Here is a 55,648-nt window from a genome sequence, read left to right as displayed (position 1 = left end):
CATGATTTCAAGACTGCAAAATGCATCATGCCCTTATGGCGGCGCCTTGCTGAAACAGCCTCAGCCTGCCAGATGCCATCCCCACCTGTAGGGCGCAGTGTCCCGCGGGTGGGGGGGGGGGGGGGGAGTTGCGGTTCAGTGCTTGCTACTGGTGAATAGATTCCGTGCGCATGTGCACAGAATGTATTCAGTGAGGGGGGGGGGGGTTGCAGAGAGTTGCGGTTCAGTGCTCGCCACTGGTGAATAGATTCCGTGCCCTGCATTTTATGCATATTTCATAATTACTACTTAAGGAATCCAACAGCCTTTTGTAATTATAATCGATGAGAATAAAATGTCTTCATTTTTCTTTTTTCAAGATAATTTGCACTGGCACTGTTCAGCAGGAGTATATAGTTAATATGCTCCCTATTTCAAGTGCCTGCTCAATTAGGGCCACACTGAGTGCAGTAAATCATTTACCTACCTATTGTGCCATTACACACAGTTGGGACATTTCAACCCCATGAATATAAAAATTGAACTTGAAATAATTCAGCTAACTTACTGGCATATGGAGCCCCTAAAGGAACTGTGACTAGAACCCGTTAGGACGGACACAGCATGTGAAGGACAGTCAGTCATGTGACATTGACTTGTACAACTAAAGTGGACTAAAACCATACTTCTCCTGTTTTAGCATATTCTATTAGGTGAATAATAAAGTGACCTGGCTTTGCCTGCTTTGTGAAAAAGGGTAATAAGCAAGGTTTCTTCTTCAGGGTCTATAGGCTCCTTGTGGTGAATATGGAATCCGGGCACCACACAGTTAAAAGTTTTCAGCTCCCAGGATGCACCGGTCCACTCTCCCTATACCCCGAGCCAGAGGCACCTCAGTTTTGTTGGTGCCCGACCGGAGTTGGGCACCATTATGCGGGGGCTAAGAAGCCCTAAAGCTTTTTATTTTATGATTTTCTTTATTTTAACTTTTATATGCTTCGAGTGCGCAGCAGCAGTCTTGTCCATAGGACGTCTGCGCTGCCGCTCCGTCACCCCCTCCGGACCGTGACACCAGTTCAGACTGGGGATCTCGGCGGGCATCCCGGGGTCCCTGCTAGCCGGCCCCGTGGAAGGACCCAGACTGCAGCAGGATGACAAGGGTGATGGTTGGGTAGGACTGCACTCTGCTGTGGGCAGATGTGATATGTTAGTTGGCTGAAAGGTGTGCTATATGAGTGAGTGGGATGCTGCACTTCCTGATCGCAGGCGTACCGGGTCCTGCGTAAAATTGGATAGAGAAGGTGCGCTCGCCCTGTGGGTGCAATGATGATGGGGGAGTGTTGGACTGTGTATGTGGTTGCTAGTGTGTGTGGTGTGAATGAGTGGGGAGGGGTGGACCAATGGAATGACAGAGGCGGACACAAGGTTGGAGTAAATGGTTTTATTGGAGTAGTCACAGTGCTTCTCCTATATAGTCCCGAGCAACAAGGTGGGTGTGGTGGTGGGGGAGAGAGACGGGAGGTGGGTCGACCCTTTCAGGGGACTCCTTTCTGTGCGGTTCAATAGACCGGCACGTTACCTCTTCTGGACACTATGGTCGACAGTCTTGGGAGTCTCGGTGGGTGAGGGGGGGAGAGCGAGGGGTATGGTGTGGTGGGTGGGTATAGTACACCTGGCGGTGTCCCGCGTATGAATGAAGAGTCTTATACCTACCGGTAGGTAAGGCCTTGAGGTTGGTAGGCCATAGGGGTGTTGCTGCAGTTCCTTGTTGACTGACTGAAGCTGCTGCAGTGGTAAAGATGAGTAGCTGTTGTTCAACAGGATCTTCTATTTTGCAGCGGTCAGCGACCGGGTGGTGGTTGTGAATGCAGCAGTGGGGCTGAGTTGCTTGTGGGAGCTGCCACTGGTACTGGGTCACTGGGGTGGGTCCCCCTGTGAGAGGCGGGGGTGCGGTGTGGGTCACCCTTCTGGCAGGTAGATGGGACTGCCCGGGACGGGCTTGTTGTGTGACGATCTGTGGTCTGTATGGTTAGGGTGGAGGCGCTGCAAATGGGACGACTGAGGCCAACCGGAGGTCCACGTGGGGATGAGGAGCTTCGGTGCAAGTAGGCCGTGGGTCTGGAATGTGGGCGTATGGGGGTCTCCAATGCGTTTCGGCAGGGGTTCTGCCTTCAAGGAGGTAAGGAGAATGGTGTTGCAGGTATGGGGTTTAAATCCTGTGCCTGGTGGTGGTCATGTGATGTGGGTGGCCAGGGAGGTGGGGGGTGGGTTTGTGTGGGGATATGTTGCTGAACTCGCTGTGTGGTGAGGCATGGGGCTGCCTCTGGTGATGTGTGCTGCGGATCTGTTGATAGGCTGTGACGTGGGAGGGGCCGTGTTTACACAGCTGTCTGATTGCTGTAATTAGGGGCCATTGTTACACAGATGTCTGTGATTACTGTAATTAGGTCTGTGTTGGAGGGCCGAGGCCGCGTGTGCGACACGTCTGTCAAGTGGTGCGGGCGGCTGGGGCATAGTCAGGGTGATGTGGGTGTGTGTTTGGGGATCTGGTGAGAGAGGCTGCAGGGGGCGTGGAGAGCGGGTGACGTGGAGGCTCCTGTTTGGTTGTGGGTTTATGACCACCGTGATGTACATGCGTTCTGTGTAGAATGTCACATGGTGCGATCGGTCGCTGTGGAGCCAGGCTGAGTGGGTGTGAGCTGTGGGGTGGATCTGATTGGGTAGCGGAGGTGGGGAGTGTGATGCGATGGCTCCTGTAGGTGAGGGTGGTGGTTGTCATGGCAACCGTGCGGGCATGCTGTGTAACGCTGGCCGGGGTGCTTAAAGGACAGGGGTGTGTGTGTGGTGACTCGCGGTACAGTGTGTGGGCGTGGGGGGGGGAGAGGTAATGTGAACATACAGTAATGTGTATATTTGAGGAGTTGGGGTGAAGTGGGTGTAGTGGTGAGTAGTTCTGACGTAATAAGTCCGTGGAAATGGTTGGGGTATGGGGCGATGGATACGTGGTGTGTTGTTTTGGGGTATGTCGATGTGTGGTGGGGCCGCATGTTGTGTGTCCCTCATTCTCAATGACAAAGGGGGGGGGGGGGGGTTATTGTGGTGTGGGCTTCTGGGCTGTTGGCTGGTTTGACGTAGAAGGACCATTAAGTGATATTAATATACAAGCGGGCTGGATGTGTGTGGGGGGGGGCTAATATGTGGATGGGGTTGTGGGGGGGTTCCTAGGGGGAGGCGGTCTGTAACGGGACCTAGGTAGGCTGGGAGGATGAGGTGTAGGTTGCAGAGGATGGGACTAGTACATAGGCTGTACACGGGATTGTGGTTTGGATGTGGGGGGTGTTAAGTACGGTGGGGTGGGGGTACTGGTGTGGGTTTGGTGTTTAGGCAGGGTGTGTGCCGTGGTGGGGTCCTGGTATGCAATGGTGGGGGGGGTTGTGGGGGGTGGGCAGCCTAAGTAGTGGGTTGGTGCTCCTGTTTGTGTGGTGGGGTGAGTACTGTGTGTGCCTCATGAGCACGGATGTGGGGTTGACAAGGGTGCAGGTTAAGGCGGCGACCCATGCATCAGTAGTCATACCTCCGGTCTCGGGACAGACCTGAGGTGCCGAGTGTGGACGCAGGCTCCAGCCACCACGATCCACTAGACCACCAGGGTACACATGGTGCGGAAACAAGCATGCCGGTGGGTAAATAATCAGCATGTGGAGGTCAGCTTCCTAATTAAAGTGGCCCGTCAGCTCAGAGCACCATTCCACTGAGGTCTCTCTTCCCTGAGCTGCTCTCCTCCTCCGACCAACGCCCCCTCCGGTCTCCTGTGGCTAATTCGTCTAAGGCACAGCCACAGCTCTCAGGGGTATGCAGGGTCCGGTCCCCCTACTTACCTCTCCCTGGAGTTAGCGTATATAACGCTATAACCTACCAGACACTGAGTCTGTGTAGTTGATAGTAGTGCCAGTTTGCTTTTGTTATTTCTGCATTATATGTGACATGCTAGCGCTGCCTGTCTATTTTCTACTCTACTGTCAGCATATATCTTTCCCTTTTTTTCTGACTTTACCCTAACATACAGGTGTATTCAGGGGTTTTCCTGTACCTCACATACATAAAACTTAAGTATTTTGTGAGGTTTGTCACATACAGTTGGTCGTTGCACTATGCCATATTTGGGCTGCGTGCTTCTACAGCTTACCCAAACCTAAGACAGAACCAGTATATTGCATCCCTACTAGTATCCCACATACACAGTGGTTGCATTATAGCCAGTGTCATATTGTGTGCCATATTACTCTGCAGCTACTGTATGTCTAGCAAAGGCAAGAGTAACAAATAGGCATCTGCACCTATACTGCTATCATGCAGATTATGTGCTGCAGGCTTAAGTGAAGAGGTTTTGATACAAGATGGGCCAGGCCCATCAGACAACCCAGCGCCTGTACAGAGCCCCCCTGGGCTTTATGTTCTCAGGTTCTGGCCACTTGCGGACTGCCTGGCGGTTCTGGCTGTCATTCCTCCAATGGGGTTATCACAGCAGGCCATAATTCCCCCTTTGGGGTTGCCACAACAGGCTCAGGCGATACAGGTACCTCCTGTGCCCCCACCATGGGTAGATGTACGCTCTCTCTGTGCAGAGTCTAATTGCTAGTTCTAATGCCTTTCAAACCATGTTGCAAGGTGAGCAGCCCTTACCCAATAAGCCCTCTAAGCGTACTGTTATCGTCAGTCCACGCAACTCTCAGATTCTGAAAATCATCTGAGGAGGCAGTAGTTGCTGATTTCTCTAACCCTGACTCCCCTCTGGAGGAGGTTGGCTGTGTCAAATATTAATATTCCTGCCTTGGTACGAGCTGTCAGATCCATCTTATTAATAGAAAATTATGAGCCAGCCCCTAAAGCCAAGCACCCTCTGTTTAAACGATAAAGTGGCTTCAGCAGAATTCCCTCTTATCGCATCATCTAGCTGAACACATGGCTGCAGCCCGGCAATCGCCTGGTAAGAGGTTTCAACCACAAGGACGTCTGACCTCATGTTACACTCTTCCTGTGGCTCATTGTGCAAAATGGGAAACACCCCCCTGCGGTGGATTCACTTGTTACGCATTTATTTAAAAAGCGATACGTTGCCTATTCCTACAGTTACTTCCTTGAAGGATCCTACGGATAGGAAAGTAGAAACTTGCCTGAAATCGATGTACTCTCTCTTAGGTGCTGTTGCCCATCCAGCCATGGCTATTGCATGGGTGGCTAATGCTATAGGGAGCTGGGCTGACGCACTTGAAGACTCTTCCCTCAGATGCTTCTAGGGATCAGATGTTTTTTGTTGCTCACATTCGAGATGCAGCTTCCTATATTGGAGAAGCGACATTCAATGCCAGTCTCCTAACCACCAGAGGCTCGGCCGCCGCTGTGTCTGCCCGCTGTACCCTGTGGCTACACTCATGGAAGGCTGATGTGGATTCCATGAAAGGCCTATAAGGGTTACCCTACAATGGGGAGATCTTGTTGGGCACAGACCTTGACAAGATTGGTACTACTTCTACTAGGCCTCGGAAAGCCTAAAGGTCAGTCTTTTCCTAGGCAGTCGGCTTCCACTAGAGCAGCGAAACCCACGAGTGCGCAGATGCAAGCAGACCTGGTACACCAGACGCCCTGCTTCAAAACCCGAGTATAAACCCTCAGCCGGACAGGACAGGCCTCCCTCTGGGATCCCTGAGTGGGAGGCCGACTTCTTCCGTTCGCCCCGTGCTGTTGTCGAGAAGTGGTCTCAAACATGTATGCCCTCTCATTTCTTAGACTGCCTCCCCACCAGTTTTTCTACACAGGCCCTCATTCAGACCCGAACAAGGCGTTACAAATCCAGAAAGCCACACAGTCCTTTCTGCAAGCAGGGCTAATTGTGCCAGTCCCACTATCTCAGTGAGGGACTGGTTATTATTCTACTCTTTCTGGTTCAGAAGCCGAATGGGTCAAATCGGCCTATCCTCAACCTCAGATCCTTGAACAAATTCCTAAGGTTGCCAAGGTTCAGGGTGGTAACCCTACGCTCCATCATCCTAGCGATGGAGCCTGGGGACTTTATGGTATCTCTTGGATCTTTAGGACGTGTACCTATAGGTACCTATACCGCCTTCACATTGGCGATTATCTCCAGTTTGCTATACTATGGCAACACTTCCAATTTCAGGCTCTGCCCTTTGGACTATCCACAGCTCCACGGGTGTTTAACACATTATGGCTATCAGGTCGGTCCACCCGCGTGGTCAGGGTGTCCGACTGTTACCATACCTGGACGACCTCCTGCTCCTAGCAGGATCCCCAGAAGTGCTTCACCGCCGTCTGCAGTTAACCATTAACCATCTTTGCTTGTGCAGGAAAGCAATCAACTGGAAAAAGTCCTCCCTGAATCCCTCACAGAGAATGATTCATCTGGGAGTCCAGCTGGATTCTCAGGATCAGAGAATCTTTCTGACATCAGACAAGATCTCCACAATTCAACTATGAGTGCACAGATGTCTCCACAGTCGCCGAGTGTCAATCCACTCAGCAATGTAGGTTCTGGGATTCATGGTGTCTGCCTTCGACATGGTGGAATATGCTCAGTTCGGGTTATCACCATCGGCTCAAAGCTCAGATGACGGTGCTCTCTCCAGAGGTGCGTCTGTTTCTATCTTGGTGGCTATAGACCTCTCATCTAACCAAGGGTCGCCCCTTTTGGATCACGAAATGGGTAATCCTAACGGATGCCAGTCTCCTGGGCTGGGGCGCTTTGAGCGGTCCGCACTCCTTTCAGGACCGTTGGACATCGGTTGAATCAACCCTGCCAATCAACATATTGGAACTTCGAGCTGTCTACATGGCCTTCAACTTGGCCAGCACAAACTCCACGGAAATCAGTCCGACAATGCCACTAAAGTGGCTTACATTAACCATCAAGGAGGCACTAAGTCGGGCAGCAATGACAGAAGTGTCACGCATTCTGACAAGGGCTCACCTCCCGGCAGTGACTGATCCATACCCCCCCCCCCCCGTATACAAAGCCCTGATTCCCAATAGCCCCGTCCACATATTTACAGAGACAGAGGCCACTGGCGCGGCTGCCTGTCATCAACTGAGTGCAGGCACGGAGGTTGCTGCACGCAGCACAGCACCAGTGACTCTGGCAGATGCAGAGTATGTCACCTGCACGTTGCGCTGGTGCTGGGTCACCTCCATCTTTCTCCCTCTCTCACCCACTCGCGGCTTACTAGCCGGGCCCTATTTGTGCACTGTCTGGAGGCTTCTCTACGTCATGTGATGCCATGCCATGTGACATCACATAGGTACCGTTAGCCACGGACCGCCGTGACAATTACAGTAAGCCGGCTATGCTGGGATCTGCTCCGCGTGAAGTCAGTCCAGTGATGTGCAGTGTCCTACTGGTTACTGCTGTTGCAGATGATCGTTGGGGGATGGGATGTCCTCAGTGTCCATCTGCGAGTGCCACGTTTGTGTTTGTTCCAGGATATTTTACTACACTGTGTGTATATGTGTGTGTGTGTATGTATGTGTATATATGTATATGGGCGTATCTTCCTATTGGCCAGGATGGCCCTCGCCGGGGGCACCATTGCTGCCCGCTCCAGTGTTTCCTCACTCTGATCACATGAGTGAGGCATGAAATATGCTAGGTAAAAGGTTTCAGGTACCAAAACGTTTTAAGTTCCGTTTACCCTCTCCCCGCCACTGATTGCATTAAATGGGAAGTTCCCCCAGCAGTGGATTCTCATATAACTCGTCTGGTCAAGAATACTACCATACATACTGCAACCTCCTTGAGGGAAACTACAGGTAGATGCTTGTCATAAATCTATATACTCTCTCTTACAGGAGCTATTACTCGTCCTGCTAGGGCTACGGCCTGGGTGGCAAAAGCCATTGAGAGTTGGACAGAGACCCTGGAAGAGACATTTCCCTCTGATGCTTCGAGGGAGCAGCTGTCCTACATATCTCACATTAGAGATGCAGCCTCCTACTTAGGTGAAGCAGCTATGGATACGACTCTTCTAGCCTCCAGGACATCTACCTCTTCGGTAGTGGCCCGCCGTATTGTTTGGCTTCATTCTTGGAAAGCCGATTCGGATTCTAATGGTGTGTACACACGGTACGACTTTTATGAGCGATTTGAACGATATCGTTCATATCGTTCACTTTTTTGTAGTCACCAACCTGACAACGACCAACGATGCGCGTTCCCGCATGAACAATAACGATATCTATGGTCTTTCATGCATGCAGGCCAACTTGGATGATTTTGTAAAGATTTGCCTGTAAAAAGATAGCTTCACTGAAATACCTATCATAGATATCTATCAGTGTGTACAACCAAAATTGTTTGACCTGCACTACAGAAAGTTGTATGGAATCTATCACCGCTATCTATGGTTGTTCAAGTTGTTCCGTGTGTATGCAGCATAAGAAGGCTCTGGAATCTCTGCCTTATTCTGGAGATATCATGTTTGGCTCGGAATTAGATAAAATTGTGACTACCTTGGCAGCTTCCAGTACTGCATTCCTGCCCTCTGCATATAAGACTCGGACATCATCCTTTCGACCTCGGGAAAACCAAAGGTCAGTCAATTTCAAGGCAACAGGCATAAACTAAAGCCTCCAAGCCTAGGACTAAACAGACCTGGGCTACTATATGTCCCCCTCCAAATCTGAGGACAAGCCTACAGCCTAAGGGGCGAGCTTCCTCTTGGGGACTCCCAGGGTGGGAGGCAGACTTCTTCAATTCGCCCAGTTGTGGCATCAAACCACGTCAGATGCCTGGGTAAGAGAATTGGTCTCCCACGGATACGCCCTCTCATTCCTGAAGTGACCCCCCCCAAGCAGTTCTTTTGCTTCGGACCCAACCAAGGCCCTGCTGCTCCAAAAAGCCATTCAGTCCTTACTGAATTCAGGAGTAATAATTAGGGTCCCCTCCTCACAACGAGGCAAGGACTATTCTACCCTTTTCCTCATTCAGAAGCCCAATGGGTCTCATCGGCCTATCCTCAAACTCAAATCTCTGAACAAATTTATCAGGGTGCCCAGGTTTCGTATGGAAACCTTCTGCGCTATTATCCTAGCTATGGAGCCTGGGGATTTTATGGTGTCTCTGGACATCCAAGACACTTGCCAACATGTATCTATAGCGCCCGCTAATCAACAATATCTCCGGTTTGCCATACTACAGCAACATTACCAATTTCGACATTGCCCGTACATGCAGGTCAACCTGACAATCTCGTCAGGTTCAGCATGTGCGGGGATGAGGGATGTGCCGGGACTGAACGAGTGAACGTTCAGTCTAGGCACATCACTAGCTATACAAACAACAGCACGATTGCAATGTCGCAATCGTGCTTTCGTTTGTATATCGCTAAGTGGATACCCCCCATAAGGGAAAGGAAAAGCACATGAGGGAAGAGGGTCCTACTCTTGAGTTTACAATCTAAAGGGGAGGGGTAGACAGTAAGGAAGGAACAGTGAGTTAGGTTGACAGCTGCATGGCTTTGATGAAGAAGTGAGTTTTGAAAGCCCTATTGAAGGTTAGTGGAGAGCCTGATAAGTAGAGAATTCCAGAGGTAGGGAGCTGCACACGCAATTTGTGGAGGTTGGGAGTTAGTGCAGGGGTGTAACTAGACCTAGGGGGACCCCATAGCAATCTTTTCATGGGCCCCCTGCCGCCACCCGCCCTCCCCCATCTGAAACTTACCTCTCTTCCATGGTTATCTTCCTTCAGCATGTGCTGCTCAGGGCAGGCACATCTCTCCTGGTCAGATCCGACTGCTGCTGGGAGGAGGCGTGGCTGTGCTCACCCTACTGGGACATCCCCGGTTCACAGCCCTGCCTCCTCCCAGTATCAGAAAGGAAGGATGGAGGTGACCGGGAGGGCAAATGTTCCTGCACTGAGGAGGACGCGGGCTGGCCTGGCAGCATAGGGGGAGGGCCGGGCCGCATAGCAGCCGCACACCCTGCACCGACTATAGTTACACCAGTAAGCAGTGGTGTAACTAGGGCAGGGTGAGCGGGGCACGTGCCAAGGAGTGTGACGCCAAGGAGTTTACTTGCCGATGCAGCCGCTAGCTTTTCAGGACATGCTGCTGAGAAGGAACACTTCCGAGGTAACTGTGCCCAGCATCCGCCTACCCCTGGTGTCCGCGCAGTAAGGCATCTAGCGTTGGTGGACTCCCTGTGCAATCCAGAAACGCTGGCTAGCCATCTTCATCACCGTAACTGGTAAAAGCCTTCTGGAACCCCATGCAGGGTAAACCGGTTACTCTGCATGCTGTTTGTGTCATCACCTGCGGCTCCTCCTCACCCTGGCGGTAGGACTTTTTATCTTACTCCGTGGATATATGTTGGAAATGTACTGCTTCACTGCTGTAATTTTCTCTTAGTGTCTCCACTGGACAATATGACTGGGAAACCAGTCTATTAGCCGCACACTAATGTGTTTTATATTTTCTCCTACCTTTTTCAATGTTGCATTATCTCCTGTATATTTCATTTTATTCCTTCCTGTTAGATCACACGAGTCATTTCATGTGATTATATGTTATTGAGTATCTCTGTTGCTGCACTCATTCTGCAGCATTACAGATAGGCATCTCCTATTTTTGCATTTTTTATCTGTTTCTACTTATAAAGTTGCTATCTATGTGACCGTCCAATCACACTTGTGATTTATATGCATCCACTTTCCCGATGTTGTGTAATCACGTGACAGTATAGATAAGCATTTTATTGTCATTCCAATTTTCTTATATCATTATCATTCTCATTGTTTTAGATCTACTTGTGAACACTGGGCCTGATTCAGACTCGGTCGTAAGCGCTGAGTGCTCGCAACCGGGTCGATGTTTGCCCACTGGCTCCGTCATGCACATGCGTGAAACCCGGCTAGCAACGGGTGCTCCGTCGCTCTGGGTCTTGCACCAAAGGGGGCGAGCTGTCGATGGTGATTGACAGCTCGCCCCGTTTGGTAGGCGGGCAGGGGGGGGTGGCTGGCCAAACGGAGGTGTTCCCGAAGGAACGCCTGCCGTTTGTGGGCGGCCCCGCTGATATCACCAGAGCCAGAAGCTCTCTGGGGCTTGCGGCCACGAGACCCTACCACAAGGGTCTCGTCGCAAGCCCGATGGTCGCTATGGTCTTGACCATCGTGACCATCAACCTGGCCGCTCGCAATAGCTGTGGGTGGTCACCCACAGCTATGCGAGCGGCCAGGAGGCCGAACTAAAAAAAAAATGCCCTGATCCAGAGCAAGCGCTCGTTCAGAGCGTCCGGCTCTGAATCAGGCCCACTGTGTATTAAACTGTATTTTTTTATTATATAGTGTACAGTATTTTTGGTTTATTTGGAAGTGCCAATTTGTGTGACATCCCATTACTGTCTTTCACTATTTAACACTTGGTTTCACTAGAGAAACCTTTTGTCATAAAGGCCTGCTATACCCAGAGAAGTGCCCGACTCTTCCCTATACTATTCCTACACTGTGTGTGTAAGTGTGTCTGTATAGGCTTTCAGTGTGTGTATAAGTGTGTGTCTGTATAGACTTTCAGTGTGTGTGTAAGTGTCTGTTTGTATAGGCTTTGTGTGTGTAAGTGTGTCTGTATAGGCTTTGTGTGTAAGTGTGTCTGTATAGGCTTTCAGTGTGTGTGTAAGTGTGTGTCTGTATAGACTTTCAGTGTGTGTTTAAGTGTGTGTCTGTATAGGCTTTGTGTGTAAGTGTGTGTCTGTATAGGCTTTGTGTGTCTGTATAGGCTTTGTGTGTGTAAGTGTGTCTGTATAGGCTTTGTGTGTATGTAAGTGTGTGTATAGGCTTTCAGTGTGTGTGTAAGTGTGTGTATAGGCTTTCAGTGTGTGTAAGTGTGTGTGTATAGGCTTTGTGTGTAAGTGTGTGTCTGTATAGGCTTTGTGTGTAAGTGTGTGTGTATAGGCTTTGTGTGTAAGTGTGTGTCTGTATAGGCTTTGTGTGTAAGTGTGTCTGTATAGGCTTTCAGTGTTAGTGTGTGTCTGTATAGGCTTTGTGTGTCTGTCTGTATAGACTTTGTGTGTGTAAATATTTCTGTATAGGCTTTGTGTGTGTAAGTGTGTGTCTGTATAGAATTTCAGTGTGTGTGTGTGTATATGTGTCATGGTGTATGTGTGTATGTGTACATGTATCAGTGTGTGTGTAAATGTGTCACTGTGTGTGTATTTGTCAGTGTTTGTGTATATGTGTCATGGTGTGTGTCTATATGTGTCAGTGAGTATGTGTCAGTGTGTGTATGTATGTATATGTGTCAGTGTGTATATGTGTCATGGTGTGTGTGTGTATATGTGTCAGTGTGTATCTATGGTAGTGTGTGTATGTCTGTGTGTGTATCTGTATCAGTGTGTATCTATGGCAGTGTGTGTATATGTCTGTGTATATCTGTGTATATGTGTCAGTGTATGTGTATCTGTGTCAGTGTGTGTCTGTGTATTGGGAGACAAAGCGGGGGAGGTGATGGTGCGCTGAGAGTTGATGCAGGGGGGGAGATGATGGTGTGCTGAGAGACAACGCAGGGGAGAAGGCGATGGTGTGCTGAGAATTGACGCAGGGGAGGAGGCGATGGTGTGCTGAGAATTGATGCAGGGGGGCAGTGATGGTGTGCTGGGAGACCCCGCAGTGGGGAGGCATGGTATGGCTAAGAAGAGACGACACGGAGGGAGATGATGGTTTGGCTAAGAGATGATGCAGTGAGATGAAGGTGTGGCTGAGAGACGCAGGGGGAAGGAAGTTACACAGGGGGAAGGAGTCTGGTTGAATCGCTATTGTATGATGATGACCTTGTTAATATTCCTACACAAACAGGCATCTTCCAGACAATGTGACCTACATGAATATTCAATACCAACTGAAGACGCCGTCGTCCCAGGGAGGATGTATTTCTTCAGAGGTTCCACATTGTGAGAAACCACCGTATAGGTAAGGTGCAAATGGAATAGAAAGGAATGTTCCCAGACTGACAAGAAATTGGTGGCGTGTCATGTTGGCCCACCCCATTTTCAGTAGCCACGACCCTTTTGTTGTTTGACCACGCCCATTTTTTTTGCCTATGTGGGGGGGCTCCAATCTTAAATTTGCCCTGGGCTCTGAAGACCCTAGTTACGCCACTGCCAGTAAGTGAGTGTGAGAAGCTTGAATTGGATTCTGAAGGGGAGGTAGATGTAGTACGTGTGGAGAGGATGCAGCATTGAGGACTGATTGGAATGGTGAGAGTCAGGGAGGCCAGATAGAAGGAGGTTACAGTAGTCTAATCTGGAGATGAGTGAGTGGATAAAGGGTCCAAGTTGCCTCCAGTATGAGAGAAGGTCGGATCCTGGAAATATTTCTGAGGTTTAAATGGCAGGACTGCGAAAGGTACTTAATGTGCGGTTTGAAGGAGAGGGAGGAGTCGAGGATAACTTGGGGGCTAGAGGAGATGGTTGTGTTGCCAATAGATATAACTTGCATAGGAAAACAAGAGAGAAGGTAAAACACAACCAGTTATGAAGGAAATCATAATTGGCTACCAATCAATGCATTATAGAACCTTATTTCCCCCTGGCAAACAGCATACCCATAAATAAAGGCATAGCCATAACTAAACTTTTTGGTGCCCTGTGCCAGAGAGCATTGGCGCCCCTCCACCTATTTTTTAAATAGGGACATAAGATAGTGCACCCGAAAAAAGGTCATGGCCTTATGGGGAAGGGCCAGGGAAGAGACAGGGGAGGCCAGGAGATGCTGGGGATAAAAGAAGAGGAAGCTACAAGTGAGAATGATAATAAACAGGAAAATTGACAAGCACCCGAACAGCGCCCCCTGCCATGTGGTGCCCTGTGCCAGGGCACTGGTCGCACTACCCTAGTTACGGCCCTGAATAAAGGAATGTCAACATTCCTTTATTCCACAATTTGCTTTAAACATGAAATACTGTTACTATTGCACTATTGTAGATGAACATGTAATTGCTTTCCTGGCATATAATAAACCATTGGGGAATATATACAATCAGCACACTCAGAAATATGTTTGCTTGGACAAAGTGCAAGACTTAAGCTGGGTACACATTATACAATATATTGTGCAATCTTGGTACTGTACTTTCGACCAAACTGCATGACCATCCTATAGTGAGTACACACAATCTGTTGATAAAGAAAATATTTGATAACACCCGTGCTCCAAATGCAATTCGGAGTTCAGCTCTAATACACGTCACACAAAAAACATATACAAGCAAAACAATATTTAAGCTCTCCGCCTTCTGAGGTATATGCACAAGGAAACTAATTCAATTCACTTTCTAATAATGAAATAAAGTCTTAAATCATAGACAAACAGTCACAGGTGGTGGATATATTCCTTTTAGCAGTCTCTCCTTTTCTTCTAGGTGGTAATCTTCAACTCACTAGCATGGACCCCTTCAGTGTTAAACAGCATCTCAAAGAAATCACAAGATACGATCTCTCATAGTGCAGAGCTGTCAAATTTATTTCCACTTTCAAATATTTTCACAAAATAGTAAAAAAGCATAGAATGAATAAAATGTCTGCGTAGCACAGATAACCTTTTTAGAAAGGAACAATAACAGGCATTAGGGGTGATATAGCTACCCCAAAAGCAGTTCACCTCTCTGGTACAGGTTCCTCCTAGGATACTGGGTAATGACAGCCCCACAGGTCAACACATTTAAGCTAAGAAGCCTTTATCAAGATGAATCTATGCTGTTGAATCCTGAATATATATGGGGTTAGTTGCTAGTCACACCCACCATTATCTATTATGGCAGTGGCTTCATGGAACTTTGTATAACTAGTTCCTGTCACTTAGGTGAGGCTTATGGAGGTTCCCTACAGGCATACATTTACAAATACCACAATTAAATAACTAACCATAGTCTCTTAAGTGTGTCTTCTATACTAAATTACTTTCTGCGCGTTTTGAAAATCACTCCCTCTCCCATCATTTTAAAGAGAAACATAAGTGCTCTGTGAATGAAATCAAGAATATTATAGGTATAAAAAAAAAAGTTGAGGGCAACTGGCGTACCAAAGGGATTGAGAGATTCTTAGCGAAAGCAGAGAGGAAAATGATAGATGAAGTTAAAACACTTATTCCATTTGGTTTGAATAATGATTTTGAAATGAAATGGTTTCTATAGGAATGTGTTATACCCACTTTATATATAACTTATTAACCACTAGCGTTCCTGCGGGGTAATTAAGGATAGTATTTGCTGGGTTTTAAATATCTTATTTTGATGATCCCTTTTAGTACATTGTTTTAGTATCCATTCTTCTTTGCTGTCCTTTTAAAATAATGTATGATCCCCTCCTCCTCACCAACAACTCATAAATAAAATCTGGCATGTGGCGGCCATGGAGAAAACATCAGCGTATCTCCACAACACCTTCCATAAGTTTCTTATAGTTTGGGGTGACTGGTTTCTTTATAATAACACCACACCACATGGATCCCTACCCTCAGGCTTATCGAACCTACTACTTTAATGCTCATAATTCACCTATTATTTGTATAAATCTGGACTCGGTCTCCTCCTTAACTCCCATGTCCTACCCAACATACTTTCCCCCTTCTTTTTCCTCTTTCTTTTTCTTTTTCCTTACTCTACCCCCTAAGTAGTTCTGCTTTCCATTTATATTTTCTCAATGTTTTATATTTTGTATTGCTCTATATGATTTATTCTAATTAGAATGGATTGTTGATATATGTGTTAATATGGTACCATGCTATTCTGTTGGTCTGAGTATTTCATATACCTCTTTATTTGAGTATGCATGTATAGTTGTATTATTTTACTTCTGTAAAATCTAAAATAAACTTGTTAAAAAAAAATAATTGTATGATCCTTTTTTATCTGGTATATTACTGCTTATTTGGTATATTTTCTATTTGGTATTTTTATCATATGTTTTATTTAATGAAATTGATTTATATATATTTGTCCATATATTTACGTGACATGATGTGATTCATTGGACTTTTAGCATTATTGGTATCCCCATGTTCATTTTATAATACATTCCATAGCGTACTCTTTCTACAAAAATAGAAAAGATGTGGCCCAACTATAAAGGGTTAATATTGCAAAACTCGATGTGTCCCAGGTAATGAAACGCAAGAACTGTGGGCGGAAGTGACGAGCTGTAAGGGCAGAAGGCCGGATCACGTGCAACTCCTCTATGTGAAATATCTCTCCGAGAGGGTGCTGTCACGTGACCATTTCCGGTGGATTTTCCGTGTACATCCAGCAAGGTGGCAGGTAGCCAATCAGCGCTGGTTGTGCAGACTGACAACTTCCGGGAGTCATGTATTCCAAATAACAGAACGCGAACTACCTATGTTGGATATCTCTTTGAGAGGACAGGATCACATGACCGCGATTACTTCCAGCGAGACTGCCGATGCACCCAGCAATGTGGCATGCAGCCAATGAAATGCTAAGTTGCGGACCGGGGACTTCCCGCGAAAGTATCATGCGTTCCAAGGAATGGGACGCATGTAACGCGCAGAAAAGAATTTAGTATAGAAGACACACTTAAGAGACTAAGGGCCTGATTCAGACCTGCTCGCAAGCGGGTCGATGGTGGGGCATTGCACATGCGCGGCATGCGCAAGCCCCGGAGCGAGAGAGAAATTCTCTGGCTCTGGGGCTCGCTACAAACGGGGCGGCTGTCGATGTTGATCGACAGCTCGCCTCGTTTTGTAGGCGGGGTGGGGGGGGTGGCTGGACAAACGGAGGCGTTCCTGCAGGAACGCCTGCCATTTGTGGGCGGCCTTACTGACATCATGAGTGATGTCAGTAGTGAGCTTCCGGCTCTATTAGAGCCGGCAGCTCACTGGGGCTTGCGGCAGATGAGACCCTACCACAAGGGTCTCGTCGCAAGCCTGATGGTCGCGACCATCACCTGGCCGCTCGCTAAAGCTGTGGGTGGTTACCCACAGCTTAGCGAGCGGCCAGGAGGCCGGGTTTTTTAAAAGAATGTGGCCGCCCTGATTCAGAGCGAGCGCTCACTTTTTGCGAACGCCTCTGAATCAGGCCCTATGGTTAGTTATTTAATTGTGGTATTTGTAAATGTATGTCTGTAGGGAACCTCCATAAGCCTCACCTAAGTGATAGGAACTAGTTATACAAAGTTCCATGAAACCATTCCCATAATAGATAATGGTGGGTGTGACTTGCTACTAACCCCATATATATTCAGGATTTAACAGCATAGATTCATCTTGATAAAGGCTTCTTAGCTGAAATGCGTTGATCTGTGGGGCTGCCATTACCCAGTATCCTAGGAGGAAACTGTACCAGAGAGGTGAACTGCTTTTGGGGTAGCTATGTCACCCCTAATGCCTGTTATTGTGCCTTTCTAAAAAGGTAATCTGTGGTACGCAGACATTTTATTCATTCTATGCTTTTTTACTGTTTTATGAAATTATTTGAAAGTGGAAATAAATTTGACAGCTCTGCACTATGAGAGATCGTATCTTGTGATTTCTTTGAGATGCTGTTTAACACTGAAGGGGTCCATGCTAGTGAGTTGAAGATTACCACCAAGAATAAAAGGAGAGACTGCTAAAAGGAATATATCCACCACCTGTGACTGTTTATCTATGATTTAAGACTTTATTTCATTATTAGAAAGTGAATTGAATTAGTTTCCTTGTGCATATACCTCAGAAGGAGGAGCGCTTAAATATTGTTTTGCTTGTACACAATCTGTTGTTTACCACATCATTCCATCTGCTGTGCTGCATGTCAGATGAGCGATGCAAGAATGATGTGGTGTACGACTGCACATGGGGCCCGTTTCAGACCCGCTCGGTAGGATGCGTTCGAACGCAGACTGCTGATGTTTGCATTGTACGCATGCGTACACATCGCAGTGCATGAACCAGTCTGTGCGATCGAGAAGCGGTCGCTCGCTGTGCATAGACAGCCCGGCTGAATGAGTGACAGGACAAACCATTTGTGGGTGGTGACAGGGCTTTGATCAATGAAATCGGGGGAGTGATGGTGCAAACGCAGGCGTGCCCGAGTGTCTTAACGCCGTTTCAGAGGCTGGTGGGCGTCTGCATACACAGTGCAATCGCACGCCAAAAAATACTGGGCGTGCTAATGCCTTGCCGTGAGATCGCCTACCTTGACGGATTTGCATACGTTGGCTGCGTGCGAACTCATCTAGCGAGCAGGTCTGAATCAAGCCCATAGTGTACAGGAGAAATGATGAATTGGATACAATTCCCTGACACTATATCATGCCATCGTTCCGAAGATTGCATAGTGTGTACACTTGATAGCCTATGTTCTAGAATTAGTGAAACTGGAATGAACGTTACATTGTTCAAGTGTGTACCTAACTTGGTTTAAGAATATCCACTGGGATTAAATGCAAGCCCTGCTGCACCATATGAAAGATCCTTGCTAGAGAAGACATTTATGGCAGATTAACACTGTAGGCCCGATTCATTACGGATCACAATATTGTGTACGTACGCAGTTCAACTGAGATAGCATGCTAATCCATTGCGATCGCAATGCAAACTCAGCACTGCATAAGGACGCCCACTTTACATTGCACACATCTGTAATACTTAGCAGAATAGCAAAACCATCGGTACAATGGAGGGAATCTGTATGAAATACCGCAGGTTCGATTCCCGGCAGCGCCTGGCCGACAAAAGCAAAGTTCCCGGCAGCAGAAGCCCGACAGCGCTGGAAATCCCGATCGTCGATAGGTAAGTACTTACTGACCTAACCTAACCCCCTATCCCTCCTTAGGGGTGCCTAACCCTAACCTCCCCCCCAAGTGCCTAATTCTAATCCCCCTTCTAAGTGCCTAACCCTAACCCCCCCTTCCCCGCTGCCTAAACCTAAATACCCAGTGGGGGGTGCCTAACCCTAACTCCCCCCTGGGGGTGCCTAACCCTCCCTCCCCCTAGCCTAACCCTAACCTTTCCGGGGGGTTGCCTAACCCTAAGTCCCCCCCCCAAGTGCCCTAAACCTAACCCTCCCCCCCGCGGCTGTCTGCTCGCGGCGCCCGGCATCCCTTCGATCGGGATGCCTGGGCGCCTGTCTCCCGGCGTCGGGGAAATGACAGGCGTCTACATCTATACACCCGGCATTTCACCCTCGCCGGGATATGACAGTCAGGAAGCCGGCTGTCGGTATTAAGGCAGCCAGCTTCCCGATTGTATACCGAATGGAGTACCATCGCAACCTCACGGACACTTGCACAAGCCCTGTCCTCACTCAGAAATTGCTAACAACCACGCACGCTATGAGACCTCAGGCTGCGCAGGGCATCGCAGTGGCTAATTTATGCACGCTCCAGCAACGCTGTTAAAACACACTGGCACGTCTGCGTTTGCTTGACCACCCCCCATTACCACCCACAAACGGTACTTCCTGTCAATCACTCTGCGATGGGTCTGAGTAGTCACTGATCACAGTGGCTAGTTTGCGCACGCGCACTGCGATGCATGCGCAGTACGCAGCAATTGGCCGATTGCGTGCATAATCGCAGTTGCGATCGGTAGTGAATCAGGCCCTGTAATCTTAGACAATATATGTGTGCTTTCTATATGTTCAAAGATCATTTATTGTTTTATTGTTGGGGGAGGATATTTTCCAAGCTTATAATAAATTATAACTAAAGTAGCCCAGGTGCATTTTTCTAGCAACTGAGACTAAAGCTGGCCAAAAACTTTAAAGCTGAGTACACACTAGGTCAACTTGACAGCCAGCTGGCTTTCGCGCTGACTGAATGACCAATTCAAATATGTATACATACTTACCGATCGGCCGCTTGTCATGTCGTCCTGACATCACAGATGGGTGGGCAAATTCAAATTTGCCCAGCTGTAACGTCAGTCCCTGCAGCAAGTGTACTGGCGATCGGTGGATCACCCGTACACACAGCATCATGCGAAGATATATCAGCCATCGGCTGTGCTGCATAACCAACATGATATGTCTGTGAGCAACGTCGTTCACAGACATATCAGGGCATACACACCCACCAACACGCTCGTGATATATCAGCTGTTCGATTGAAATTCCGATATCACCCAGTGTGTTCCCAGCATTAGACTATCTGTCCAATCATCCAACTAATTGGCTGGTTGGAAAGAAAATCTGGTAATGTATGGAAGCAATTGATAATTGACCATTGCTTCCAAATGCCAGAAGGACAAACACAGTCACTGAGACAAATTGGATTTAACCAATTTATGTAAACAACCATTTTTGGCCATTTTCCGGCAAAGCTGGGTACACACCTCAAAGTGATTGCCATATATATCACATTGCCATACACACTGCACAATGCATCCTACGATAATGCAATATATATTGTTACATGCTTAATGTAACAATGCTGCATCGTCCCAGCACATCAGATGGGAAGATGTGACCACCCAATTAATCAAATGATGACTTTGGTAGATTTGGGGCTACACCCCTACACTATACAATATTTTGTGCAATCTAACGCTGACCGCAAGATTGGCCAATATATCGTATAGAGTGTACCCAGGTTTAGGTACGGCCAGCTATACACTCATTGAAGAGATTTATTTTATGGTTTATTCAAAGCCCAGAATTTGACACAATATATATATATATATATATATATATATTAAAAAGGATTAAATACATCTAAATAAATGGAAAGAAGCATAGTAGCTTTGCACACTAAGTTTCTACCTCAAAGCATAATCTATATAATAAGCGTGAAAACGTGCCTGTCTGTCTGTCTGTCCTTTATGCAATGTCAGAGTATTGGACCTACAGCTCCATCTAATTTGGCAGGGTGGTGTAGTTTGACCAGGATTAGGTTTTTGCCTAGGTTTGAACTTCATCAGTGCCACACACTGTCGCACAATCCCTAAAAATGGGGATACACTTAAATTACACAGGCTAATTACAGCAGGCATGACCGACAAAGCAGCGGCAGACATGGACAGACAGCGCCGGTACAATTTGAATCTGGCACCGATTGCGAGCCAAACGGAGCTCGTGGACAAGCAGCCAATCAGGAGCTGCCACCATTGATTGGCTGCTGGTCCACAAGCTCTGATTGCCTGGCAACCAGCGGTGCTGCCTCTCCACGTCTGCCTGTAAGTGCGCTAGCTGTAATTAGCTGGCAGGTTGGCATCAAATCAACACTGCTGCCACCCAGGCCCCCCTCAGCGGCTCTGACTGGGCCTGACCATCTTGTGTGCGTGACTGGGTGCAGGGGGAGTGGCGGGCCACAGTGGCAGCTCGGGCACCATAGCAGCAGCACCTCTTGCACCCACGGTAGTTACGCCACTGTTTGCATGCATGTTAGCAAACAGTGCGGTCCTTTTCAGGATGAATGAAATGGGGTTATAGGCGAGGACAATGTAAACAAATGCTGCAGGTGTACTTCAGGGTCTAGTCTTCAACCCAGGCAATGCCGGGTATCCCAGCTAGTTTCTAATACAAAACATGCTTAAACCTAATTCACATATTAAGGTAATCTTACTTTTCTGCAATTATTCTTTTTTTTATAACATATTTTTATTGTAAAACCGCAATAAACAATATAACATGTTGATCAGAAAATGACAAGACATCAACAGGACCACAACAGTAATGTGCAATACAATGTATCCATGAGGAACGTAACAATACAGGAATTAAAATGGTGGTTCACCTGAAGACAGGGTTTCTTCATTATACCAGGCTGTAAGTTGAACTGCAGCACGAAGCGTGTCTTTAACCTGAGGTGTTAATGTGTGAAGTTTGTGAACATATGGAAGCCAGATATTAAAGAACTTCTCTGCTTCCTTGTCTTTATTAAGGGATAGTTCTGGCCAATCCATATTAAATAGGTATGTAATTCTAGGTTGTAAAAGACTGAGCGTTAAAGTGTCAGTGGATATCCATTGAGATAATATTGTTTTTTTCGCAGCTGCTGCAATCTTTGCTAGTAATAGACGGGCACCTCCAGGGGCACAGGATGACCCAGATGATGGTACAATATCCCACATAGCCCACTCGGGTGTTAGTTCAAAAGCAATTCCCAACTTGGTGGATATATAGGTGTGTACCAAGGACCAGAACCTCTGTACCTCCGCACAGTGCCACATACAATGCATTAGATCCGCATCAGGTTGACCACATTTAAAACAATTTGAGTCTGTGGAAGTACCTGTGATGAGTCTTAATTTGGGGGTGAAATAGGCACGATGCAATAATTTATACTGCATTTCCGCGTATGAAGCCGAAATTAATTGCTTATTAAGTCTAACAAAAGATTTTAAAATGGTGGATAGGGGTATGGTAGGGAATGTGGAATGCCACTTGGCAAATCCCACCGTCTCCACTTCCAAATTTATTTCCCGGCGTATATAGGTGTATAGCATAGAAGTGGAAAATGACATAGAGAGGCAGCGAGACAGCACATCCAAACCATTTTTCCCAGGTATAATGGGAATTTTTCCCAGGTATAATGGGAATCTGCAATTATTCTTAAAGATTGCAAATTGTACCAAATTGCCTGCCTCAAGCAATTGATCTAGTTTTTCCTGTCCACACTCAAAGGATATTTGTCCCCCACACACATTTTGCGAAGGGTCAGATATTGTGGAAGAGTCTTCCAAAATTTTAAACGCTCCTTCAATTTGTCAGGAATACAATCACAGGGACAGTGTTTTGTTTAAAGTGCTGTCCCTGTAAAATATTTGGATACAGAGTGCGGATCATCATGTTAAAAATGATTAATTATTGTAACTGCGGCCAGGGTGCTTAATTATCAGTGCTTTGCTGTAGTTTTTAATACACAGGTCCCTAATTGTTGTAAAATAAAATTAAATACTATGTGTGCAAATTATTCTGTCATTTTTATTTTATTTCTCTCATTTTATGGTCTGCTTCACTTGGTGGTTTTTTTTTGCATTAAATTTATAAAGGGAAGAATATTGCGGTCAGAAAAAAAAAGATAACAATTAAACTATTAGGATAGGCAAATATGTATCCTACTCAGAAATAGAAAAAAGACCAGATGTAGAAAATGTTAGAAGTGATGTTATATAGTAATCAGACACAAAGCATATACTAGGGGGGAAGGGGGGGGTTAATCTATTTAACATAAGCAAAATTCCAGTCATCCTGAAAGTAACTTTAACAACAAATAAATAAAATATATATTATAAAAAAAATATTTGGAGAATGCGGGCATCGATCCCGCTACCTCTCGCATGCTAAGCGAGCGCTCTACCATTTGAGCTAATTCCCCTGCTCTGCCAGTAACAGTTCCACACTGCACTCTCCAGCATTAGCTGCATGTAACCAGGCTCTACTGGGAGCTAATATGATGTATATACTGATTACATTGTGTATACACTTTATTATATGCAGTGTATAAGCTGTATGTGTAACGTATTATATGCAGTGTATATACAGTATGTGTAACGTTTAATATGCAGTGTATATACAGTATGTGTAACGTATTATATGCAGTGTATAAGCTGTATGTGTAACGTATTATATGCAGTGTATATACAGTATGTGTAACGTATTATATGCAGTGTATAAGCTGTATGTGTAACGTATTATATGCAGTGTATAAGCTGTATGTGTAACGTATTATATGCAGTGTATATACAGTATGTGTAACACTTGTGCTAGAGGGCAGTGACCAAGCACCATCCCTCACTGATAAGCGCCCACTGATGCCATAGAGAGGGCCTGCCCGCCCTCACCACCTCGCTGCCTGTGACTGCCCGGCCGGCACCACACACACAGCGCTCCCCCTCCCGGCCCGGTGCAGCAGAGAGGAGCAGCTGTGTGTGTGTGTGCGCCGGCTCCGGGTGACGGAAGTGACGCCGGGCAGCCGGAGGCGCTGAGCGTGCTGACATCAGGCTGCTGCGTGGGCTCCGGTCCTGGGCGGCGGAGAAGATGGCGGTTAGCGCAGGTTGGTTATGAGGGCAGGCGGGGAGGGACGCGGCGGCTGTGATGTCTATGTGACCCCTCCATCCCCCCGGTGCGCTGTCGGCCTCACTCTCCTCTCCCCGGCATCCCCTCTGCCTCCATTCTGGCCCCGGAGACTCCGGTATCCGTCACCAGAGCCCCGTCATGTCCTCAGACACCTCTATACTACCCCATCCCCATCACTGCGTGCCCGCTCTCCCCCAGGCCCTGCTATACCTGTGTGTGTGGTTGTGTGGCATCATCATGTGTGTGACCCCCTCCTGCAGCCTGACTACTCCCCAAGTCTGGGCAGCCTGACCACATACATGCCCTTCTCAATAATATATATATATATATATATATATATATATATATATATATATATATATGTGTGTGTATATGTTATATATAAAATCCCTGTTGTGTGTCTGTCATCCATACATTGTATTGCTGCCCATCTCTTCATTGTGCATGGTGTCAGTCCTGTGAGGTAGACTGTTCCGATGCTTAGCTATAGCAGACACTTTACATGCTGCAAGGAAGGAATTCATATCCTGGAGAGAGATTAAGTACCAACCACGCAGCTCCAGTCATTTTTCTAGCACAGCCTGTAGGATGACAGATAAGCTGGGTACACACTATAAGATTTGCCAAACGACCAGACTGATTTTGATCGGACAAAAATATCCTGTAATCAGCCGAGTACAGTGTACACACTACCCAACAATCGTTTAGTTCTAACAATCCCTTCTATTCCAGAACTACTTGTCTCTTGCCATGGTCTGTACACACTGCATTTTTGAACAATACCAAAATGAGGGAAATGATATAGCGTATGCTGCACACACTATAGTTGGAGCTGATCCTGTGGGTTTTGGACTAAATGTTGGGCCCTGATGCAGCGTAGACAGTAAACAATTATCGGGCCAACGACCCAATATTTGTCAGTTTGGCCCAAAAATTGTGTAGTGTATACTTTGATTAATTAGTTGATTGGTTGGTACTTTATATTTCTTAACTTTCTCTCTCCAAGATTTGATACATCGCTCCCTGATTCTGTTAGATTTCAGCCTTTAGTCCTCACATGGTCGGTCTGTCTGTCTCTGTCATGTCCACTGACCTGAAGATTGACCTTTATTCCTAGTGAAGATTTGTATTGTGACTTAGTAGTTGAATAAGTTGTGCGCCCAGTGTTGCACTTTATAGGATGAAGCTACTTCCTTTTTCTTGTAACGGGTTTATGCATGAGATGGCGTTAACCACTTTTATGCCTATGGAGGCATTCTTGCAGGAGAGGAATCTTAAGATTCCTTTCCAACAGCCTCTGTTTGGCTCTGAAGACTGACACTGTACGCTTGCGCAGTGTCAGATCCTCAGGAGGAGTCTTTCGAAAATGTGAAAGATTTCTTTGATATGCCTGGGATGTAAAACCGCACATCCACTAGGCGTCTAGGGAACGACAGTACGATTACAAAATTGTAATCGTACCGTCGTTCCCCATCCCCTGCAGTGCCTACACTGAACGATTAGTCGTTCAGTGTAGGCACCCTCCCTCATCCCCGAACATGGCCAATCTGTCATTATCTGCAGATTGACCGGCATGTTCTGGCGATGATTGATGTCGGAAACGACCAGCGGGAGCGCGCTTCGCTGGTCATTTCCTACATTATAGTGTACGATTAATGAGCGATGGCACGATTGCGATGTCGTAATCATGCAATCGCTCATTAATATCGCCTAGTGGATGTGCGCCTTAACTCAAAACCACAGTGGTTCTTTAGTACATAGAGGGGATATTATCGCAAATATTAATACATAGACTCCCTAACTCATTGCAGTGCTTGAAATTGACTTTTGATATACTGTACACCTACAACAGTTCAATCATTAAAAGAGGGAAACATTAGCACCCGCGATAAAGTTCCACCTACCAGAATTTCGCCTACATCGCGTCTTTTTGCCGCAGGAACTTATCCTGCGCGACCCCACTATTCGTCGTATTCAATTCCAAAAGATTCAAAAACGGCGACACGCGAAGTCAGAACAGGCGGAAAGTAGTATCAGAATCGGGGAAATCAACCTGAACCCCCCCAAAAAAGATGCAGAAACATTGGGGATCAATGTGGTAGTGCCCGATTAGTCCTAATTGAACTGTTTGGGGTACTTCACTTGGTACAATTGCCTCTAATTTAGCGTCTTTGCACAAGTGGTGAAGAATGGCATAAAGCATTTTTTTTTGGAGAAAATAAGTAGTCCTGGCAAATTTGGGGTACCTGAAAATGGGTGCAAGCATCTTTTAATGTCTCTAAAGTGAAGTTTTAATAAAAGTGAAATTCCTCCATCATAAAAGCACCTGCAATCCCAAAAACACTTGGCCCCTTCTTAGAGCCACCCCAGAACCTTATTTCGATTTCGCTAGTTTTTGAAGTTTGTCCCCCCACTTTGTGCTTTTTCGCTCCTAAAATGAAAGTACTTTTTTTGGGGTGTTCCTCACGTTTTATTTACACAGTTATACTTTGGGGGCTGTCCTGAGGGTTCTGAGTGGTTTCCCCACCTTTGAACCTCAAAATAAAAAATTGCACTTTTTTTTTCGTGCTTTTCAGAGGCGAATCTTTTCCGCCTATTACATTGCATTAACTTTCAGCGTATGCGAAAAGCATTTGGAATTGAATACGGAGATAAGTTTCCCGCTGGTGAAAAGTCGCAATCGGCGATACTTTTTCGCGGATTTCGGCTCTTCGCTTCTAGTTGAATACGGCCCTAACTTTGAGATTACTGGAAATCTGAGTTTAAAGTGTGTTTTAAGACTGCACTTGCTTTGGGTAATTTCCTCACATTGCATTATGTTCAGAAGAAGCAAAAAAAAAAAAGTGTTCTGAAAAGACTGCACTCCAGCTTTTCATGGTTTATGTGCTACAGTTTATAGCAGAAAGGCATCCAGTTTACTTCAGTCAGTCAAATCAGATGAGCATACTAAAGTGTCAATCAAACGTAAACTATTTGCAAAGAGATATTTGAGGTGAAATGTATCAATACACTTTACTAAGCAGGCACCATAGTGACTTGAATAATGGGCAGGAGTAAACCTAAAGCTGGGTGCACGCTAGGCGATGTCTAGTGTGTACCAACCTCGATCGCAACGGGACCCGGCGGGGTGCTGGCATTGGCAAGTGCATACACACTTGCTGGTGCCGGCAACAATGCTGCATTCGGCAGCATGGCCCCCGCTAAAGATATCGCCCGGGAGTGCGCATCATCAATGACATTGTCCATACACAGTGGATGATTTAACAAATTTTTCGCAACGATTGGTCTTTATCATCAAATTCATTTACATTGTCGTCTAGTGTGTACCCAGCATTAGTAAGGGATGTTACAACATCTAGTGTGTACCCGGCATTAGTAAGGGATGTTACAACTATGCTCTCGGTCACTGGGAGTGTAGCAAAGACAAAGTAATATAATTGTATAACTATGTACATAAGTCTCTAGCAATATCAGTGTACCTCTGAGCTCAGCAGGTAAATAACAGGAACTGAAGACATATGAAATGTTTATCTTTTCTGTCCATGTGTTTTCTGCACTGCTTGCCTTCTTGGTTGGCAGTTCACTTCTGTTCACCATACTATTTGCTGACCAGTTTCAGATTTGCCTCCCTCCAGGTGTAGACATGTCAGTTTACATTTTTTATTTGTGTTTATCAGTTTATTTTACAGCAAGCTTTTCTGTTAACACATGCTAATTCACATTTAAAGAAGATGCGGTTGGTGAGGGGATCGAAAATGGTGATGGTCATAATGATTATTTTCATCATTTAATTCAGGGATGGGGAACCTCAGGTCCGGGGGCCATATAAGGCCCCCGGAATAATTTTGTGTGGCCCTCTGAGCTTTTTTCTGCTAGCCTCTACAGGGTGCCAAGAACCCTGCAGCCAGAATCTATGCAGCAGTGCTGCCTGGAGCGTCCTTGGAACGCTTTAGAATATAATACTGCTGTCCTTACAGCTCCCCGGAGCATCCCCAGGATGCTTCGGGCATTGCTGAAATCACTGGCGCGTGTGGCCCTGCTTCCGTGTGACATCACATGGCGTGGCCTGCACCGGGCCCGCAAATAATGTTATATATATCAGAATTGGCTCTCGGAAGAAAAAAGGTTCCCCACCCCTGATTTAATTGGTGCTAACACAGATTCCGCAGTTGGTCGCTGCCCCATTAATGCTTACAATTGAAATATCCTTGCACAATAAAACACATATATCAGGGCTTATTTATTAACACATACTATTAACCATACTATACAGATGTGTCCACATGTTACCTCCATGTGCTACAGGTTGCGTTAAACGTGAGCGCTGTGCGTCTCGTTAGTGCTGAGTGTCATTTTCATATGACTTTTTATCTTCAAATGCATCTTATTTACAAAACGATGCAAATAGGAAACACAAGCAGCTTCTGCTGATTAAAATGATAAACGGCATGTCTATATTCTGTGTGCAACTGCGGGTGTATTTAACGTAGCATTTCACATGTATATACACCCGCAGTCACACAGAATATAGGCATGCTGCATGTCATATTGATCAGCAGAAGCTGCTTGTGCGTCCTATTCAAAGGCAAAAAGTTGCACGAAAAGATGGTCAGCGCTACAAATTCATGCCACCGCGTGGCGTCATGACTGAGCTGTTTAAAGCGCAAGGAAGCATGATGTATGTGGACACTTCTGTATGTTCATACTATATGTTCTTAGACCATAAGAAAATAATTTAGCCGGAAGGGACCTACACAAAATCGGAGTCTGCATAACCTCAGGTGCAAGTCACAGCAGAATCTAAGTAAAGGCCCCAGAGCTGTGAGGCAGCAATGGTAATGTGTGTACAATGGTTACTGATTTTAATGGCCATAGCAGCAAAAGCATGGCACAAATGAATCATTTGTTTCGAATGTTGCTTTCTTCTGTTAGTTGTGTGAAATGGCAATGCCTGTTTTCTGTGGTGGCCACCAGGATGTTCTCCATACATTTTATGTGCGCTCTTTCCTCCAGCAAACACATGTCATTTGTGCTTAAAATTCTCTCTACTTGCGGTCAGTGTGATGTGATCCTGGTCCATACATAGTTGTCATTAGACACATTAAATAGGCTACTATGATTGTAGTTTAGTTTATGGGGATTCAAAACTTATTTTCTACTTCAGGGTCCATAGGGTATCCACAGGATACCTTGGGGTATAGGTGTGACGTCAGTCGCAGGGCACCAAAGAGTTAAGCTTTCAGCCTCCCAGGATGCACTAGGTCCCCCTCCTATACCCCGCCCCCGGGCCAAGGCACCTCAGTTTAGTTTGGTGCCCGGCCGGAGTCGGGTGCACCTGTTGGAGTGGGGGCTAGAAGAGCCCCTGAAGCTTATTCTTCATGCAGCTGTGGCTGCACATCTGGATGAACAGCATGGACAGTCAGTCCTGACGTCCATGCTGTCTTCCCTACACCCCGCCGGTACCAGAACGCCGGTACTGATCCGGGGATGCTGGTGGGCGTCTGGGGTCACAGCTAGCGGTGACCCCAGATGCTCCGGACCATGGCCGGATTCAAGGGGGACAGAGGTAAGCAGCGGGGTCCCGCGGTGGGTCCCCGCTGATCACATGGTCCTAAGTCCCCAGGCAGGGGGCTCCCTGGGGACTGGCTGCAGCGTGGAGCCAGGCGACCAACCTGCGCTTCCACTACCCCCTGGGACAGCGGACCGCAGCAGAGCGGTAGCGCTGCGGCGTCCCAGGGGTTAAATGCATGCCAGGGGAGCGCGCCTTCCCTGTCTCACAGCCGGCGCCTCCCCCGCTGCACACAGCCCTCTCTGCATGCTGCCGACTGGTCCTGTGGCAGCGCTCCTCCCCCAGGCCAGCCTCCTCTCTGCTCCTCGGCGGCCATCTTCTCCAGAACGCATGGTGAACGCTGCTGGAAGCGCTGGACGGAAGCATCGTGGTCTGGGTCCCCCCGCATACCTCTCCTCCGCTGTGGTCAGGTCTGTGTATGCAGCGCTGTGTCCTACCAGGCCCTGTGTCTGTGTAGTTGAGTGATCAGCGCTGTTAGTGCAGGAATTGTTATTTTTCTGCATTGTATGTGACTGTGCTAGCGCTGCTGCCTGTAATCTTTTCTTCTCTAAACTGTCAGCTTTATTACTGTCCCTGTTCTTTCTGCTAAAGCCCTTGCGGTGCGGTGCTGCAGGGTGGTCTCTCGCCTATTTAATACTTAATTGGTGAGAGAGGTCACATACGTGGTGCCATCATGTCTGAAAGTGATTTTCCCCTCCGGCTACAGTGTACCACGTGCAAAGTACCGTTAGCGGAGGGGGAGGGTAGCGCGGAGGGCCTTTGCCGGCAGTGTTTGTCCATGGCGCGGCCTATTACGGTTACAGCACCGGTACAGGAGCCGCCCTGGGCTTGTTTCGCTCAGGCGTTAACAGCTTTAGTGGGCCAGTTAGCTCCGCAGCCCGCGTTTACTCCGATGGGTTTGTCCCAGCAGTCTGTGGTGTCGTCACCCATGCAGGGGTTCCCACGACAATTGGTGGTACCCCACAGTCTCCCTATTTCCCCGCTCCCGGGTTCTCAGGAGCCAGCGTGGGTTAACTCCCTGACGAGTTCTGTACAGCACTTGTCGGATGTGTTGCAAGGGGAGTCTGTGATGCGGTCTCATAAAAGGCCGGTGGCGTCTCTGTCCGCTCCTTATGAGGATGACGAAGGGACGTCTGATGATGGGGAGATTCTGGATCCTTACGATCAGGAACCTTTCCATACTAAGGACGCTGATGCTAAGTCCAAAGTATATATTCCTGGACTTATTCGGGCGGTCCGCACAGCCTTGGTGATTGAGGACGAAGTTCCCCCAGCGGCTAAATCTAAGTATGCCTTTTTCAAAGATGTGAAGGGCGATGCCACAGTCTTTCCTCTTTCGGGTCAGTTGGTGGACCATTTAGAGGAGGCGTGGAAACAACCTGGCAAAAGATACCAGCCGCAGAGACGCCTGGCGGTGGCTTATCCGTTCGCGGATAATTATTTTGCGAAGTGGGAATCCCCTCCACAGGTGGATTCTCACGTGACCCGTCTTGTCCGTAGTGCCACATTGCCGATGCCATCCATGTCCTCCCTTAAGGATGCTACGGACCGCAAGGTAGAAATCTGCCTGAAGTCCGCTTATTCCCTTGCTGGGGGGGCAGCACGGCCGGCTATGGCCATTTGCTGGGTTGCCAGAGCGATGGAGCGCTGGGCGGATTCATTAGAGGCTTCTTTTGAATCCGACTGTCCGGCCGATCAGGCGGAGTTGATTGGCAATCTCCGTGATTCGGCCACCTACATCAACGAGGCGGCTCTAGACATTAGTACTCTGGTGTCTAGAATTTCTTCAGCAGCGGTAGCTGCTCGTCGCACCTTGTGGCTGCGATCCTGGAAGGCGGACGCAGATTCCAAGAAAGGTCTGGAAGCGTTGCCGTTTACCGGAGAAGTTCTCTTCGGTCCGGATCTGGATAAGATTGTGGCCACGCTGGCGGCAGCCAAATCTGCCTGTCTCCCGTCGGCCGCTGCTCCTTCTGGTTCGGGACCATCGTCCTTTCGGTCATCTAGGGCCCAGGGCAGGCCCAAACCACAGTCGTTTCCTCGACAGGCTGGCCCTAAGAAATCGGTCAAGCCCCGGAAACAGGCATGGAGTACCAGACGTCCGGCCCCCAAGCCAGATGGCAAGCCTGCGGCCTGACGGTCCGGGCCTCCCTTTGGGGGATCCCAGGGTGGGAGGCCGCCTGCTACAGTTCGCCCAGTGTTGGTCGACCACTACGACAGACACTTGGGTTCTGGAGGTGGTTTCCCACGGATACGCCCTCTCCTTCCGGCACAGACCCCCGGCTCGCTTCTTCACCACGGGTCTCCCATCAGACCGGAACAAGGCTACGGAGCTGCGGAAGGTATTGCACACTATGTTCCAGGCTGGAGTTATAGTGGCGGTTCCATTCTCCCAGAGGGGCCAGGGTTTCTATTCAAATCTATTTTTGGTACAGAAACCCAATGGGTCATATCGTCCGATTCTCAACCTCAAAGCACTCAACAAGTCTTTGCGGGTCCCGAAGTTTCGGATGGAGACCCTACGGTCCATCATTCTGGCGCTGGAACCTGGGGACTACTTGGTGTCATTGGACATACAGGACGCTTACCTGCATGTCCCTATTCTTTGGCGCCATCAACAGTTCCTCAGGTTTGCAATCAGCAGCGACCACTTCCAGTTTCGGGCGTTACCTTTTGGCCTGGCAACAGCACCACGTGTTTTCACCAAGGTGATGGCGGTCACGGCGGCTTCTCTCCGGCTGCAGGGAGTCCGCATGTTGCCGTATTTGGACGACCTGTTATTGGTGGCAGGATCTCCAGAGCTCCTGTTACGCCACTTGGACCTGACCATTGCACTGCTGCAACGGCACGGCTGGCTAATCAACTGGCAGAAGTCCACTCTAATCCCGTCTCGGAGGATTCTGCATCTTGGAGCCTTATTGGACTCGGGACAGCAAAGGATCTTCGTGACGGAGGACAAGATCTCTGCTTTACAGTCAAGGGTGCGCAGTTGTCTGCACAGCCGCCGGGTGTCCTTACACTCGGCGATGAGGTTACTGGGCTCCATGGTGTCGGTGTTCGACATGGTGGAATACGCCCAGTTTCACTCCAGACCTCTGCAGCACCTGATCCTGTCCAAGTGGAACGGGCTGACTCAGTCTCTGAAGTCCCAGACGATTGTGCTCACCCAGGAGGTTCGCCTGTCCCTTACGTGGTGGTTACAGACGACCCACCTCAACAAGGGACGTCCGTTCTGGGTTCCAAATTGGGTCCTGTTGACAACGGACGCCAGTCTTCGGGGCTGGGGAGCAGTTTCGGGTCCACACTTGTTCCAGGGCAGGTGGACGCCGACAGAAGCGGAGCTTCCAATAAATATCTTGGAACTCCGTGCGGTCTTCAATGCTCTCCAGCAGGCACAGCGGTTTCTCCAGGGTCGCCCGGTGCAGGTCCAGTCGGACAACGCTACCACCGTGGCCTACATAAACAGGCAAGGAGGAACTCGCAGTCGGGCGGCTCTCGTAGAGGTCTCTCGGATCCTGGTTTGGGCGGAGCGCAATCTTCCGGCCATATCAGCGGTCTTCATCCCGGGAGTGCTCAATTGGGAGGCGGACTTTCTAAGTCGCCAGGACGTTCATCCGGGGGAATGGTCCCTGCACCCGGACGTTTTTCAACTACTGGTGGACAGGTGGGGTCTTCCAGAAATCGACCTCATGGCGTCCCGGCACAACAACAAGTTGCCGGTGTACGGGTCTCGCACAAGAGACGAAGGGGCGTCTCTGGTGGATGCTCTGTCCGTCCGGTGGACGTTCCGGTTCGCATACCTGTTCCCTCCGGTCTCCCTTCTTCCACGGGTAATCCGGAAATTCAAACAGGAAGGAGGGACGCTCCTGTTGATAGCTCCCGCGTGGCCCAGACGGCACTGGTTCTCAGACCTTCAGGGTCTGTCCGTGGACATTCCTCTGCGGTTGCCGCTACGACCGGACCTTCTGTCTCAGGGTCCTTGCCTTCACCCGGACCTGACTCGGCTGTCTTTGACGGCGTGGCTGTTGAGACGGCCATGCTGAGGTCCCGGGGGTTTTCCAGCTCTGTGGTGCGTACCATGTTACGAGCTCAGAAACCGTCTTCCGCGAGGATATACCATCGCGTGTGGCATACGTTCTTCCAGTGGTGTCGACCGAGAGGTTATGCACCGCGGGAGTTTCGTCTGTCTCGGATTCTCGCCTTCCTGCAAGCGGGACTAGATCATGGGCTTCGCCTTGCTTCTTTGAAGGTACAGGTTTCGGCCCTATCTGTCTGGTTTCACCGTAGGATTGCTACAATCCCGGATGTGCGCACCTTTATGCAGGGTGTTCTCCGCATTCAGCCGCCCTTTGTTCCACCTGTGGCGCCTTGGGATTTGGCTGTGGTCCTGAGGGCTCTCCAAGGACCGCCGTTTGAACCACTGGGCTCAGTGGATCTTAAATGGCTAACAGCTAAGACTGTTTTCCTTCTGGCCATTGCTTCGGCCAGACGTGTTTCTGAGTTAGGGGCTCTTTCTTGTAGACCCCCTTTCTTGGTTTTTTATGGGAACAGGGCAGTGCTCCGCACTCGGCCCGAGTTTCTTCCCAAAGTTATTTCCCAGTTTCATATTAACGAGGAAATAGTTGTTCCGGCCTTTAACTCACCGGGTCTTTCCGTGGGTAAGGCCTCTTTGGATGTTGTGCGGGCCTTAAGGACTTATGTTGACCGCACTTCTTCGTTTAGGAAGTCGGACGCTTTGTTTGTCCTCTTTGGCTTCCGTAAAAAGGGTTGGCCTGCTTCAAAGCAAACTTTGGCAGCCTGGATCCGTATGGCTATTTCTGAAGCTTATCTTCATGAAGGCCTACCGGTCCCTCCTTCTCTGAAGGCTCATTCCACTAGGTCTGTGGGTCCTTCGTGGGCAGCTCGACGTGGTGCCTCGGCAGTTCAGATCTGCAAGGCTGCTACGTGGTCTTCTGTCCATACCTTCGTGAGGTATTACAGGTTTGACACCTTCGCCTCTCAGGATGCTTCCTTCGGGCGGCGGATTCTCCTTTCTGCACAGGAGCGTCCCCACCCTTAAAGGATACTGCTTTGGGACATCCCCAAGGTATCCTGTGGATACCCTATGGACCCTGAAGTAGAAAATATGAGATATGGTAAGAACTTACCCTTGTTATCTCTATTTCTACGAAGTCCATAGGGTTCCACAGGACTCCCGCCCTGTCGCACCTGTGCTGCAGATGGGCTTTGCTCTGGTCACCGGTTTTCCGTCTCCCTCTGGTGAGAATGTGATTCTTGTATGTGTCCAGATCTTTGTTCTCTCTCTTCCTTCTCCTCCGGCCTATGGCTTGGTAACTAACTGAGGTGCCTTGGCCCGGGGGCGGGGTATAGGAGGGGGACCTAGTGCATCCTGGGAGGCTGAAAGCTTAACTCTTTGGTGCCCTGCGACTGACGTCACACCTATACCCCAAGGTATCCTGTGGAACCCTATGGACTTCGTAGAAATAGAGATAACAAGGGTAAGTTCTTACCATATCTCATATTATTCTGTTATGGTTTAATTTTTGTAAATCCTGTGTAAAGCCTAAACTATTTTTATGCCCCTTGTGCACATTTATGCCTCATATATTTCCAGGATTTGCAGTACATTTTTAAGTAGATTTAAGCACATTATTGCTACAACGATTGCTTTACTGTCTTTGTAGCATATATTGAGAAGTAAGAGAAGAATTATAGCCAAATCTAGGGGAGGACAGAGTCCATGCGAGGGTATTAGACATAATAATACATAACTGTTATTAAATAATACTAAAAAAGAAATTTTTTTTTTTCTCCTGTTTGTTAAAAAACAAAACAACTAAATATACTATGGACATGGGGAAACAATCATGGGAAGTGTAACAACAATAGACAAAATGGTTATTCTCTTTGTGACGCATAGGACATTTACATACATTCATGTACATGAACTGTTTCTATACCACATTTTGTTTTCTGGTGTCCAAGTCTTAAATAGTTCATTGGTAGAAAAAATACACCAGAAAAAAATGTCACTACAATAAACCGTTATTCTGGTGTATATTTTTTACCAACGAAATATTTAAGACTTGGACATCAGAAATATTAAATAAATTGTGGTATAGAAACAGTTCATGTACTTGAATATATGTGAATGTCTCGTACAGCACACAGAGAATCACCCAGAAGACTTAGGGGCTCATTTATAAACTAGTTTTATCATACACAATGAGTTTTCAAACTCATTGTGTATCAGTGCTCGAAGTGGTAATTTAGAGGTGGGGGTATGGAGATTGAACCTCCCCCCCCCCCCCCTATGGGCCCCTGCTTCCATATCACTCCATTGTACTTCTAACCCCCCCCCACACACACACACACACTTCTCCCTGCCTGCTCCCCTCTCTCACACCCTGCCCTTACTGATTCCCTCTCTCTTTCACCCCCTACAATAGCTAGCCTGCCTCTGTCTGCCCCTCTCTCTATTCCCTTTCTCACACCCTCCCCTCTCTCTAATTCTGTCTTACCTGCGCTGCTGGAGTGGAGCCACCGGGATCCTTGGGTCTTCCCTCCAGTTTATCTGGCTCCGCTGCGAGCCAATGAGAAGCTGCCATTTGGCAGCTTCTCATTGGCTGGCGGCTGCGAGCCCTGCAATTGGCTGGCGGCCGCGAGTCCCGCGATTCGCTGGCGGCTGCGAGCCTCGTGATTGGCTGGCAGCCGTCCAGTACGTGGTGCTTACAGTGCAGCCGGGACCAGGTACTTTGTCCCGGCTACATGTCAGCGCCTCCACTGCCCCGATTGAGATGTGTCCCCTGCGGGACACATCTTAACACATTGCCGCCGCTGTTCCAGCGCTGGGATCCCATACTGGATCCCAGCGCTGGTGCATTCTTTTCTACATCTAAAATGAAGTGGGGCCGGAAAGTGGCGGTATGTCATACCGCCGTATACCGCCCCACTTCGACCACTGTTGTGTATGATAAATAGTGCTCCAGCCAATACGCTCCTAACTGTTATCTGTTTGACAAATGACAGTTGAGAGCTGATTGGCTTGAGGACCATTTATCATACGCAATGAGTTTTAAAACTCACTGCGTATGATAAAACTTGTTGATAAATGGGCCCCTTAATGTAAAAATAAATTAAAATGGCAAATGTATTCCTACCTTTTCACATACATAATTCACTCTTTCAATAATACGCCTATGTGCTGAGAATGATTTTTATTTATTAGCACCACTTAGTAGTTCACTAGAAGCACTTCTGATTAATAGTAGTCGAGATAACATTTATATGTATCCGTACTTGCAGTGACTTTAGGAACAAGGGTTATCCTGTTTGTGTTAAACCCTTAGGGGTCAATTAAATTAGTTGCAAGTTTGCAAAAGCAATCATTACTAAACACATATACATCGCAGCAATGCATGCACCTGCAAACTGCGAGATTCAATTGGAAATGGTGATTTGTAAGGTCGCACAACTGTTCTGCAATAAGTGACCTGGCAGAAGTATATGACAAATTAGGCAAATCATCTTGGACCGATAAAAAGTGGCAACTAAGATAGCTGGACCATATAGAAGGCTATTAGTGACCATAAATAAAGTATAGCCATTCTCTGTACCCAGAAATACTGTAGATTTTTCAGGTGTGTTTTTAAAAAGTTGGGGAGAAACACATCGGCAAGTTCTAAAATATCTTTCCCATCAATACAACACCTCTACATATCAGATATTCACCTGAAAGTTGACATTTCTTTATTGGACAACTGATATTACTTAAACACCTTCAAGTGCATGATCATTCATTGAGAGGGGTGTACCAGAGATTCTGCAATGTCTCCTAACATTTTTACCTTAAAATAAAGATATTCCCTACACTTTCACCTGCTCAGGGGGGGTGCGCACAAAAAAACATGACTTTGCTGGAAAAAGGCAATGCAAGTATGGTGTTAAATTGCAATTTGCTAGGCAAAATTCTGCATTGAATACAGCTCGCAGGACCCAATTTGTTCCTACTTGAATTGACACCTAAGTATCAACAATCCTATATATTTCCAAACAAAAACGGCAAAGAGAATATATGCAACTGTTCATAAGGAAGTTATCGGTAAAATCCTTATCGGTGCTATTTATCACTCTTTAATAGCAGATTTGTGCAATTCAAATGATTGGTATGCTGAAACGGCCTACCAATGTTGTTATAACTAGGTCAGTAACTATTTACAAGAGTACTTTGAATTTCAAAGTACTCTTGTAAATAGTTCCTGACCTAGTTATAACCACATTGGTAGGCTGTTTGAGCATACCAATCATTGATACATTTGTTTCAACATAAAAAATAAAGAGATGGAAAATATGTAGCACTTTGTAGCTGCAAGTGTCCTTACACTGAACATATCTGTATTGCTTTATAATATATACAAGCAAGATTTATTTAATTATGTAAAATAAATACATCCAGGAATAAGAGTTGTTTAAAACAAAGTGCCCTAACTTTCTTTGTGTCATTACTAGTTACAGTTCCTCGTAACTTTCAATTACTGGAAGAACTTGAAGAAGGGCAAAAAGGAGTTGGAGATGGTACTGTTAGTTGGGGCCTTGAAAATGATGAAGATATGACGCTTGCTAGATGGACAGGAATGATAATTGGGCCTCCCCGAGTAAGTCGCTGTCTGGTTTTCCTAGATGTCTATTTTTTCTCTATTATTATTATTATGGCGCCACAAGTGTTCCGCAGCGCCTTACAAAGTACATATACAAATTGTAGACAAGCGACTTACAGAACAATACAATACAGGACCAGGACATGGATAATATATATTGCTACATTAGTGACCATAACACCCAGATAAGCAACAGAGCATAAGCAACAAAGTGTTAGGTGCCCTAGTGGTGAGTAAGAAGTAGATGAAACGAAAGTAGGGAGAAGCACAAGAGGGCAGAGGGCCCTGCTCGTAAGAGCTTACATTCTAAAAGGGAGGGGAAGACAGGTTTGACGCAGATGGGGTAGACGGGGAGCAAGGAGCATGTAGCAGGAGAGGGCAGTGTCACATAGACCAAGAGAGTGAAGAATATGCAGCAGGAGAGGGTGGTCCACAGTGTCAAAAGCAGCAGAGAGATCAAGGAGAATGAGAAGAGAGTAGTGGCCTTTGGATTTGGCAGCAAGGAGGTCGTTGCTGACTTTCGTGAGGGCAGTTTCAGTGGAGTGGAGAGAACGGAAGCCGGACTGAAAAGAGTCAAGGAGGGGAGGGGGAGGAAAGAAAAGTGGTAAGGCGGTTGTAGACAATCCGCTCAAGGAGTTTGGAGGCAAAAGGGTGGAGAGATGGGTCGGTAGTTAGAAACAAGGTTAGGATCAAGGGTAGATGTTTTTAAGAATGGGGGAGACAAGGGCATGCTTGAATGCAGATGGAACAGTGCCTGATGAGAGGGAGAGGTTAATGAGGTGGGCAAGATGGGCGTAGGCAGAAAGAGAGAGGAAATGGAGGAGGCAGGAGGGAATAGGATCAAGGGGGGAGGTGGAAGGGGGGAGAACCGGATGAGGGCCATGACTTCCTCTCCAGATACAAGGGAGAAGGATGTTAGAGTTGGTAAAGTTGATGGGGAGGGGTGATCTGGGAAAGGAGGAGGTGGAGAGCTGGGGGACTGGTTGGATATGATGTCCTGACGTATGGAATCAATTTTAGATGTAAAGTAGGTAGCAAAGTCAAGGGCAGAGAGAAAGGAGGGGAGGCGAGGAGGGGGTGGGCAAAGGAGGGAGTTGAATGTGGTGAAGAGATGCTGGGGATTACAGGACTGAGAGGAGATGGGGATCTTGAAATATGAATGTTTAGAGAGGGAAAGGGCAGCACTGTAGGGTGACAGCATACATTTGAAATAGAGAAAATCTGCCTAAGAGCGTGATCTTCTCCACTGTCGCTCGGCGGTTCGAGAACACTTTTGCAGGTATCTGGTGCATTTGGAATTCCAGGGTTGAGGAGTAGATCTGTGAGTGTGAGTAGTGATCGCCGGAGCAACAGAGTCCAGAGCAGAAGTAAGGGAGGCTTTGTATAGGGAGTGGCTTTGTTCAGGGCCACTTTCTTTTAGATGCACAAAAAGGACTATATTTTCCCTTAAAGTGATTATAGACTTTTGTAGTGATTTAGTCATTGTTAATTATGACATCTAGACCATCTGTTGAAAAGCTGTATAATCCAGAGCAGTGGTAGCTAACCCTGGTCCTCGAGAGTTACCAACAGTGCATGTTTTCCAGGTCTCCTCACAGGATCACAAATGAAATAATTAGCTCAACCTGTGGATCTTTTCAAATGTGTTAGTGAGTAATGAATACACCTGTGCACCTGCTAGGAGGTCTGGAAAACGTGAACTGTTAGTAGCTCTCAAGGACCGAGATTGACTACCCCTGATCCAGAGCATAGGAAGTCCTCTCTTTAGGAAATCCTTTTTCCAAACAGAATGGAGCGTCAATAAACTCCCTAACATCTATTTCTACTTCAGGGTCCATAGGGGGTCCACAGGGTTGACCTTGGGGTATAGCTGGATCTGGATCCACGGGCACCAAGCAGTTAAAGCTTTGCTGCTCCCAGGATGCACTTGGGTCCGTCCTCCTCTATACCCCACCCCCGAGCCACAGGCACCTCAGTTTTAGTTGGTTCCCGGCCGGAGTCGGGTCACCCTGGGCAGTGGGGCTGCATAAGCAGCCCCATACCTTTATTTTTAAAAGAAGATTTTATTTATTTTTTAATTCTTCAGAACAGCCCCGCTGGCGCTGCGTCGCCAGTACTGATCTGGGGATCGCAGCGGGACCCCGGAGTCAGTACTAGCGTGGCTCCGGGAGCTCCCACTTACTGCTGCCGGATTCTACGGGGCCAGGTAAGCCGCGCGCAGCGCTTTGCGTTGAGCGGGGGGATGAAATGCAGTCTTTAGCCGCCGGTCTCTGGGGACAGACCGGCGGCGCTAGTAGCGGCGGCGGGCTCCCCCTGCATCAGGAATACCCCGTGTGACCGCTGGACCACCAGGGTGTAAGGTCCGGAAGGGAACCGGCATCCCTGGGGGTTAATTACTAGCCAGGGGAGGCAGCCTTCCCTGGTTTAGCGGCTCCTCCCCTCAGCCCAGCGCGCCTTCTCTCATGCGTGCTGGCGTCGCTGGACTGTTCTCTCTCTCGGCCTCTCCTCAGAGCTCTCGGGCGGCCATCTTCTCAGGGCAGCAACACAGAGCTCCCAGGCGGTATCAAGTGGACCGGTCCCCCTGCGTACCTCTCCCCTGCAAAGGTCAGTGTTCGCAGCGCTATAGCCCTCCCAGACACTGAATCTGGGAGATTGATTGTAGCTGAAGGTGCAGTGAGTATAACTTCCTGCGTGGTATGTGACTTTTGCCAGTGCTGCTGTCTGTACTTATTTCTACTTACTGTCGGCCTATACCTATCCCTTTCCTTCTCCTACGGCCCGCAGGTGCGTGGGGGAGGGGTGCGCTTTCTGTGTACCTCACTTATATAGATCTACGTGTTTGTGAGGTCCGTCACATACAGTGGTGTGCTACACAGTTCCATATTGTGGGCTGCTTGTGTTGCATACCTGGGAGTGCGCAGGTGTTATAGGCCTTACCTCGTTTCGGTGATACTCTATTATTGCAAAAGTTTTTGTGTCATGTCTGATGAGGAGAATGAGCGCTCCGTGGCTCCTCTGTTGTTTTCCTGCTGGCGCTGTTCGGCAGGGGTTGATGGGATGGATTTGTCTCAGGACGGTCTGTGCGGACGGTGCCAGCTGGTACCTGGTCCCTCTAAACCCCCGGTGGCGCAGGATCCTCCTTGGGCGATGTTTGCACAAGTGCTGGTGTCAATCGCGAACCGGCTTGCGGTCCCGCCTGCGGTCCCTTCTAGGGCGTTGCCCCAGCCTACCATCCCCACGTTCCCCGGGGGTTACAAATCTGGTGCAGTCTCCTCCCGGGTCTCAGACTGTGGGTCCTTATGCGGGATTGCCTGTATACGTGCAGTCTCCCACGGTGACACAGCAGTCAGTGGTACCCTTTCAGTGGTATCCTCAGACGGTACCCCCTCCCTGGGTGGATGTCCTCTCCAGCTCTGTTCAGAGCCTGGCGGCCTCGTCATCGGCTTTTCAGTCAATGTTGCAAAGTGATTTGCCCCCAAAGGCGTCCAAGTGACCCGTTCCGGCTTCACTGGCGGCGCAGTTCATGTGTCTTCAGATGACGGAGAGATCCATGAGGACTCTGTCTCAGATGCCGGGGCCCAGGAGGTGGAGGCTAAGTCCTCCATTAATGTGCCGGCTTTGGTTAGGGCGGTGCGGGCCATCCTTCATATATAGGAGGATGCGCCGGCTCCCAGGTCGAAATACCCTAATTTTAAAAAGGCCATAGTAGCTTCGACTGTTTTTCCCCTGTCCGACCAGTTGACGGATCATATGGCGGGGGCCTGGCAGTTGCCCAGCAAGAGATTCCAACCGCAGAAACGGTTGGCTTCCAACTATCCTTTTCCTGAGGCTCATCGCAGGAAATGGGAAACTCCGCCTGCGGTGGATTCCCATGTCACCCGCTTAATTAAAAGCGCTTCGTTGCCTTTGCCGCCAATCCCCTCTCTGAAAGATCCCACGGACAGGAAAGTGGAGACTTGTTTAAAGTCTATCTACTCTCTCTCTGGGGCTGTGGCCCGTCCGTCCATGGCCATATCTTGGGTGGCTAAGGCCATCGAGAGCTGGGCCAACGCTTTAGAGGATACCTTTCCGGATGATGCTCCGGATATCCAGAGAGCGTTGATAGGACAAATGAGGGATGCGGCTTCCTACATTGGGGAAGCATTGTTGGATGCAAGCTTGCTGACCTCTAGGGTGTCGGCGGCAGCTGTGTCAGCGCGTCGGTCCTTGTGGTTTTGGTCTTGGAGAGCTGACGCAGACTCCAAAAAGGGCCTGGAAGACTTACCTTTTAATGGAGAGTTGCTTTTTGGTCCAGACTTGGACAAAATAGTGGATACTCTGGCTAAGTCTAAATCGGCCTTCCTCCCTTCGGCTTCTGCACCTACCAAAGTATGGAGCTCTGTTTTTCGGTCCTTTCGGGTTCAGGACAAGGCAAAAGGTCAGTCCTTCCCAAGGCAGTCGGCGACCAAGGTCGCTTCTAAGCCCAAGAAGCAGCCCTGGAGTGCCAGACGCCCTTCTTCCAAGCAGGAGGATAAACCTTCTGCCTGATGGGATGGGCCTCCCTCTGGGGGACCCCAGAGTGGGAGGCCGACTTCTTCAATTTGCCCAGTGCTGGCACAATACCACCACGGATGCCTGGGTTCGAGAAGTGGTCTCCCAGGGGTACAACCTGTCTTTTCGGCACAGACTGCCCCACCAGTTTTTCTGCACGAGTCCTTCTCAGGACAAGACCAAGGCTTTATAGATTCAGGAGGCTATAGAGTCCATGCTGAAAGCAGGGGTCATTGTTCCCGTTCCTCAATTACAACAAGGGACGGGGTACTACTCTACTCGTTCTGGTGCAGAAACCCAATGGTTTTCATCGCCCAATCCTCAATTTGAAGTCTCTGAACAAATTCCTTAGAGTTCCCATATTCAGGATGGAAACGTTACGTTCCATCATTCTGGCGATGGAACCTGGGGATTACATGGTATCCCTGGATATCCAGGACGCCTACCTCCATGTTCTGATAGCACCTTCGCACCAGCGGTATCTGAGGTTCGCTATCCTTCAGCATCATTATCAGTTCCGGGCGCTACCCTTTGGTCTCTCCACGGCACCGAGGGTATTCACAAAGGTTATGGCAGTCATGGCCGCACATCTTCGGAACCAGAATGTACGGCTGCTGCCGTATCTGGACGACCTCCTGTTGCTGGCGAGCTCCACGGAGGTACTGCTTCAACATCTTCACCTGACGATCGCTTGCCTACAAGCGCACGGGTGGTTGATAAATTGGAGAAAGTCCTCCCTGATTCCATCACAACGGATGGTTCATTTGGGAGCCCTGCTGGATTCTCGTCAGCAAAGGATCTTCCTGACTCCGGAGAAGGTCTCCTCCCTGCTGCTGCGGATACGCAGTTGCCGCCTGTCGGTCCATTCGGCTATGAGAGTTCTGGGGTCCATGGTGTCGACATTCGACATGGTGGAATTTGCCCAGTTCCATTCCCGGCCCCTGCAGGGCCTGATTCTATCGGAATGGAACGGGTTACCTCACCGGATCCGCTCTCAGATGCTGGTGTTGTCCCCGGAGGTTCGGCAGTCTTTGGCTTGGTGGCTTCAGACAGCTAATCTGGTCGTGGGGCGCCCCTTTTGGATCCCGGACCGGGTCCTGCTCACGACGGATGCCAGTCTCCGGGGTTGGGGGGCAGTGACCGGCTCATTGTCACTTCAGGGTCGTTGGTCTGCACAAGAAGCTCTTCTCCCCATCAACATCCTGGAACTGCGGGCAGTGTACAGGGCCCTGCAGTCGTCCGGCCCCGCTCCTCACGGAAGGGCGGTTCAGGTGCAGTCCGACAACGCCACCACGGTGGCCTATATCAACCACCAAGGAGGAACTCGCAGTCGGGCAGCGATGTAGGAGGTGTCTCACATCTTTGCTTGGGCGGAGTGCCACATTCCTGCGATCTCGGCGGTCTTCATCCCCGGAGTCCTCAATTGGGAGGCGGACTTCCTCAGCCGTCACGACGTGCATCCCGGGGAATGGTCGCTTCACCCAGAGGTGTTTCAGCTACTTGTGGACAGCTGGGGGCTGCCGGAGCTGGACTTGATGGCCTCCCGTCACAATCACAAGTTGCCCGTTTACGGGTCAAGGCCAAGAGACGCAGGCGCATGTCTGGTGGACGCGCTGTCGGTGAAATGGACGTTTCACCTGGCGTATCTGTTTCCTCCGATATCCCTACTTCCTCGGGTCCTGCGGAAATTCAAGCAGGACGGCGGCACACTCGTGCTGGTGGCTCCGGCGTGGCCCAGACGTCCTTGGTACTCCGATCTGAGGAGCCTCTCCATCGACGCTCCGTACCTTCTTCCTCAGCGTCGTGACCTGTTGTCTCAGGGACCCTGCCTTTACCCGGATCTGGATCGGCTGTCTTTGACGGCGTGTCTCTTGAGACAGCCGTCTTGAGGTCTCTGGGTTTCTCCAGTTCGGTTATTGGTACCATGCTCAGGACACGCAAGCCGGCTTCCGCACGGATTTACCACAGGGTGTGGCGCACTTACTTTCAGTGGTGAGAGTCCATAAGCTATGATCCTCAGGTGTTCCGATTTTCTAGAATCTTGGAATTTCTTCAATCAGGTTTGGACCTCGGCTTACGCCTTGCCTCTCTGAAGGTTCATGTGTCCGATTTGTCCGTGTGGTTCCAACGACGGATTGCTACACTGCCAGATGTTCACACCTTTTTCCAAGGTGTTCTCAGGATCCAGCCTCCCTTCGTGCCTCCTGTGGCTCCTTGGGACTTGGCAGTGGTTCTACGGGTCCTGCAGGGTCCTCCTTTTGAGCCTCTTGAGTCAGTGGAACTCAAGTGGTTGACGTTTAAGACCGTTTTTCTCCTGGCAATTGCTTCTGCCAGGAGGTTGTCAGAATTGGGGGCGCTTTCCTGTCGCCCTCCTTTTCTGATTTTTCACCAGGACAGAGCGGTGCTCCGCACTTGTCCTGAGTTTTTACCTAAAGTGGTTTCGAAGTTCCACATCAATCAGGAACTTGTTGTGCCAGCTTTTCAGTCACCTGATCTTTCAGCTGGTGAGGCTTCCTTAGATGTAGTCCGGGCACTTAGAATCTATGTGGACCGGACTGCTTCGGTTAGGAAGTCTGATTCGTTGTTTGTCCTCTTTGGTTTTCACAAGAGGGGTTGGCCTGCCAACAAGCAAACGTTATTCCGTTGGCTTTGTTCTGTTATTTGTGAGGCTTATGCACAGGAGGGTTTACCTGTGCCGGCCTCTGTTAAGGCTCATTCCACTCGTTCTGTGGGTCCCTCTTGGGTTGCTAGGCATGGCGCCTCTGCTGTTCAGCTGTGTAAGGCGGCCACTTGGTCTTCAATTCAGACGTTTTTGAGGTTTTATGCGTTTGATGCCTTCGTCTCTTAGGATGCATCCTTTGGGCGCCGGGTTCTCCTTTCAGCACAGGAGCGTCCCCGCCCTTAGTTGAACTGCTTTGGGACATCCCCAAGGTCAACCCTGTGGACCCCCTATGGACCCTGAAGTAGAAAACAAGAGATATGGTAAGAACTTACCTTTGTTATCTCTGTTTCTACGAAGTCCATAGGGTCCACAGGGCGCCCGCCCTGACGCACCTGGCTTCATATGGGCTGTGTGACTGGTAACCGGTTTTCCATCTCCCATTTCTGTGAGTATGGTTCTTGTGTGTTCCAGTCTTCCTTCTCTCTGTTTAGTCTCCTCCTCCGGCCTTTGTTGCTTACCAACTGTGGTGCCTGTGGCTCGGGGGCGTGGTATAGAGGAGGAAGGACCCAAGTGCATCCTGGGAGTAGCAAAGCTTTAACTGCGTGGTGCCCGTGGATCCTGATCCAGCTATACCCCAAGGTCAACCCTGTGGACGCTATGGACTTCGTAGAAACAGAGATAACAAAGGTAAGTTCTTACCATATCTCTTGTTTTTATCTGACGACTCTTTGAGTTGATGCGATCTGTATGAGAAAAGAAAGGAGGCACGTTGATATTAAGGCTGTTTAATAAGGAGAGTTTTATTGTGGAACGTCTGTTATCTTTCCTCGTGTGAATTTATAGTATATATAGGGCCTTGCTAAAGTATTCACTCCCCTTTGCATTTTTCATGTTTTGTTGCCTCACAACCTGGAATTAAAATGGGTTGTTTGAAGGTGTGCATCATTTCATTCACAGAACATGCCTACAACTGTGAAGTTGTATTTTTTTTATATTGTGAATCAAACAACATTTAGGACAACATAACAGAAAACTTCAGTGTGCATAACTATTCACCCCCCTAAATGTTTCGCCTTACACCACTTGAGTGTTGCTTTAGCAGTATGCTTCGGGTCATTGTCCTGCTGGAAGGTGAACCTCCGTCCCAGTCTCAATTCACAGGCAGACTGAAACAGGTTTTGCTCAAGAATATCCCTGTATTTAGCACCATCCATCTTTGCCTCAACTCGAATCAGTTTCCCAGTCCCCGCTGCTGAAAAACATCCCCACAGCATGATGCTGCCACCACCATGTTCCACTGTGGGGATGGTGTTTTTGGGGTAATGGGATGTGTTTAGTTTGTGCCAGACATAGCGTTTTCCTTGGTGGCCGAAAAGTTAAATTTTAGTCTCATCTGCAAAGGGGGTGATTACATATGCACATGCCAATTTTCAGAATTTTATTTTTAAAGTTTCATATATATATATATATATATATATATATATATATATATATATATAATATTTTTTTTTCTCATTTCACGTCAGCAAATTAGACTATTTTGTGCAGATCCATCACATAAAATTCAGATTAAAAAAATAAATAAATTACAGGTTGTAATGTAACAGTAAAGGTAAAAAGCCAAGGGGATGAATACTTTTACAAGGCACTGTATGTCTCTGTTAGGATGAAGCGTTGTTGACTGTTAAAGATGTGCATTTGTTTTCATAATAGCTTTTTTTAATTTTTCAGACAAATTATGAAAATAGAATATACAGTTTAAAAATAGAATGTGGACCCAAATACCCAGAAGCCGCCCCTACGTTTAGATTTGAAACAAAAATAAACATGAATGGGATAAATAGCTCCAATGGCATGGTAAGTAGGATGACATTGCATTGTCATGGTTTATTATTTTGGCATAACAATATTAATCTATAGGATGTTGTATTGAGTGTCTAGTTGTTTTTTTTTTTTAATCTGGCAGTTATTAAGGTCTTCTTATTATATCAGTTCACTGACGTTCTGTGATCCCAGTGCCAGCATACCTCTAAAAATCACATAACACTCAATTTAGTTGCTAAAAGGACTATATAAATAAATGTAGACAAAAAACAAAAAAATTAGGTGAGTTGGAAGAGGAAGCACGTGTAAGCTGGAGGACCAATCACAAATTCTAATCATCTCTCAGCCACCAAAATCTATTCACTTAGCAGTTTTGTATTACTTGCAGCCTCTTTTCTAAGTGGCTCTGGCTACTGGGTCAGGGCATAAATCTTTTTCATAGGTGGTGATGCAGCATTAATAGTGTTATTAATCTAAGATTTCATTTTACAGATGTTTTCTTTCTTTTATATACAGTAATAGCATTCCTTTTCTAGGTGTCTAGAAATATGGACAATGGAGCAGTGCTCATTTTCCACATATGTGCCTGGCATCTTCTGATAAATAAAATATGCTGCGGAGCATTTAAAAACCTATATGTTTTTTTTTTTTATGCCATGTACAGGCCAATGAATAGCAAATCAAAGGACCTCAGATGCTTTATAAAATAAAAAAAGGTTAATTCCGTCCTTGAAACATTCTCAGCCAACATTCTCAGCTAAACTGTTATTTAGACAGTTGTTCCAGGTTGTTTCATTCAGGTATACCCATGTATAAAAGACAAATGTAATAATAATTGCTGACTGACATTCATTACAATAATATAGTTCCCTGTACACTCAATAAATCAACACTACCTGAAATTAATAAATGTTAATTCAGAAGACAAGGAATACCCAAGGCACCCAAACAGTCCCAGAATTGACCTTCTGCTATAATGAACTAAACTTGCATACATTTCCATTCAGGTTGTATTTAAGGGAACTCTCTCATAAGATATACCACTAATTGAGCAGAACTAATTTTTTTAAATAGTTTATCTTTATTTAAATGCATAAAACATCCACAACATTAGCCTTGAGGTGAGAAAAAGAAAGCATTGTGAGTCAAATACACATCTGAAGAATATGCTGAACATATACAAGCATATATAGTGTGTCAATGTATTATAAACAGTTGTACAATATTAGCTACAGGAACAAAAGTGAAAGAAAAGAAAAGTGGAGGATGAGTGGAGGGAGAGAAAGAAGAAACGGATAAAGGGGGGCCCACTGGTGCAACCTCTCAACAAAAATCGAAATATTAAAAATCGGAGTATTAATAAATGGTACTAGTATCGTTATAAAAGAGTCTGTAAAAAAAACACACCCAAAGAAAATACAAATGAATAAACAAAAGCAAGCGGTCAGAACTGAAGGGCTGAAAGGCCATCTAATGAATGGGAACTAAGTGAGGGTCTTTGATAGTTAAACCAAGGATTCCAAATCTGTAAGAAATTAGAGAATCTGTTATTAAGATATGCAGTAATATTCTCCATACTCGCCAGGTACCGATTTTATCAATAACTAGGCGGAGAGAAGGAGTGTCTACACGATTCCAATATAATGCAATGAGACATCTGCCTGCTTTCAATATTTCAACCACCAGTTTACTGTAGGTTTTATCTAGAGTTTCAATTGGCAGACCCAAGAGAAAAGACCTGCGGCCAAATGTAATAGGGTGAGAGTTTAGAAAATGTGAGAGAGAACTCTCACATTTTTAAACTGAGCCAATTTAATAAAGTCACAGAACATGCAAACTTGCATGTTTTCAGACTCAAAAAAACTCTCAAGATTTAATCTCTCATCCAGGTGTTTCCTGTTTTGAAATTGCAACTTGATCAATGGGCACGATTCTATTCAACGCGATGTAAATAGCGCCGGGAGTGAGCTCCCGGAGCTATTCAATACACCGCGCTGCCAAGTCCGACTACTGATTTCTTCTCTCATCCCTCCGGGGATGAGAGAAGAAATCCGACAAAAGTCCTGGCACGAGGCTGTTTTCTGCCCTTCTCGCCTGGAAAACAGCCTCGCGCCGGGAAGTTAGGTCTGGGAATGCCCGTTATTGCGCCTAAACACCCTGTTTAAGGCGCGAGAACGAGCCTTCCCCGACCTAACATCCCGATGAATTGAATAGCTCCGGGAGCTATCTCCCGGCGCTATTTACATCGCGTAGAATTGAATCGTGCCCAATGTATTAGTGTAAGAGTTTTACTGCTAAACTCTCATATTTTCTAAACTCTCACACTATTACATTTGCCCCCAAGGGTCCTTAACTATAGGAACATTAATTACTTTACTTAACAGATTTGCAATCATGTTCCAATAGGCCGCTATTTTGGGACATGTCCACCAGATATGAATAAAATAACCAAGGGCACAACACCCTCTCCAGCACTGAGGGTAAAAAGAAGGAAACATCTTATGCAACCTAGTGTGGACCAGTTACCATTGGTGAAGACCTTATAGGCGTTCTCCTTCACCAAGGACGAAATAGATGACTTTGAAACGGATATATAAATATCAGATCATGCCTGCTCATCAGGTGGTGGACCCAGGTCTCTCTCCCACTGAAGTTTAAATGATGACGAAGGAGACTGCACACACGATAGGAGGAGAGAATATATAGCAGATATAATGCCCTGAGCTAGGGGATTATGATAACATAGAGATTCTATGTTTGATAGAGAACAAAGTGGCATAGGGCTAGATAGAGAGGACACAAAATGTCTTTATTGAAAACAGAAAACGGTTCACCTCAGGGAAGTTGAATGTATTTATAACACCCAGTAACAACATACATATACCATTATCCATGATATCTATAGCAAAGCGGATATTTCTGCTGACCCAAGGACGTGCACGTGCCGTGGAAAGGCAGGATTATCCCATAAAGGGATGAGGGAAGAGAGAGACAAGAGGAGTTTGAAACGCTGGGTACAGTAGTCCCAGATCTGACAAGTAAAATTAAGGACAGAGGTTCGATGATCAAGGCAAAAACCAGGGGTGACAAAGGACACTCCTGTCTGGTGCCATTCGTAATCTCCAGTAGACCTGAAGCTAGTCCATTTACAGACACCCTTGCCGAGACTTACTTAGAGTCTCAAACATAAAGGGCAAACTAATCCTATCAAATGCTTTCTCTGCGTCCAGAGAAAGCATAAGAACAGGAGTACGCAGAAATTGTATTGAGTGTATAAGGCTAATAATGCATCTTGTGTTATCCCGTGCTTGTCTGCCTGGAATAAACACCACCTGGTCTTTATGTATAAGTTGAGGTAATATATTGTTCAATCGTAAGGCCAGAATTTTAGCATATATCTTGATATCGATGTTAAGTAAAGATATGGGTCGGCAGTTAGCACAGTTCGATGTATCTTTACCCTCTTTAGGTATGACAATAATCTTGGCCTCGAGATGTGACCTATAGAGGGGGCTCCTCACAGGATATCGTTAAATAAAACCGCCAAGTGGGGTATAAGATGATGTCGGAAGGTCTTGTAGTAGCTAGCCGTAAAGCCATCAGGGCCCTGTGTTACTCTAGCAGAATTAATTTTGATGATTACACACTCATTTAACTAAAACTATTGAACCTTTGGACAGACTCTGCAATGATGAAAAGGAGCAGCCTTAAGGCTCCCATACACCAATCGCTGATTCGGACCAAAATGTGATCGGAATCGGTAAATCAGGTTATCCAACGTTTTGAATATCACCAACCAATCAGGCCTGTAGATTTCTAGTGTATGGTAACTATCAGCCGATTTTATTGACCGTTAAATGATGAGCCTTTCTAGATTGGCAGATCTGTCTTTCCTGAAAATGATCTGCAAAACACTGAAAAAAATATCTGTAATGTATGGTTGCAGATTGGTGGATTGGGGAATCCTTTGATTGGCGTAAATTAAATTACAGAATCAGATTCGTTCTTTTGTGATTGCTGATGTATGGGTCCCTTAAGTTGTTTGTTGCTGTACAACAATACCTAAATAGGGGTTTCTTTCAAATTCAATGTCCTGCTCAATCTCAAAAATTATGTTTTTTTACAAGATGCTTTTCTATCATTTTAAATGACACTTAGGTGACAAAATGTATATTAGTCACAAGAAAATGTTACCTCCAATGGTGTGCTTGATAGGATTGCCTTGACAAAGCTACTGTATTAAGCGAAACGCTGTGTCATTTTCTTCTTTACCTCAGTAACTAATGCAAAACAGGTTCCCTTGAGTACAGATTTGACTTTAGGGAAAAGTAAGAAGTCACACGGTGCTAGGTCTGGTGAGTATGGAGGTGTTCTAGCATTGCAATCATTCGACATCCTCACGACCATCACTAAGGGGTCTATGTGCTAAGCATTGGAGAGAGATAATGTAGATGGAGATAAAGTACCAACCAATCAACTCCTAACTGACATTTTTCAAACACAGCCTGTAAAGTGACAGGAGCTGATTGGTTTATCGTTCACTTTATGGGCTCTATTCATAGAGCAGAGAAAAGTCCTGTTTTGCGGTAAACAGAGCTTTTCTCTGCTTGTTGCTATTCACAGAGTTGGTTACAGTGGAGAAGTTCATTACTTCTCCAGCGGCACCCCCACGCTCCGTAGCTGAATCACATACCCATACAGTAGTATGGTGAGTGCGATTCATTAAAGGACGCAACGCTCAGCTTTCCGCTTCTCCCGAGTGGACGGATGTCATCTCAGGATGGCGTAGTCTGAACACTGTAACAAAATGGGCAGGGAAGTTGAATACTTCCCTGCTGTCTGCCCAGGACCTGGCGCTGGCTCCGCCACTGTAGACCAGCGTCCTTTGCAGCAGGACTGAAGTGGGAAGAAAACCTATCATGTGATGCGATATATAGTGATATTTCTTGGTAGTCAGTTAATTTTCTACATGAATAGACCCCAATCTCTCTCTCCAAGGCTTAGTACATAGACCCCAAAAATGTTTGTGCCCCTCAAACACACGTGCATGGGACATACAGTCTGCCCCGTAAGCCTCGGTTAGCAGACAGAAAGAGTCGGTGGGCGTTTTGTTCTATTTAACTAAAGATTTTAAGTTGCACTTGGCTCTACTTTTGAACTAAGCATTTTTAGGACATATGGCAAAGAAATTTAATGTTGGTTCATTTTGATTAAAAAAAAGCAGATCCTGTTGTGCCTTTGATTTATTAAGTCTTTATATCTATTTTTATGATTTGTTTGTTTTTGTTTGCTTTTTTCAGAAAATTCTAAAAAGGCACACAAGCTTTCTACCGCCATTGTAAATTCATATAATCGTCTGTAGTTGCTCCACGTTGTTACTGTGTTGCTGCTTTCTGCTGTTATAATAATGATGATAATCATAAAATATTTGTTTGTTTTCTGTCTTTCTTTCTTTCTGTAGGTGGATTCACGATGCATACCTTGTTTAGCGAAGTGGCAAAATTCATATAGCATTAAATTTGTTCTCCAAGAACTTAGACGCATGATGATGTCCAAAGAGAATATGAAGCTTCCACAGCCACCAGAAGGACAAACCTACAATATCTAATTGATGTGGGAATGTTTCCATACTTCCTCCCAGCCCCCACCACAATTTTTTTTTAAGGGCCTGCAATGTCTAATGTTGCATGCCTCTGCCTCTCCAACTCTGGGCACAATTTGCACATGACTCCTCATTGTTGGCCTAGATGTCTCCCAGTTTGACTCCTATTGGTCATAGACTTATTATGCAACATGTATGTTGTAGACCAACTCACATACACCTGCACAGAAAGAAATAGTCAGAAGTGTAGGGACTGCAAATAAGTCATTTTATTTTTATTCCTGTTGGTAGTGTTGCTTGATCATTGGGATTTACACATTCTGGGCATATTTTGTTTCTTGAAGAGCAGCAGTTCATGTTGTAGAATCAATTAATGTTTGTTCTACATGTATTTTACAGTGTCAAGGTAAACCTAGGTGTATAGTAATGACTCTTACATGATATTTGAATGTACTAATGAAATAAAGTCCTACTGGCTAGCTTCTGATAACCAGAATGTGTCATTGCTAGAGAACATTGTTCTGACCTGTTCTAGCAGATGTGTATCTCAGAAGGCTGAGCTGTCAGCCATGAAGCACTCTGATTTTTTTTTTGGTTTTATTTCTTTACTGCCTTCTACAAAATGGCCTTTAAGTGTTTTACAACCTGGATGGCATGTCTATTTAAACAAAGTATATATTTTTTAAACTGGTACTCTTCATTTTATTACATGAAACAGATTGAGATTCCTGCACATCCAGAAAAGTGCTGGTTTAACTGAACCCGGCTACTTTACTATGTATGGGACCTGGCTCCAATTTTAAATTGATAGGTTATTTATAGGTTTATGTTTTGGCTGTATTCTACTGGGGAAAAGCCCAACATACAGTTTGGCATTCTTTGCTAACCAGTTGAGTTATTAACTTCCAAAATGCAGTAACCCCTATGAACAAGACAGACATTTGCTGTCCTTGTCCAGATTTCAATAGCCCAAGTGAAGCTAATTGGTTGCTAAGGGTTACTGCATGTGGTAAAAAAAAATCTACTCCACTGAGTTATATTCATTTGCAGGGACTTATCAATGAACATAGCATGAACTGCTTCTCCACTGTTTTAATTGTAAGGGGATAATTTGTCACACACACATCTTTTTAGCACAGTATAAACAGGGCTGCACGTGTTGGTATACCTCTTCTTAGGGCAGTGTTAGGAAGTCTTGATTTGCCTCAAACTGTCATGCAGATTTCACAAGATAGAGTGCATGAGGTTAAGCTATAGTTGCTTGGAGGTTAATGTATGTGTCGCCTAGATAGTCAAAGATCTGAAAATTAAAAACCGAATGCTATTCACCCTGCTTGGCAAAGGGAAAGCTGTGTTAATTATATTGTGTAAAGTATCAAATGCAATGGGTATGGATGCTGGTATAATTTTGCTTCACAAGAGACTTAGGCTGGTATACAGTTAGCAGTGGTAAATCACCACTGCTAATGGATCCCGTGGAGGCTATCTAATTAGCCCGAAGTTCGGCTCGACGCCGGCACTCTTCGAGGATTTTTTTTTTCGGGACCTGATGTGTCCCGAAAAGTGCAGTGTTTCAACCGCCACGATGGGGAAAACACATAGGTCCGTGAATTTATCACTGATCCTGTGTGTTTTCGGGCGAATATTCCTATTTGTTCGGCTGAACAAATGGGATACAGTGATAAAAAAATTGATGAAAAACGAGGATTATTGGCGAATATTCTCCGTTTTTCGCCACCGAAAATATATCAGGGCTAATTGGATACCGGCCTTAGAAGCAGACTAGGAGACATATTTGTGTTAGTGTGTTAGTCTGATCTTGCTCATTGTATTTATGACATGGGGGTGAGTGTAACGCAGCTCCTGTTTGTTGAGTGTAACAAGCGCAGCAAACATTTTGTTTACAGCCTTTATTCCAATAAAATGCATTCTAATTATAGTGCCGCAGACGTATATGAAGAGGAAATGGATAATGTGATCTGAGGTCGCAGCTAGTCTTACAATGTAAATAAAATGTTGAAAGTGTTTGAAGATATTATTGTTGTGTTTTTGTTCACATATCAGAATTGTTAATTTACCACCACATAGGCTTTTGACAACTTATATAGAGGTTTTCCATGTTAGATATGTTTTCATATCAGTTTACTTTTACTGAGGCCGCACTTCTGTGTTGTTGGCGAGCCTAGAAGAGGGGTTGCCCTTTTGGAAGTGTTCTGGATAGACTTGTGTATATAATTAGAATTTATACATATACGTTGTTATTGACCCAGGTACGTACTTGCATCTACTGTTCACATGCATGATAGCGTGATCCATTTTCTTAGGGCTGCTTGCTAGCAAGTTACTCACAGTGAAAATTCTCTTGTCTGATGAGACCCTTAAATGTAAGAAGGAATATAATTGATGCTTCCTTGCTGTAACACACATTTGAGCTTTAAGCTTGGGAAATGCAGAAAATAGTTTTTTTCTATATTGTTTCTACAAAAAGTCCTTTTTTCGTATACTCATTTCAAGCATTACTAAGCCCCCAAATTGCAAATGTTTCCACATCACTTATTGCCTGCAAACAAAAATGAATAAGTAGCTACAGGAGAAGTAATAGTTACCTGGTAGGGTCACATGAAACGACCAAAGGCAGAAGCTGCTGTATCAGACCTATTATTATTATTTTTTATTTATATGGCACCACAAGTGTTCCGCAGCGCCTTACATAGTACATAGAACTAATAGGTGAACAAGAAACAAGTAACTTACAGTATATTACAGTGCAGGACAAGGACACAACTTGTATACATTGCTGAAATAGTGATTAAAGCAGTC

At 46.7% G+C, this 55,648-nt stretch overlaps 1 protein-coding gene and 1 non-coding gene across 2 annotated transcripts; one reads left to right on the top strand and one right to left on the bottom strand.

Moving 5' to 3' along the window:
• Positions 1 to 23,213: 23,213 nt before the first annotated feature.
• TRNAA-AGC (transfer RNA alanine (anticodon AGC)) lies at positions 23,214 to 23,286 on the bottom strand. Its single transcript has one exon. It is a non-coding gene; the product is annotated as a tRNA-Ala (tRNA).
• A 454-nt stretch (positions 23,287 to 23,740) lies between these two features.
• UBE2V2 (ubiquitin conjugating enzyme E2 V2) lies at positions 23,741 to 54,861 on the top strand. Its single transcript, XM_088469544.1, has 4 exons — positions 23,741 to 23,964; positions 38,062 to 38,207; positions 47,134 to 47,259; positions 52,688 to 54,861. The coding sequence occupies exons 1-4, from the start codon at positions 23,949 to 23,951 to the stop codon at positions 52,832 to 52,834; spliced, it is 435 nt and encodes a 144-aa protein (XP_088325670.1). The 5' UTR covers positions 23,741 to 23,948; the 3' UTR covers positions 52,835 to 54,861.
• The last annotated feature ends 787 nt before the right edge of the window (positions 54,862 to 55,648 follow it).

Source organism: Taudactylus pleione, unplaced genomic scaffold (genome assembly GCF_031769625.1).
Source record: "Taudactylus pleione unplaced genomic scaffold, aTauple2 ptg000093l, whole genome shotgun sequence".
Taxonomy (NCBI): domain Eukaryota; kingdom Metazoa; phylum Chordata; class Amphibia; order Anura; family Myobatrachidae; genus Taudactylus; species Taudactylus pleione.
The sequence above is the reverse complement of the archived record's forward strand: the minus strand, read 5'-3'. Positions and strand labels throughout refer to the sequence as shown.

What these genes read in the sequence shown, in the direction of transcription:
- UBE2V2 (XM_088469544.1), top strand. An exon ending in TGATAATTGGGCCTCCCCGA is followed by an intron (nt 38,208 to 47,133) that starts GTAAGTCGCTGT and finishes TTAATTTTTCAG; the next exon opens with ACAAATTATGAAAATAGAAT. An exon ending in TAAATAGCTCCAATGGCATG is followed by an intron (nt 47,260 to 52,687) that starts GTAAGTAGGATG and finishes TTCTTTCTGTAG; the next exon opens with GTGGATTCACGATGCATACC.